This window comes from Gobio gobio (assembly GCF_949357685.1).
Source record: "Gobio gobio genome assembly, chromosome: 4".
Taxonomy (NCBI): domain Eukaryota; kingdom Metazoa; phylum Chordata; class Actinopteri; order Cypriniformes; family Gobionidae; genus Gobio; species Gobio gobio.
The window spans coordinates 42,978,934-43,039,825 of NC_137100.1; the positions used below are offsets into that span (position 1 = coordinate 42,978,934).

Consider the following 60,892-nt stretch of genomic DNA (forward strand, 5'->3'; position numbering starts at 1 on the left):
TGTACATTATAGCAATATGCACCTTTTTGGTAGCTAAGGTACAGAGGGGTACCTTTGGGGGGGGGGCTGTCCCGATGACATGCTAAAGATACAATTTCTTAATTGTGTCTCTGTCATCTAAAAATTAATCTAAAATGGTAAATTTGATATAGCCTACTTGTTCAGAGGACCCTATTCAGTTATGCACAGGTGTAAGAGCGACATCTTGTGGTGAGACAATATCAGCACACCTTAGTAAATATTAGAAACCTTTAAACTACGACCATTAATTTCTGAATTACCTCTTTCCATTCCATGAAAACATCATTATAGTATCGGAAAATGTTTTGTAACGTAGGATGCCATACGTTAAAATGGTTATATTGGCAGAAAAAAACTCTAGTTTCCAACTTTTATACTGCAAATGATACAATGCTGCCCCTCAGCGGTGTTTTTGAAATCAACTTGACATCAGCCACTGTTGGCTGAGCTACGCGCATGAAGAGCTCACTGAAAAACTCTCACTGAGTGGATTGTGAATAATCTAATATATGTCCCTTTGTTATTTTATGTTTCTGTTGTGTCCTTTAGAGGTTTCATGAGATTAAAGTGTGCAGGATTTAACCAAATCAATGCCACAGATTGAGAGAGAGAGAAACTCAGGGGTTTGCGTCAAAATAGGCTACACTGCAAAACTAATAGGCCTATGCACTACAAAACGTTTGGAAATTTGGGAACAAAAACATTAATTTTGATTTATTCATTTTGGTTCACCTTGCCAGGATATTCAGATGTCACCTTGCTCGTGGGTACACCGCGTTTTTTCCAAGATTTTAACTGGTTTAACACGCTCTCTAGCATCTACATGGTTGACACTCAACACATACTTTGAGTGTCCTACAGCATTCCAGCCGGCTGTTATAATAATAGCTGAAAGTAAGACCCGCAGTAGTGAAAAGGGGGCGTGCCGGTAGCCCCATTGGATCAAACTGGGTTTTTTTTTTTTTTTTTTTGCTTTGGCGCACGAGGGGGAGGAGAAAGAATGAATATCAAAAATAAACCGCGTACGCTGAAGAAGCCCAAGACAGTATAAATACCAGCAACGCGAACATTCTTCGCTTATACAGTTAGCCGGATGAGTATTTCCAAGACTGTTTTTATGAACTTACGAGACTTAATTTGAATTCTTATTAAGTCAATGTTAATATTTTTTTCTTTTAATTTTCATAGGATTTTCATTATCTTCAGCTGCGTCTTTGTTTTAAAATATAACTATTTAAAATAGAAAATTTGAACTATCTGCGTCCAGTGCCGTTTCCTATTTTACAATATACAGTTTTGAATATTTCCGAATTCACCATTAAAATGGCATCCACAAAACTTTGTTATATTTTTTTGTTAGTAAATCTAATGTCTCAGTTTGCTCTGGGTGAGCTAAACGAGGAAGAGGATACTGTGCCAATAAACCTTGCATTCAGAAAAGGTGTTTTTTTGAGGAATGAAGAGAGACAGCGTTTTAAGATCAATGCCTTTGGCCACGTTTTTGTGCTTGACCTGACGCCGGACAGCAAGTTCGTGTCTCCAGCATTAAGCGTCCAGCGCATTACTGCAAAGAATCTCGCCGCGGTTCGGGACGCATCCAGGAGCGGAGGTGCTCTCAGGGGTGCCACCCAGTATGAAGACCGCGGTGCGGACCTCAGAGACTGTTTCTACACAGGAACGATCAATTCTGAAAAGGAATCTGTAGTTGCTGTCAGTTTATGTCACGGCATCCAGGGGACTTTCATAACGCAAGGGGACGAGTACTTTATTCAGCCTAAAGCAAGTGTCAAGACCACCGGGAAATCTTTTACGCAGGTGCACGTAGTTAAAAGGCGAGTCTTTTACAACAACCGGAGAGCGTCAAGTATGGTCTTTGATCAGATAAAAACGGACCGTTTTGTGAAAGAGAGCAAGCTGAACTTAAGTCAAGACGAAGACGGCACAATGAGACGCGCAAAAAGATTTGTGTCAGCGGCGAGATACATCGAGACACTGGTAGTGGCCGACGCTTCCATGACACGTTTCTATGGGGATGAGATAAAGGTTAGTCAACTGTGTCTTGAAGTCGCAAATTGCTCATTTCAAATGTTTCATTTACAAATTTCGTTTTATTTTGAATGGCATGCGTAGTGGCTGTCTGCCCCTCGGGTGCATAAACAACAGTCATCTAATTCATTCAGTCCAGTTCAGCTACAATGAAGAAAGATAGGCTCTCTCTCTCTCTCTCACCCACACCCACACACACACACACACACTCAATCTTTTAAATTTTTGTTTAGTTTTACAAGCTATCTTTAAATAATACAACATGTATTGTCCCTTGGCAATGCACTGCAGCGCAGACTGCAATATTTAGTATAGGCTACCTATTTATGGGATATTTGCATGTATATATATTTGCACCAGCCTTTAGGTAGCCTACCTAAATAGCTATTCGTTTCACAAACAAAATTAACCATAGTTTTATTAAAGTAAAGGTGTAGTAACCTTTTTTTTGGCGGATTGATAGCCTACCATTTGTATAACCAATTTTTGGTTAAAATATGATTAGTGTAGCAACACCATGGAATTTGTGGTTACCATTGTTTAACTAAAATAGCCATTTAAAATAGTAAAACCATGGTTAATTTTCGTAAGGGTATGACATCCCTGAGCATTAAAGCGTAAAACCAAACGCAATATTTTCGGTCAATGCTGCATTGTATGGAGCAAAGACCCCGGAGCGAAGAACTGGCTTTTTGAAAGTCGAGGCATGGTTTCTGTCGCGAAAGGTAGCGGATTGCATAATTTTGCCTGAAACAAGGGATGTGTTTTGGAAAGTCAAAGCGTCAGTGTTTTTTTCCCCCTCCATGGTAGCTTGCAGCGGGGTGTCTCTCATTTAAATAATAGAAACCTGGAGTGGAGTTGAAATCTGTCATGGTCCGGTTTCAGTCTGTACGTTGCATAGAGGTGACTAGATCAAGCACAACCAATGACGTCCAGAGAGGTGGAGTTGGACGTCATTTGGCTTTGCAGTAAGCACCTCTTGCGTTGATTGGAGGAGAAATGCGAATCCGAGTTGCTCTGGATATTAATTAGACTATAGAACTATATGAAAAACACATTTTGTGGACTCTGATACCCTCAAGGTCTGTACTGAAGTAAACACTGAAAGTATGGGGTTATGTGTTTATCCCTTTAGCTGGCACTAAATATGAGTGCACTCAAAACTGCTGTCATATAGCTGTTTCACATTATTAAGTATTTCAGGGCAAAACTATCTCCCTGGGACACATTTCCATTATAGTCTTTATTCTTATGTAAAATTCACGAAATGTCCAACTTACAAATAATCAGAGTAAAGAGTATGAATTAGTATTTGGCGTGATGTATATATATATATAAATATATAGCCTATATATATATATATATATAAAGTGAAAGAAGCTTGTGAGACGAGCCCGGTGTGGCACAGCTGGCGCTCATTAACATTTGCCACCGCCAAAATCGCCTCGCCTCGCTGCTTGCCACAGTAGCTTTGTGACGTCACAAATTCTTAGGTCCCGCCCAAAACTGCTGCCGGACTCTGCCCTATTAGCATAACCCCGCCGTGAGTACAGTCTGCCATGTTTCTCTCCTCGCCAGAGCATTTAACAGCATTCAAGAAAGAAATGTATTCTTGTTAAATCTAAAGTTATTCAATCAAGACCAGTGAGAGATTTTCCGTTTTTATTTTGTTGTTTGATTCATATTAACAGTATATATACTGTATATTACGCTGCTTTCACTTTAATACACAGATTTATTATACGCATGTGATTTTTTAACTTGCTGTTTACATTTACAGACATAACCGACTGTGTTTATGTGAACTTGAACTTGTTAAACTTGTGTATTTTTGACATAACCATGAGTGTATTTGACGTTTTAAGCACAATAACACGTGAAAGAGAACTTACTCACGTGACTCGCCATCTGACATCCAGCATTCTGTGTGCGTGCTTCCAATGTGTGTGCTTAGAAAACCATATATCAGACGTTTACACTCCTATGGCTTTAGAATGCATGCAGATAATAAACTTTCATGATGATGAAGAAATGCAAACTGCAATGTCACGTGACCGCGACCGCAATAGAGATGGTAATCAAAGCCAAACAGATGTTTTGTTAGTTTTCTGTAAAGTGGGGTGGGGAGCAGCACCTCATTTGCATTTAAAGATACCTGCACGAAAATAGCATGTTTTCCTTCCATTCAAAAATGGGCATTTACAAGATGGTATAGTAAATGATCTGTGGGGTATTTTGAGCTGAAACTTCACAGACACATTCTGGGGACACCTAATACTTGTATAACATCTTGTAAAAAAGGGGCATAATAGCTACATTCACAAGTCGATTGAAGTATCATCGCTAAAACTAAGTAGATCTTTATGTTTGGTCTATGGTTTACATATGAAAAGTAACATAAATCAGGCAAACCACTAAAACTTGTGGCTTGAGGGTGACTGTGGGGTTGGTTATACAGAGTGTAACAAAATATGAAAGTTGTCTCTGAATCAGTGTGGGAGAAAAAAAATAGAGAGGAGCATCTGGAAAAGAAGGACAGCCAGGAGTTGTTTTTGACCCATTTTATTGACAGAAAGGAGAACAAATGTTTAAATATTTTGGTCCCACCACGTGCCTTCAGATTTGTGATTCGTGCTACTCCTTTATTTTCTCCCCTAAAATGTAGTGTCAAGTTTAATGAAGAAAATACTTAATAACATCTGGCTTTATTAAGTCTACGATGGTGTTTGTGGCATCTGCATTAATTCAGATGATTGAGTTAAAGCATATGAATATGACTGTTTTTAGTTTTATACTTTTGGAGACTATAAATTCACAAAAGTTTTAAAAACAGGCATAAGTTTCCATGTTAGTCAATCTGACAATCATCTAGTTGTAATGATGTTTTTGGTACGATAAATCCAGGGCTGTATTTTAGTATCTTCGAGATTTGTTTACGCAGTGTATCCACAGACCCTTTTTGTTTCTTTACTAAATTTATATTCTCTCTTTTTATTTCTACAGCATTACCTCCTGGCTGTGATGTCCATGGCAGCACAGATCTATGCACATCCCAGTCTGAAAAATGCTGTTAGTCTGGTGGTAGTTAAGATGGTGGTTGTTGAGGATGAGGAGGTGGGACCTGAGCTTTCAAGAAATGGCGGTGTTGCCCTGCGCAACTTCTGCATGTGGCAACAACTTTTCAGCCCAGGCAGCCAGAGGCATCCTGAACACTATGACACTGCCATCTTGTTCACTAGAGAGGTGAGAACACAAAATAATCTAAAACTTGAGTGAAACACCAACATTAATTGATATCCCATCATCTCATGCACCATGTAAGTAACCTACAATGGTTGCAATCAAAAAGTGATGACACAACTGGACTTTTAATAGCAGATTTACTTTTAATTATAATTAGAAATATGTAGGTTAATTAATTTTTCCATTAGGAAAGTTGGCAACTGTTTCTCCCCAACATTTCCAGTCCACACACATTTTACAGCTTTTGATTAACTCATCTGGCTACCAGTTTTCCAAAACAAGACATAATTTCATTGAGGCAATGACAGGGTCATGATCACAATGCTCAGCAGGGAACCCCTTGTCTAATCTTGAAGACAGCACACATGAGTTTGTAGCATTGCCAAAACCAGAGTGTTAGCACCGCATAAAGTACGAGAAACGAATTTGGCTGGACATTCAGCTGTGAGCAACACAACAGAACTCATGGAGGTCTCGGTCCTACTGTTGCTAGATAGGAGAAACAGGTGGTTTTTATTTAGTGGAGGAGATCTGTGTGTCTCTGGTCGTCTCACATGGCTTCACTGAGACATCTTCCACAGTCAAGGTTAATCCCTGTCTGGACTTGGAATTGCTGGGCAGACCTATTGGTCTGTCTGTGCTGTGTGGTCCAGCTATCTCACAGTTAATTTCCCCCCACTTGTTTTTTTCTAGTATGCAGTCTGCCATGTATTTGCTTCATTTTACGATGGAAACACTGACAAATATGTTTTGCTGGCAAGAGCCTGCTTGGGGAAAAAAGGGCTGTCTGGAACTAATGGAGCGATGGCTGGATATCAGTGTCTCAGATGTGTCCCCCTCTCCTCTCCTCTCCTCTCCTCTCCTCTCCTCTCCTCTCCTCTCCTCTCCTCTCCTCTCCTCTCCTCTCCTCTCCTCTCCTATTCTATCTTATTTTGTCTCACATCTCTCTTTCTCATTTGCCCAATTGTCTCTCTCTCTTTTTGACCTCAGGATATTTGTGGATATAAGGATTGTGACACTCTGGGTGTAGCTGATGTTGGCACTATGTGTGACCCCAAAAGAAGCTGCTCAGTTATAGAGGACAATGGCCTTCAGGCAGCATTTACTGTGTCACATGAACTCGGTATGTTCACACACATGACCATAGTTGGACATCTCACCTTAACTGACTGTCTGGACAAGAGCATGTGTTCCAGACTTAGTCATTAATTAATGTAAACCAGCTGTTTTCAGCAGCTAAAGTACACTGAGAGCTTTGTGTGATTATTAGGGCCGTTCAATGATTTCAAAGTCAGTATTTGGTTATAAAATGCTAAATCACATGTCAATATTTTTGGAGACAAAATTAAGATAATTCAAAGACATGACATTATTGTAGTAGACCAGTAAATTATGGAATGTACTACTTACATATTGTAGTGACTTTAGAAGTCACTGTATTTCTATATCGAGTTGTCAGTCTGTTCATGGACAAGTTCTTGTATTCCATCTGTGCTATTTTCTTTAATCATATTCTCAGGAGTGAGCTTAAACAACCCTTACAGAATATGCACACACAAATATGTGTTCAAAATACAGGTACATTTATGGACTGAATAAGTACCACGTTCGAGTATTGTTGTCTGTTTGAATGTTTGGTTGTAAGTGACACCTTCTGGAAAGTCAAAAACTACATAGTGAGCACCAGTGAAAATATATAGAGAGCACAGTCATATGGAGGAGCACAGCAATGTGGAAAAGTTATTACAATGTACAGGTACATCTTTCTGTTTTCCTCTCCTTTTTTCAGGCCATGTACTCAGCATGCCACATGATGATTCAAAAAATTGTGAGAAATGGTTTGGGCATCTCAATGCACATCATTTGATGGCTCCTTTCTTCATTCACCTCAACAAAACTCTTCCCTGGTCTCCATGTAGTGCACTATACATCACAGAGTTCTTCGACAATGGCCACGGTATGATCCTTCTATGTTTGTCAGGATACAGTTTTAATCATTTTCCTTCTTTAAAAGTTTTATGTCAGTGAAAAAATACTCACAGAAAAGCAGTGTCATTTGTGTTTCTCTTGTCTTTCTGAGTGTATCTTTTATCAACAGCTGGTTTTCTCTCCGTTAACATTAGTTTTTCAGTTTTTGTTTGGTTTTGGCCCTAGAACATAATGGTGCATATTTCCCAGGGACCCAGAGAAAAAAAAGATAATAACATTCAGTTAAGTTTTTGAGACATTTGGCTTGAATTGTAAATCTGCCATTCTAAAGTTAATGGAAACATGTCACAGAGAATCTACTGTATAATTTTGATCTTAATGTGCGGTGAAAAATCTCTATAATGTAGATGCCTGTGTTTTATGAATTTACTTTCTTTCAGTGTTTTGCACGTTTCTTGTTTAAATGCCTCTTCTGTCTGAACTTACACCCTAACCACTAATAATGGGCTGGTGGGACCACACTGTGTAATTTTGCTGAGAGTGTCAAAACTAACAGTCTTAGCAGAGTGAGCTCACTCTCACTCACTTCATCTTCTCATGTATTGAATGAATATATACACTACTGTTCAAAAGTTTTAATGTTTATTATGCTCACCAAGGCTGTATTTATTTGATCAAAAATACAGTAAAACAGTTATATAATGAAATATCATTACAATTTTAAATAACTGTTTTCTATTTTAATATATTTATATATGTATTTTATTTTTATGATAGTAAAGCTGAATTGTCAACATTCATTATTCCATATTTTTCACTTGATCCAAGTTCCATTCTTCTAATATGCTGATCTAAAGGTATGGTAGGCATTTAAAATTAAAATAAAATGTTATACTGGTTTAAACTGTCTTTACATCCTAATAGCAATCAATAATAGAAGTGGTCTAAATATTAAAATATGTACGGATCTTCTGTGGAAGTCTCAGGACCAAAAACATTTGTCAACACTGTCTGTCAACATATGTATTTCCATTCCTCCGCACACATCACACATAATCAGCACATTCCATAAATCTATGCAGAGTTGTAGACAGACAAGCAACCAAACAGCAGCCGCCTTTTACAGATCCTCCTGAACAAAAATAATGAACGTGTGCTACGTTCACGCCATGTCCTAACCGGAAAACAAGATGGCAACCCATTATGTTCTACTCTGAGCTGTTAACGTCCTCAGACTCGGATTTATGTGTGTCAATACTATCAAGACCGAAATGAATCTGCAGCAGTCAGGTGGTACAAGAGCTCTGTAAATTGTTTGCATTCATTATTAATGTAATGTTATGTGCTTTGAGGCATGAGGTAATTTAATGCCGTCTGTCGTCTCTTGACACTTTGCAGACTCCGCTTTGTGCGTCCGTGTGTTAATAACATTGGAGACGCTCTGAAGGTAGGGTGGGGTCTTGTGCTTTGAAAGCTAGCTTGCTATTGCTAGCCTCTCCGAAAATGCCTAGCTTACCTTTAATACTCAAGAAACATTCCTTATTATCAATGTTGAAAGCAGTTGTGCTGTGTTGTGTTTGGTGGAAACAATTTTTTTTTCAGGATTCTTTGATGAATAGAAAGTTCAAAAGAACAGCATTTATTTGAAGTAAAAGTATCACTTAAAAAAAAACTATCTGACCCCAAACTTTTGAATGTTAGTTTGCATTTATATTTTTCCAATCAATGAAGCTGTGAAATTGTGATATAACTTAATTGAAAAGATATTTCAAAAGGGACCTTAGATGTCTGAAAGGAAAACGCCGAGGGGGATCTGTCGAGACTGCCCATTAGGGATACCTAGTGTTAACTGTGGTTCAAATAAAATAGAACAATTCACAATAAAGATGAGCTCAGATAAGAAAAAGTGACAGGTCAGGAAATACGGTAGACAGATACGGTAGACAGTTTTCTCCAGTTGTTGATTTATCTCCGCCGATATCTCAGTCTACACTCTCTCGTTCCCGCTCTTCCATTGACTCATCTTCAGTGACTCACACATTCCAGGTTTAACAACTGTTTTCCCTCACAGGAACAGTATGCGTAGCCAAGCACATGCCGTCTTTACCGGTCGTATTGTTGCCACAGGTAGACTATGAACTGATACGACTTCAAGGCTGTTATTTTCCATTGTTTTTATGCCTGTATCCGTTCCAACAAAAACCTTTCATTACTAAGCATTCATAACATTCATTTAGGTGAGCAAAGCTGTATTGAAACTTAAGAAATTAAGGTGCCCTCAATACTTTAAACCTAATTAGATTTCACAGTATCAATCTTGAAAAAATAGAAGCATAATTGTTTCAAGGTGTTATATGGCCTCCATATCTTTATCCATATGAATAAAACTATGTTTAGGAAAGACTCACTCAAGGTAGACATTCCTTACAGTAAAATTATACTTTCTTTTGTTACTGATTCGATTTTTTGTTCTAGAGTGAGCTAACTCCATAATAATTGGTTACATAATGGAAATCTCCAGATGGGATGCTATTATGTCTTACGCACATTGGGATTAGAGGAGGTACAGTGAGATCTCTCTGCTATGAAAATAGTCCCCTCAAGCTAGCGTGCACACCTGTTTTAGACTCGCTGAATGTAAGAGATTGTTTTATTTGAAGTAAACACTCTGTCAATGGCAACAGGCTTAAAGAAAACAGCCCAAACCACCTCATAAGCACAGGAGCTTGCAGTTGAAGATCTCTACAAACACACAGCTGAATAAGACCCTGCATATGTATTCCTCAGGTGACTGTTTGCTGGATCCACCTGAGAAGACCATCCCTTTACCCGCTGAGCTCCCCGGCCATACATTTGGTCTACAACGTCAGTGCCAGCAGGCGTTTGGGGACAAATACACCCAGTGTCCCAATGCTCCTGAAGAGCAGGCATGTGCACAGCTGTGGTGTCAAGAGGAAGGAAAGATACAGTGCACCACCCGGAATGGAAGCCTCCCCTGGGCTGACGGTAGTCCCTGCGGGGAGGACAGGCGATGTCGTGAGGGTTTGTGTATGTCAAGTGCACTGGAGGAGGCGGGAGAGGAGAAGGTATGCATGGCCAGGATGTGTATGTGCGTCATCCAGTTTTATCACACCTGTCAACATGTATGCATCTAAAGTGAGGGGGAAAAATCCACTGGAAACACCCCTATAAAAAGATTTACGGCAATTTAGGTGACACCTTGCTTATGGGTCCTTGTGCATCACCCTACTCTCCCTTTAAAAAATGTAAACATTTGCACATACTGTCCCAGTTTTCTCTTCTGTCTCTCTCAGATTATTCAAAACTTTTACGTATTTCCCTTCATTTGATATTGAAGATGACACATTCTTTTCACCATACTGTTTACATGTTTGAAAAAGTCAGACTGCTCTTTTTTCCACCTTCAGAAATAAAACGTATTACTCCTCTTGGATCCCAACCAGGCCCCGTCTCTGAGCAGCTTAAAATAATCAATCTACTTTAAATCCAGCTTTTAAATGCCAGAAAGAGAGTTTAAATAGAGGGAGCCTTTAAAAAGCTCAATTATTTTTGAGCCTTCCATTTAAGATGCAGTTGCAATGTATTCAGCAAAGCCTCTTAAAAAGTGTGATTATATTTGGTGTAGTGTGTAAAAAACGTGATCCCAGACGGCCTGGCTGTGAGAAGGCATCCCTCAGCCAACTCATAAAAAGACCCTGACAGAAATGCAGTGTGGTATGCTCACATTCCGTCAGCACTACCCTTACTGGAAGTGATGTTAAGGAGCACTTTGCAAGGCTACATCAGGGGTCAAGATATATAAATACAGTGTATTTTCATACCGTGTATAAAATAAAATCAAAAACTAATATAAATATAATACTAATAGTTTTCTACTCTATATATGTATATGTATTATTATTATTTTTTAAAGAAACTAATACTTTTATTCAGCAAGGATACATTAAATTGATCAAAAGTGACAGTAAAGGCATTTATAATGTTACAAAAGATTTCTGTTTGAACATTCTATTCATCAAATAATCATGGAAAAAAATGCATCATGATTTCCACAAAAATATTAAGCAGCACAGCTGTTGTCAACATTGATAATAATAAGGAATGTTTCTTGAGCATCAAATCAGCATATTAATATAATATGCATATAATGGTTTCTGAAGGGTCATGTGACACTGAAATTGGAGTAAAGGCTGCTGACAATTGAGCTTTGCCATCATAGGAATTAAAATTTAAAATGTATTAAAAAAGAAAACAGTTCGTTATAATATTTCACAAAGTTACTGTTTTTACTGTATTTTTAACTAAGCTCTTTTGGATGATGTTCTACTAGGTGCTACATATTACAGTGAAATGTATATTATCTAATAGCCTCTATTTGTATTCCAGGTGCCAGTCAATGGTGGTTGGGGTGAGTGGGGCCCTTGGGGGCTGTGCTCACGGACATGTGGTGGGGGTGTGGAGTTTTCTCACCGTGAGTGCACTGCTCCAGTGCCACAGAATGGGGGATCATACTGTGTGGGACAGAGGGTCAAATACCAGTCCTGCAATACTCAGACCTGCCCAGAGGACCATGGTAACATTTTATAAATAAACCTCCATACACATTTTGGGTACCGTATGTTACATGAATGAAATCAAGAGGTCATAAAACCATGCATTTGTTATGATTACATTATTCTTAGTGGTGCACCAGTGACATTTATTTTTTTAATCACAGGAAAAAGCTTCAGAGAGGAGCAGTGTGAGAAGCATAACAGTGACCGTTACTTGGACAGTCAAGGGAACATAAAGCAGTGGATCCCCAAATATTCTGGTGTCTCTCTACGAGACCGCTGCAAACTCGTCTGCCGAGCCAAAGGGAGCAATGAATTCAAAGTTTTTGAAGCCAAGGTGCACATCCATTGAAAACGTTTTCTTTTTAATCTAATCTGATCAGCAATAATGATAATATGTGAAAGAAATTTTAGTCTCTTCTGTGTATCTGCCTGCTCTAAAGCTTTACTAAGATGTCAGATGATCTCTTTCTTAGACTTCCCTCTTTCCACAGGCCCATTGATATCTTTACACTCCCACTAAACTCTCATGCATGAAATATTTTCCCTGTTGTAAAATGTGAAACCTGAGCACCCGAGTCCTACAGTCCAGCTACATGCTTAAGCTTTTGAGTGCACCTCTGTAACTGATATTTCAGATACAGCTGAAATGTAGTTGGTTTTGCGTCATCAGCACAGAGTTTTGGCCATTCCGCTTTATGTGGAATAGCCATTATGTGAGAACAGAAATACACTGGAGCACATAAGCTGCCACTGCAGTATAAATGCACATTATTTCTTTCAAATGCATTTGTTTAGTGTTTCTGTCTATTCTAATGCTCATCTTTCCTATGTTCTGGGCAGGTTGTGGATGGCACCACCTGCGGGCCAGACACCACATCTATCTGTGTTCAGGGCCAGTGCATCAAAGCCGGTTGTGACCAGGTGATAGGCTCAAATGAAAAGCTGGATAAGTGTGGTATCTGCGGAGGCGATGGTACGACCTGTAGGAAAATAAGTGGCTCACTAAACAAAGCTACGTAAGTAAAAAAGTATATTCAAGCATTATTATGTTAGATAAATGTTAGAAAGCTGTAAAATAAACTCTGGGAAAGGAGCTAGTGAGCTGCTAATATAATTGAGCATATTTAGTTTAGATAAGGATGCTCTGATATTAATATTCCATCTAAACATAATTTCATGTTATACTGTATGAGCAATATTAAAATTCTACACTATTTTATCCAAACAAATGCAAAATAAAACACTAAAATCAGTGTTACAAGGGAATTTGGGTATCACAACATTATAATGTACAGTAGGAGAAATGTACATTTATTTTGAGATTTGCACAGTGTTCAATTATTAGTTTAAGGAGATAGAAGAAATTATTAGTCTAAGGTAGGGGAGAGTGGGGCACAACCTAATGCTTTTTGACTTTCTCAGTTTGTGTAAATCCACTTGGGGTTCAGAGTATTTATTTTTTCCCACATTAATTGCACACATGTCTAGTACAATTATGTGGTTGGTAGGTGTAGGCCTATACTTTTTTCTTGATTTGCCCCGAAAGATTGGACGTGAAATGTGACAACATGCCCCATGTGGGGTACATTGTAACATGTGAGGGGCACATTGTAACATGACCAAATGACAGCTTAAAATGTTACCTGATATTATCAAAAAATATACAAGACAAACTAAAATATTTTGTCAATAAAATACAATTAACTTTTTAAAATAAAATAATGGCATTTTTTAATCATTAAAAATATAAAAAAATTTAGTTTGACAACAAACACATCGCTAAATACAGCTCTACAGCATAGTTCAAAACATAATAATAATGAATCATTTCTGAACATTGACTCTCAGTCTTTATTCACCTCTTTCTCATGGTTTCTCAAAATAATTCATAAAAGTATAGAATAGAATAGCACAGTCCTAATAGGGGCACATTGTAACGCAGTGTTACAACATGCCCCACCTGCACAACTGGGATTTAACACCGGCTTGTGTCTTCTGCTGATTAGATCAGTATTAAAGATCTATCTCATCTGTCAAATAACAGATATAAGATTTAAAAAATAATATCAGATTTGTCTTATTTTAAATAAACTCAAGAAACAGAGATGAAAAATAAACTTAAGAAATTTACTTTGGCTATGGTTAAATAAATGTTCAGTGATATCTTCTAAAGATTTTTTTTTATTTTGGCGCAATTTTTTCCCTAAATAATGTTGATATGGCCACTAGTAAATACACTAAGTTTCGTCATCCTGGCATGTGTGGAAAGTTTTAAACCATGTGTGTTACAACTAACCCCGTGTTAAGTTGTGCCCCGCTCTCCCCTATGTAAAAGTAGGAAAACTGAGCATGTACAATTAAGTATCTAATATGAATGAATATATACTGATAAATTCAAAAGTCTAAGCCCCAAATGGGGGTTTTCATAGCGATACAATAGAAGAACCATTTTGTGTTCCCCAAAGAGCCTTTAAGTGAACAGTTCTTAAAATAACAATTTTTCTCTTAAGTGTAATGTTGTGTAGTACTCCAAAACGTGGGACGCAGAGATGATAAACAAAGTATTTAATGAATATGGAGAATAACACAGGAGAACACTTGGGAAAATGTTGCTAATTAGGCTACGTGTAAATTAAGCACGAGAACCGATAAGTGAACTGAACATAGCATAAATACCAGTATAAATACCAGGTGATCATAATGACAGACAGGTGAAAATCATATGTAATCATAGGAACAAGTTAAGATATATTAAGTAACCAAGGAAACCAAAACTAAACAGAGCGGGGAAACAAGAACTAAAGCAAACAAAACAGAATATCAAAATGATAGTCCATAACCGTGACACTTAGAGTGAAGAACATCTTTAGAATCTAAAGAACATTTAGTTTTTTATAGTGGAAGGTTCCATGGATGTTAAAAGTTTCCAATAGATGCCAATAAAGAACCTTTCTTTTTAAGAGTAATGTCAGCCAATAACCAATATGGTACTGGCATATCATATCATGCATATCACCAGTTTATGACATGCTGTTTGCTTATAATATCTTCACAGTATTGGCTACATTGATATTGTGACCATCCCGGCTGGGGCTACTAATATTGACATAAAACAACGCAGCCATCGAGGCATCACACATGATGGTAACTACTTGGCGGTAAAGGCGAATGGCGGAACCTACATCCTGAATGGAAATTTCTCAGTGTCTATGGCAGAGCAGGATATCCCAGTTCCTGGTGCCATGCTTCGCTACAGTGGCTCTTCCACCACCTTGGAGCGACTCCTCAGCTTTCAAACACTTCAGGAGCCCATCACTGTCCAGCTGCTGTCTACTGCTGGGGACATCTCACCGCCTAGGATCAAGTATACTTTCTTTTTGCCGAGAGATGTGCCTTTTAGCAAACCTAGCACAGAGACCAGGATTTCAGCACATGTTATCTTGCCTTTTGGGGGAGCTGACTGGGTCTTAGGTGAGTGGTCTGAGTGCTCCAAGAGCTGTGGTGCTGGATGGTCCAGGAGAAGCGTGGAGTGTAGAGATGGCCAGGGATCCCTGTCTTACCTCTGTGATGCAGACCTGCGACCTGCAGACATCCGGCCCTGTGGGGATCTTCCCTGTCCCATATGGCAAATGGGGCCGTGGTCAGCATGCTCACGGACTTGCGGACCCGGAGAGCGCCACCGTACCGTAGTCTGCATGGACTACATGGGCAAGGTTCTAGGGCATGAGAAGTGCAACCCGGATAAGAGGCCAGAGGTAGTTTTAGGGGAATGTTTTTACCAGGACTGCTAAAGCTGACATTGTGTACAGTGTTAGACAATGAGGAGGTGGTGGGATCCGTTGAGTCTGTAGTGACTGAGAAAGCCCTACCAAGCTTCAGAAGCAATCAAAGGAGCTCTTAGGCATAACAAGGGCATTTGTTATGAATTATTACCTATATCATGGTTTAATCTAATTCTCTGTCTTATTTTTTAAATTTTAACCACAAAGGTAACCTCCCACGGAGATCTACCTCAGTCAATACAAGCTTCCTAATGTTCACAGTTGTTTATTGAGGAGTCCTTTGGAAAACAGCAAAACCTTTGAACAAACCTGCTGAAATACCTCTATAATGCAGTACAGTTCCCTCCACATATGAAATGAGTCCAAATTTAATGATATACCTGAAGGTGGTCACATACATTTTTCAAGTCAGAGCTAGCAGAGTCCACCTTCCTAAAAAAAACATCCAGAACGGACTGCATTTTATTCACAATTGATTCACACATTTATTTTAATTGCCAGAGTCTGTTTTGTATTAATATCTACTACTTTTAATACTGGTATTACCCTTGAAAGCTTTCAGATTTTTCATATTACAACACTGGAAGAAACAGTATTTGGAAGTACAGTCCTTTACTGGCCACATTATAGCTGTATTTGAACAACATACACAGAGATAAGAGCTGTTGTAATAGATACAAATATGCTAATTTTACCTTTTAAAATGGTAACTGGTTACGACTGTTAATTTGGATGAATGATTTCAGTTTGTAATGAAGAATCAAAGTGGAATTGCCATCTCTCACTCACTGTTGTTATACACACCCATTAGGCAACAAGCTACCCCGGTCTGACAACAACAGTGTAGAGACTGCAAAGTGTGCCTTAAATTAATAACTTTTTCTCTTAGCATCCACTGGTGCACATTACTTAAAAGGGATCATATAATATAACCGATGCTGGCATATGCGAGTTTACAGGAGAAAATAATTTATTGCTAAATGCTCATTTAGTGCATTTATTAAAGTGGATAATTACTGTATATTATTGGACACACATGCCCTCGAGATAATTGCAATGATTACTAAAACACCAAAAAAAGAAAATACATCTCCTGTGAAAGACACATTGAGATTCGTGCATCTTTGCAATCTATATTATGTTTATTTGTCTTTACTCTTCCAAGCTTTAGTTGACACTGTATACATACATTAAACATACATCACCCTCACACCCATCATAAGAATGAAGAGGAAAATAATATGAATGTTGAATATATATTAATGTAATGACACATAATGGAACAACATGTAATGACCCAATGATCAAGAGTTTATTTAAACGCAGTAGTACTGAGCAGACAGGCCTAATATTTCGGAAATTTTCCCTTTAGCCAGAATAACACTGATATTTTTAGTAGGTGAGAGCTGTTTCACATGTGGTGAAATGAGATTAAATTTGATATGTAGTTGCAAAATTACCTAGCCTATTATCTAACTGAATAGGGCCTGTAAAGAAAAAATGAGAGAAAAGATTTGCATTCCATTTGAGTCAACGTATGCAAGTTTTTGAATGGTGCATATTTGAAACTAAAGCATTCTATCCCTTCAATGAAGGTCTGCACAATGCTATTGTTATAGCTTCCTTTTACAAGCTATTTATTTTTTCTACCTTTAACACCTAATGTTTTTTTTCCTTGATGCTGCTGTCTGTCTTATACATGATTGATGTATGAATTTAAATCAATTAAATATGTGTCTACAATAAAATTGTTGTTGATCCATTTGTAAGGCTTCCATGTCAACACATCGAAGAGTCAATTATCTCATAAAGACAATGTTACCTTAATTATACAAATCATTCATGAAACATTTCAGCAATGAACAAAAAAGCTGTGCAGAAATGCAAAACAGATTATATGGATAAAAAGATGTATGTCCAGACTAATAAAAGACTGGGAAGAAATATTAAACCTCAGAGCGCCAATGAAAACTCAGAGATGCAAATGTAGTAAAATATAAGGATCTGTGTTAAAGATTTGTGTCCATGACTGGTTATTTCAGTAGGTTTTGTTAAGGAGGAAGGTAAGTTTTCTACTTCAATTAAATCTTATTTTAATAAGAACAGATTAGTATCTTGACACAAGTAACAGACTCTTAAGTTATTTGGTTATCTCAAAAAAAGGACAACACTTGACAGAAGAGCTTTGACCAGTAACACATAGGCTAATGCTGTAGTCTGAAGCAAAAACTCTTAAACACTCTACAAAAATGAAAACCATGCTTTTATTTTGTGTTATTGCGTCATCACAGCGCCTTTGAGGTCACCACTAAAAAAAATGAAAGGTCAGTCGCACAAGCCCCGTGAAAAGCATTCTGGGATACAGTATGTAAACATCAGCCTCAAACCTGTCAGAGGAGATACCAATGCATTTTATACATAATGCTATTTTGAACAGGCTTCTTTTTTATGATTTTGCCTTTTAATACAAACGGGGGGCACTCGACTTCGTGATTTATCGGGATGTGACTCTGCTTTCAACAAGCTACAGTACTTCTGTGCAAGTGTCAGAATGCTAGCAGCTAGTTAGCTCGCTGCTGGACCACATTCATGCGCTCATAGTTGTATAACATTTCAACGGATTCGTCCATTCTTCTTTTTTACCGGTGAGCTGCAAAGACATTCATCCAACTCGAGTAATGTTTTGTACACTGTGTTGACACTGACGACACTGTTTTAGTCATCGTCAGAGATTAGCGAGCTAGCCAATGAATGCTGCAGGTTAGCTGGAGGTTGTTTTTGGACTCAGTAAACGACAAAGCACGTACTAATCTTCTTGAGTGTATTTTGTGCACAAGTTTCTGGTAGTCACATTGTTAACTCTTGGGTTTTTTCATATATACATTGTATCCTTACTCTCTAATTTACTTTGCACACCGCGCAATAGAAGGCCACATCCAACCTGTCAAAACACGCAGCTTTAGGGGATCAGGAATTCGGTGTGCATCAAATGCATGAATCTAAACCGGCTTTGATATGGGGCTTGAGAATAATGATTGTCACGGCTGATATAGAATGAATGCTTGCTATAATACACAAACAAAAGCAACTCGTGTGTGAAGCCACGCCCCTTTAACGTTCTCCGAGGATGAGTTTAACAGTCATAAACAATGATGCAATGTCCTCTCCATTCATTACTTATGGGAGAATTATGCATGTATTTTGCATTTTTGATAATGACTTTGATTTCAGTGCATCTACTTTTGCTACATTTTCTCTGAACTAAAAAAGTTTACATGGACAATCCACGAATAATTTAACTTTTAATCGTTATAAATTTCGAAACTGACATGTTTATATTTGTTTTGGGAAGCCTTAACACAAAATGAAAATTGGCTCATATTCACCATCGTGTTTTCCCATTTTCTTCTGGGAAACAGAGATATTAACTGAAGAAAGAATATGTGCAAAGGATCCCTTCTTAACGGTAGCTATGTTTTTCATATATACAAGTTTATACTGTGTGACTTATTTATAATTATTTAAATATTTTGTGAATACTCATGAATAAAAAATAAATGCATATTAGACACTAAGTCATAATTCAGTGTTCAGTCCAGTGGACTCTGGTGGCCTGCCAATAAACCGGAAATACATGTAAACGTCTTGTAATAGCTTACAAGCTCTTTAATGTTGTGTTTTGTGCCTTTTGTTTTAACAAAGAAAGGGACTTCCATAACTTTCTTTTTACTTTTTGTATAGAACAATGTTATATGTAGCAGTCTATAAACCTTTTAAAATAAACTGATGTTTACTGTTAATTTATAAGTTACCACATTAACTTGAACCTTGTTAAAATTATCTTTGTTGTTCTTTTCAAATTTTTCATGACCCACCAATAACTCTTGGGGGTTCCTAGACCAGTTAAAAAACCTGGCGTAGAGCATTGACACCTTAAAATGTGGTGGTAGGGTTTTTATCAGTATTTCAACCGTGTCGTCCAGTTGCTGCTGAAGCAATAAATTAGAAACGTGCAGAGGCAAAGGGGTTTTATGGCTATTTTATAGCTCTACGCTTTAATTTGTCCCAAAAAATCTTGTAAAGTCTGTCACTGTGGAATGCAGCTTACCGTTCTAAGAACTGAAAGTATTATCTTTCTAAGAATTAAGTGAATTTCTTTGATGTTTCTCAGCTTACTTCATCTCCTTGTTTGATTAGACGCTGCTGTTGTAAATGTTTAACAATTTGAGTCAAGGACCAAAGATGATCTCTTTCTTTCTAAACCGAGACAGACTCATTTGGACATCTGTATAGTTTAGACATATCTCAGGGTTTTTCCTACATTGAAAATTTTTTGGCGGCCGCCAAAACAAATTGTTGTCCCGCCAAAGCCTTATTTGATGAGTTATTGTGATTTAGGAGTGATGTAGAATAGATGACCGCTGCCCTTGCGTTAACTGAGTGTCAGAGAGAACGACCAGAGAGCTCCTCCCCCGCTCGCACGCTCTCTGTCTTCAAAATAGGCATTCTTAGCTTTCTAATATTTCACATATTACGTTAATCAAAATCAAAAGGTCGGAAGACCGAATCCATGTTGCACGTGGCGCTATCAGACGATGTTTTCCTTTAATTACCGCTGGGTGTGAAATGCGCTCAAAAAACATTGACTGATTCTCTGACCAGCTGACATAAAGCATACTTTCAATAAACTTGAAACAAATCCTATCCGGTTATGAAGTGTTTTCTGTGTGTTGACAAATCTTTCGCGATGTTCTAACAGAAGGGATTCACACACAGCGCGTCAGCCAATGTCCGATTCGCCACATTATGACTCCTTTGAACCGAATCATTTTAACGACTGGTTAGAACGGATCAGTCCAACACTGAACTCATGAATCAGTTGAATCATTTACTCAGAACACTTGAAATGAGAACACAAGTGTGCTTACCCACTTTAGCAAGAGTGGATAGTAAGAATTAGCTTTAATCATCCACAGTCTTTCAGCTTATTTATTTGGACAATGTGTAGTAAAATAAATAGCCTAAAATCATTTAGTTTAGACTGGAGTGAACCCAGAACAAAGTTGTGGTTAGCTAGCTGATAATTTTATGAAATTGTATATAGCAGAAAATTAGGCTATTTGTTCATTTTTTAATACTACTTTTTAATATTGATATGATTATATACCAAAACAACTATCAGTAAATAGTGTAAAAATGAGGAACAAAAACAAACATCAAGGTATCAAAATAAGATAAGCAAAAATTACAAATTTTCTTTGAATTTATTTAAAATGTTTTGTCAGTATTGCACTTGCAGATCACGTGGGTAGGGAACTTTTTTACTGTGCGTGCGTGCGTGCGTGCGTGTGCGTGTGTGTGTGTGTGTGTGTGTGTATGGATGACCATGTCTGTCAGCCACCACCGAAGACCAGTTTTGACCCAGGAAAAACCCTGCATATCTGCCATCACTCTGTTAACTGTCAGCTGGATCCAAGCAATTCTAAACCATTTTTCGGCAGATGTTATTTGAGGGAGTTTATTTGGGCTTGGAAAAGTTACAAAATCAGGATTCTTCAGCTCTGAATCATTCTAAGTATGTGCTTGTGCTTTGTGTCATAAGGATCGCTGGAATTGAAAAAGTGCTTAAGGTGTAAAGCCATGTGTCTTCTGTCTGTATATCTAGCTCTGCTAGATCAGCAGTGAGGAAGAATATTCCTTGCCAGTGACAGTGAAATTGATGAACTAACTTTATAAAAAATTTTACTTGCCCGACCGGACAAGCTGATTAAAACGTCAATAACAAAAATAACTAGGGAATCACCAAAATGCAAGAATTATTCTGCATCCATTTAGTGTAAGTGGCGATCGATAGTGGATAATAATATATAATGTAGCTAATGAACTGACGGGAACAAGGTTGTTGTTGACGCTCGCCTCGCGCAGCCTCTCGAGGAGAAATACAAACAAATGAGCGCCTCTCACACAAAGAAACTCAGTTAACATACACGGTTAAAATTAGAAAATTGTGGAGTTTTTATATTTATAACAGATGATACAGTTAAACAACATCACACGAGCAAGAGTGCCGTTTTCCTGAATACCACCACGATTGAAAATGTTTTACTGATTTCATTTGACAGTTCCGTAAACAATTAATTAACTCACTTACAAGTCACTTACATTTTAGATTCAATATTGACCGTCTTTGTTCTATTTCAGCAATGAAAATAGTTCCAAACAAAAATCACAGCAGAACCATAACGTACCTCACTGCAACAGCGTGTTACTGAATAATTCAGCGTTTTGAATGAATCGGTTGAATCAAAGATTCAATGACGCATTCATAAACGACCAAGGGGGTAATCCAGCACCCGGAAAGCGTACCTTCCATAGGGGCAGCCATTGCTAACCAAGCCATCACCTGCTGTTAGCATTCCATTGACTCCCATACATTATGGCGTCACTTTGACAGCGAATAACTTTACATCTGAGGCGTTTAAAGACTCCATTTGTCCATTGTTTATTTCTAAAGAAACAATGTATAAAAGGCTCCATTACCTTGTATCTAACACTATCGCCCTGTAGAAGCCATTTTGGTAAAAATAGGCTAACGATTGCATCATAACCACGCAACTCTCTGTCGCGCAGTAGAGAAATTACCGTATATACCCGTATAGACAGGATGCATTAACTTAAAATGACGTACTGGCGTAAAATTTTAAAATAAATAAATACTATGCAAAATGACAAAATAATTAATCAGAATACTTACCAAAAGTTGCCCCTGGTTATGCTCTCCGTCTCTGCAAGATTCGGTGATTCATATTTCACTTAGCACAACTACTAGAAGACTTACAACTGCCAGACAGGTTGCTCACGTCACATCTACGTCATCAAGCTCAGTCTGAGGCTGTGCAGTACGCTCAGCCATCAGGAAGTGAGTGTTTCTAATTGATTTCACTTTTCTGCGTTGAAGTCTATGGGGTCGCTGTGTCCATTTATTTTACTGTCTATGTAAACGACTGCATCATTCTTGAATGAATCAGCCGTTTGAATGAATCGTTTCAATGACTCACTCATTAAGACCATCACCTGCTGCCACCTACTGGTGGTTTAGTTTCATGTTTAAACATTGTTTCCAACATTTCTTATTTGTATATTGAAAAATATTTAAAACAATCTCATAATTTTTTTCAGTGTAAATGATTTAATTTGATTGGTACAGCCCTATAGTGTCTTATTCTAAATTAATGTATGATCAAATTTAAGGATATAAAATGAAAGCTGAAGCATAACCTATATTAATAAGATTATGGAAATAAATGGTAAAAATATCACAAATATGCAGATTTAAATATGTCAAAGCTGATTGAACACTGGTGAGAATATTGCTTCAGAATAAATTATATTTACCAAAAAAAATCCGGACAAGCAATTTTTTTGCTCGGACAAGTGAATGAGAGATTTACTTGTCCCCGCTGTACTGCAGTATGTATTTAACATATTTATTTAAATTATATAAAATATAATATTATTACAATTATATTAAATATTACATGAAATCATCATTTTAAAGTAGTCTTTGCATGGTATTTTGAGTTCTGGTTAACAATTAATCTATTCATTGATTGTTATATTAGGGATAGTTCACCTAAACATGAAACATCTGTCATCATTTAGTCACACATGTTGTTCCAAACCTGTATGACATTCTTACTTCTCTGAAACATAAAAGAATATATTTTTGATATATACCCCCCCATGCAATGGAAGTCAATGGTCACCAAAATGGTTTGGTTGCCAACATTCTTCAAAATAAACTTTTTTTGTTGTTGGATGGAGTATTCCTTTAACTTTAATGACAGTCAATTATGTATATTCCTGCAAACTTGCATCCATACTTCAAATATTTGACTACGCTTTACTTTAAAAACCTCTTGTCGCTTGCATATAAATGTACTTGATTTTGTTAGCCATTTTGTGGGACTAATGTATCTTATTCTGTCCAGGCAGCCCAGACTCCTCGTCCCACTGTGAAGGATGGGTGTGAAAACCTTCACTCACAACTCCCCCAGCCACAGCCAGGAGCTTTTGGATAAGCTTAACACCCTGCGCAGTGAGGGCCACTTCTGTGACGTTACCATTCGTGTACAGGGCCAGCTGTTCTCGGCCCACAAGGTAGTACTAGCCTGCTGTAGTGACTTCCTTCGAGCGAAGTTGTCTGGGAAGCCGGCTGAAGAAGACACCGTAATTGTAGGTGAAGATAACAAACATGTGCTGGATCTTCAACATGTGACAGTCGCTGGTTTTGCTCCTCTTCTGGAATACGCCTACACATCCACCCTGTCCATTAGTACGGAGAACATCATTGACGTACTGGCGGCGGCTAGCTACATGCAGATGTTTGCGGTAGCCAACACTTGCTCTGAGTTCATGAAGTCTAGTATTCTGTGGAACTCTGCATCCTCAGGAGCAGGAGGTCCTGGTAGCACCCAGCCCCCAGGTTTACACAGGCCCCAAGAGCCCCCTGAAGGCCATGCGAGCTGCACTCTCGCCCCTGTAGATGCCCTCTCACCGTCTCCAGTCTCATCCGAGTGCAGCGTACCAGAGCGGCCCATCCCTGTGTGCCGTGAATCTAGGCGTAAGCGCAAAGGCTTTGCGAGCCCGCAACCAGCATCTTCTACCTCTCCACAAGTCCCCAACCCCTCTCCCTCCTCTTCCTCCTTCCCAGAGAGTTCAGCACAGGCTCTGGAACCATCTCTGGCCTTCTCCTGGACATACCCCTTTGGTGTGGACCGGCGGTTTACGCCAGAGAAGTCAAAACTACCTGAAGGTCTCCTGGAACCATCCGGAGCGTCGGGGCAGGACTCTAGTGGGCGGGCACTGGTAGAGTATCTCGCCTGCGAGGGCCCACGCAGCCTGGGTGTAGGGGGTGCGGCAGGGGTAGAGGAGGAGGAAGAAGACGATGTGCAGGTGAAGGTGGAGAGGCTGAGTGATGAAGAAGTGCATGAAGAGGCTTCTCAGCCGGTCAGTGCTCCACACAGTTCTCTGAGTGACCAGCAGACGGTTCCTGGCAATGAACACGCCCAAGAAGATCTACTCATCAGCCCACAGTCCTCATCCATTGGTAAGACTCCTTACATTCATACCATTTCTTGAATACACTTATTCTGTGATGAGCATGTATTTAATGCCTGTATTATTTTTTTATTATAATATTAATAATTAATGGTATTTGTAAAAAAATTGCTTTACTGTTCAAAAGGGTCAGCTAAGTATTTTTTTTAAAGGGTACATAACACACAGTTTCGGCCTATCTCATGTTAATCTTGAGTACCTATAGGATAGAGTAGTATTGCATGCTTCATATCTCCGAAGAGTCTTTAGTTTTATCATATTTATAAAAGACAGATACGCTGTACCGATGCTTTCAGAAAACAGCCAAGCTCATGCAGGCATGCAGTGGGCAGAGCTAAAGAGTCACGAACACACACACACACACACACACACACATCAGGGTTTTTCCTGGGTCAAAAATGGTCTTCGGTGGTGGTTGACACACACACACACACACACACACACCCTACCCACGTGATCTGCGAGCGCAATACTGACAATACATTTAAAAAAAGCTAGTAATTTTGATCATCTTATTTTGATATCTCATATTATGTATGATCTCTTACATCGATGTTTGTTTCTTTTGTTCCTCATTTTTTACACTATATACAGATAATTGTTTTGGTATATAATCATATCAATATTAAAAAGTAGCATTAAAAATGAACAAATAGCCTAATTTTCTGCCATATGCAATCCCGTCTGTCAGAACATCGCGAAAGATGTCAACACACAGAAAACACTTTATAACTGAATATAATTTGTTTCCCGTTTATTGAATGTATGCTTTATGTCAGCTGGTCAGAGAACAGTCAACATTTTTTGAGCGCAATTCACACCCAGTGGTAATTATAGGAAAAAAATTGTCCGAATGTGCCACGTGCAACATCGTTTCGGTCTTCCGACCTTTTGATTTGGATTAATATGTGAAATATGAGAAAGAGCTAACAGCTAACATAGTGATTATTTTGAAGACCCATGAGTGTGCGCGGGGGAGGAGCTCTCTGTCATTCTCTCTGTCACTCAGTCACAAGCGCAGCATCTATTCTACATCACTCATAAATCACAATAACTCATCAAATTAGGCTTTGGCTGGACAAAGATTTGTTTTGGCGGCCGCCAAAAAAATTTCGATGCAGGAAAAACCCTGTCATCATGGCATTATCCCTGGTAGGGCTGAAATGATTCATCGAGTTACTCGATTAACTCGATTACAAAAATTCCTCGAGTTCTGCCTCAAAGCCTCGTTAAATTCCTATGACGCGAACTATACGTGCAGGGATCTGATTCACACCGACTGTTGTTCAATGTTCAGGAAGCACACCATAGCTCGTGGGATACATTTTGAATGTAGTTGGCGCAATGGCCAGTAAAGATGTCCATAAACGGCAGAGAATGTCTAAAGTTTGGGATCATTACATTCTTAAAAAAGAAGAGAACAAGGTGCAATGTGTCTACTGCAAAGTAGACCTGGCATTCCACAGCAGTACGACTTCAATGGTAATGTAGCCTAAGCCTATACATTGATGTTCACTGATTTGAATCCCATACTGTATTTGTAGCGATGTCGTGATGTGGTTTGACTAGATATGATGTTTAGCTTTGATGTTTTTAAGTAGTAAACATATTCACGTTCAATTGCAAGAGAGTATGTAGTCTAAAAAAAAGAACCGCTTCACGCACACACACACACACACACACACGCATGCACTCTCATCTCTCTCACGCGCCAGTCAGACCAATCGCGGCAATGCATCACATATGTTTAAACTTTTATGTAGCCACGCAACAATAATTTCAGCATGCATTCACTGTATACACCGGGACGTGATGTTGTGACGCGATTTTCGAACGGTTGCTTCACCTAAAATGCACCGCAATGCAAGTGATGCAAGCCAAATGCAGCGTTCGACTGAAAAGGAATGTATGTATTTCTGCCGTACCAAAATGCAATGAAGCAACTGGTCTGATTGGGGCGTCACTCTTCCTCACGCACAGCACGATTGCACACACACACACACACACACACACACAGAGGTTTTTAGGTTACCATAGCAAATAGGTTCGCCCCAGAAATTATATATTATTTGTTAGTAGCCTAATGGTAAATGCTGCAGGTGTAGAAATCTACATAAAACAGATATTTACTTTGATGTCAGGGCTAGATTAAAGCATGAAACCTGTTGTGCATATTAATAAATTAAATAGCTTTTCCTCTTCATTTTCGTTATGCATTATTTGTTTTGGTTGTTTAAAAACACACAATATTTTTGTTATCCGATTAATCGATCGATTAAGTGCTAGATTAATCGATTACAAAAAGAATGGATAGCTGCAGCCCTAATCCCTGGATAACTTTCGATTCACTGTATGTTCGTGTTGTAATGTTACAAACTCAGTTAACATACATTAGATGCATTATATGCATTCATTATATGCACTTATGCGCCGATTGCCAACAAAACACAGACATTTGAATCAGTTTCACTCACCGCCTGCGGTTTCGACTCGTAACCGGGAACAAACAAACACAATTGCAGAACCCCGTTGCTGCTCCGGAAAAAACAAACTGCATCCACTGTTTCCTTAAAGCTGGGTTATTTGGGAAGCTGAACAAGGTTATCTTTCCCTCACAACCAAAAACACACTTCTTTAGTGACACACATTGATTTTGTGGTCTAAAAACAAATGACAGCGCTGCCGACGGCTTCCGTAACCTGTAGAAAGCTTTGTTAATGGGTGCACTCTTGCTCTCGCTCTGGTTGATGTGCGCACACTCATCTGGGAGAAGTGGCCATACAAGCAATTCTGACCTTTTATGAAGTCATACAGCGCCATACTTGAAAAAAACTTTCCAAAACTTATTTGAATCCTAAAGGAGTGTATTTGTCAAACGTCCAACTCGTTTTTTTTTTTTTTGGCCGCATGAGAATCCAACTCTTTAACCGTGTAAATAAGTCAAAATGCATGAAATAGCATTAGACCTCCCCTTTAAAGAAATAATAATTTTATTGAGCAAGAACACTGTCTTACATATGAAAATTTGTATTATTATTTTTTTTCTTTATGATTACATTGATTATTTTGTGCACTTTTGAGAACTACCGAGGTAGTATCTGTTTAAAATAAACAACAAAATATTAAGACTATTAAAACTATAGTTTTATCGGAGAAGAGGTTCAAAAACAACATTCTGCTCTCTCTTCAGGCTCCATGGATGAGGGGGTGACGGAAGGTCTCCAGTCCATGCAAGGCACTCCAAACACTACTGGTCACATGGAGGAGGATGAGCGGTAAGACCCCTTTGGGTGTCTGTGTTGTTTTAACAGAGTATACTTTTACGGCGTCTCACTTTTATTATTGAACTAAAGGGCCCCTCTGAGGAGGGACGTTATTTTTTTGACTTCTCATCATCGTCTTTCCTCATGTATATTTATTTATAAGCAGTAGAGGCTTTTGTGATATTGTAGTGGCTATTAGGATAAAGATTTCTTGCCAAGAGGCCAGAGAAGCTAGTTGGCAGGCTTTCTGGAAACTTCTTGGACATGAATTTGCCTTTTGGAATACTGGAAGAGTAGGGAAATGGTATGATGCAAAACAAATGGGATAGGGAAAAAAAGCCACTGCTGTCCATCTCAAGAGAAGGGGTCTGTTTTTATATGACACCTTGATATGCCTGACTAAATGTGTTATATGTTAGCCTTAAACCTTTTGTGGGGTGATCTCTGTGAATATGTAGACAGAGGAAATTGTGTAGCAGTATCGTGAATACAAATAGAAAATACTGAAATCACAGTGTGACACTTTCTTTATATTCCCACACAAATGTACATGTTTTCCTTTCAAGGGGTCATGGAATGGAAAACCAAAATGTTCTTGATATTTACACATATAAGAAGCTACTCTACAATATAAGCATATTACAGACTGTTGCAATCGTTTTAGTTGCCCCGGTTGATTTTCTTCTGACTCAGCTCAAATATATTCAGCTCTATTACGGCACTGGCTATCTTCAGCTTAAAAAAGTGGGTAGTGGGCATATACTTGGGCATATACTTGCATCCCTGAAAGAGGTTAACCATCCCTTGTAACAGAATGTGAAGAGTGAGAAAGTGAATATAACAATGAATTAATTAATTTTACAAATAATTTAATGTTTTGTATGTATAATAAATCATACTTTTTTTGAATATAATATAAAGATTTGAAAAGCACCCCTTTAACAGATTTTAAAATGTAGGTATTGTGAAGACAAACAGGACACCTGTGATATATCAAATTTGAACAAATTTTAAATGTTTTTAAAAGAAGTTTCTTATGTTCACCAACAAAGCTGTAATTTATTTAATAATAAATACAGAAGAAATTTGTTACATTATAAAATAGTATCCCAATTTAAAATACATGTTTTCCGTTTTAATATATTTTCAAATGTAATTTATTCCTGTAATGCAAAGCTGAATTTTCACTAGCATTACTGCAGTCTTCAGTGTCACATGACAGGCCTCCAGACTAACTTTTTTTCACTAGGAGCACAGTGGCCCCCAACTGAAAATTTTAGGGGCACAACCAGAAAATGTAGGGGCGCACACCATAAATCAACATGCTAACCAAATCTACTAATTTCCACTGTATTACTAATAAATACTTTGATAATAGATGCAGAAATTACAATGTGCTGTTTCAAATTCAGTCACATTTTATTTTAGTGTCACATCGATTATTATTCGGAAATTGCAACTCCTCCCCCCCACATGCATAGGCTACATGCATATAAACAGAGAGGGAGAGAGACCTTTCACGCTCTCAATCTGTATGATAGCAAACTTTTTAATTAATTAGGGAATAGGCTATATTAACTCAAGCCATATAATTATTGTAACATGCTGAAACATATGACTGTTATTTGACATCACTCCAAAGTTACCGTAACCGTTATATGCCACGCAAGAACAGTGTGTGTGTGAGACGATCTGCTCATCTTCTGTTGTCTCAGGGCGTTTTTACACTGGCAGTTTAGTTCGAAATGGGGCACGATTTGCATGAAAAATTGCTTGTGTGTAAGTTTTCGAACAGAGCTTATAGTGCGCACTGAGGTACAGAGGTCCGTGTCTGACAGCTTATCAAAATTCTCGGCTCGAGTCCGACTGGAGCCCGTGTTTTTCTATCCTCCCGATTACACGCTACTGTTGCAGCCATTAAAATTGTTCAGTTTTGTTTTTAATGTCAAAGTAGTTAAATTTCGTTTCTTTATTAAATTAATTTAGAAAAATGTTTGGAGCATTCTTTGTTTGTTAAATTAACGTTTTCGTTTTTTAAAGGGCCAGCGGCCGAGTTAACCACATGTTGGATCAATTTAGCCTCTCAAATCAACAGTTGACTTGTCTTGCCTATAATAAAGTCCATAGATATAAAACACTTCAAGCTTATTACAATGTTAGTTTAAACGATTACTATCACCACCACAGTAAAAACGCATTTTTGAAAAGCTGAGGCAGGCTGATGCTGCTCGCAACGGCTCTCTCTTAACGAAACAGGCTATACAATTACTAATAAACAAAATTAAAATAAAAAAACATGCAGTTTGTCTTACCTTACACATCTCCGCAAAATGAATATAAATCCGATCTTCAATTCCCACGCTATGCACATTTAACAGAGTTCACGTCAACAAAAGCAATTATGAGCTGCATTTATTTATCATCAGCTCAAGATCAAATGCCACATTAGGAGAAAGAGCGACCTAATCACTGGTAAGAGCATTTAGTTTCGTTAGTTTTAATGAAGATGATTGTGTTTTTGAGCATATGAGACTTGGGCTACTTTCCGTTTCATTTGCGCGATGCGTGTTGCAGTATGACTAGCCTACACCATATCATATATAGCCCTATAACACCATCTCAAGGAGTAAAATGGAAGGAGTAAAATGTACATGTATGGTTTAAACAACCATATGCATTTACACTTGTGCAGTTTTGTCTGAAATGCGTAACCAGACCACCTTCTGAATTGGTTTGTTTGAGTGATCGGATATTAATCCATCTCGAAAGAATTTTGAAAGGCATAGTAAATTCTTTTTACAATCGGATAGATATCTGATCAGAGAAAACGAATGAGGTGAAAACGCCATAACCATTGCAGATGTGCTGAAGGAACGCTCGCTGCTGCTGCTGGCGCGGACTCTGAACACCGTGCGAGCCAGTCTTGACAGTCGCGTGTTCTTGTGTTGTTTCCACCAGTGCAGCACATTTCATCGTTTCTTTTAATTAATTAATTAAAAGAAGATATAAAAAGGAGACGCCTAAAATTAACGCGTCACCACCACATCAGCACCGAATTTACTGGTCGCACATGTGTGACTGGATGTGAAATTCAGCACACTCTCAAATTTTGGTAGCAAAATGCGACCATTTGGTCGCAGTCTGGAGCAGGGCTTAAAAACGGAAAAAAATATCAATCGGTTCACTCCGAGCAGAATCGATATTATAGCGTTTCCGTTTTTGCGTTCCTCAATAAACACTACAGTTCCGAAAATGGTTTGATATAAAAAAATACCGGTTAATAACGTTATTTTAATTTAGCCTATACTTTAAACAAATACGTATAAATAGGCTTATTTTCACTCAATAATAATATAACGCATGGTAATTAAACTTGAATATTTATTTCATAACATTTTTAAAACCAGAAATACATGCATTAATTACAAAGCATAAACATCGGACCTGTTTTAATGGAGCGTTAGACAATCGAAAGTGGCCCTCTATATGCCTAATTCTTTTCAGAAGAGTGATAACATTCTTTTTACATAACTTTTTTTCAACACGACTTGTTTTAAAAATTGCATGAATAAAGAATAAATAAACTGGATAACCATTGCTCTTTTAATGCACTGTCAACTGCTAATTTCAAAGCAAACACTGCGCAACACGTCCTTGCTTCACATAATAAAATTCAGTCAGCTAATAAAGCTTGATCATTTAATACAATATAACATACCATTTAATACGAAGCATCAACCGTCTATATAGAAAACATTGACCTGTCCTGTATTGGCAATCTGAAAGACTATAGGAAAAATGTTTGATAGATGCTATAGCCTACTTGGATAGGCTTAAACTGAATCCATAAACTAACCTAAATCAGTCTATTTGAGCTTAAAGTCCGTACTGCTTATTTAAACGTACGAAAAGAATGTCCTCCAATACCTGCGCTTTCATTGTAGACCTCAGCAGGGAAAGAAATGAGGCATGAAAATTTGCGCTCTACACTGACTTGCGTTACCGATAGATTCATTGATGACTGGTGCGCGGGCATTTCACTCACGCTTGATCCGTCAGCGTCACACGCTGTACTACTCAATTCATTATTGGTCACTGCCAAATAAAAATATTAAAGAGAACGATAAAATAACGTTATTAACCGGTTAATGATCATTTCAAATTAACGTTTCTGTTCAGAACGATTCAAATTGATTTTGATTTCGTTTTTGTTCCTCTTAAAATTACGTTCGTTTTCGGTTTTCGTTTTCGTTCCTTGAACCGGTTCAGAGCCCTGGTCTGGAGCCCTGCATGATCCTTCGGAAATCATTCTAACGTACTGATTTGGTGCTCAAGAAACAATTCTTATGATCACAGTTGAAAATTGTTGTGTTTTTGTAGAAAAAAAGTGCAAAGTTCAAAAGAACATTTATTTGAAGTAGAAATTATTTTGCAATGCCCTTACTAAATCAAATAAACAAAAAAATGTAATTAAAAATGTAAATAAAAAAAAGACACGTTACCTTGTTTTGCCATTTTCATTCAGTGTAGGAATGATTATATAATGCAGACATTTAGAACTTAAAATTATTATTTGAGACAAGTCAGATTTTTATAGAAAAATGCTATATGTCTCTTCTTTAGTGCAATTGGCTCGTCTAATTAGTCTCTTTTCTTTTTTTCTTGTTGCTCTTTCTCCAGGCTGGAGAATGTCCAGTACCCATACCACCTGTACATCAGCCCCTCCACCCGCCCAGGACTCAATGGTCCTGAACGGCCCTTTCAGTGCCCTACATGTGGCGTCCGCTTCACTCGAATACAGAATCTCAAGCAGCACATGCTCATCCACTCTGGTGAGAGAGCCTCTGCTATTACAGGACGGTGCATGTGAATGCAGAGATTTTTTTTCCTGTCAAACACTACATTATATTCACTCTATATTCCTGATGCTTAATCGAGTGCTTAATTTGAGCCATGTCCTGCCCGATCTTGTTCCAGAAATTTTTATTGTTTTTGAACGATCCAACATTAACAAGTGCATTGCATGGTGACATTGTGTGTGTGAGACAGAGCGTGCGCCAGCGGAAAGTTTGGTATATACCTGACAAATTATTCTGTTAAAAATAAGTTAAAGGTCCCCTTCTTCGCGATTCCATTGTTCAAACTTTAGTTAGTGTGTAATGTTGCTGTTAGAGCATAAATAATACCTGTAAAATTATAAAGCTCAAAGTTCAATGCCAAGCGAGATATTTTATTTAACAGAAGTTCCCTTTCAAAGCCTACAGCGAACGGCTGGCTTTGACTACATCCTGGTACTTCCTTCTTTAATTACGCCAGTAGAGCAGTAGAACAGACTAACCTCCGCCCACAAAGAAACGCGAAAAAAGGGGGCGCGGTCTTGTTGCTGTCCCACGTGGAGAAGCGGACGGTCGCGTGGAGAAAAGGAACTGTTGCGTTGAGTGTGTTTATCGCCATGTCATCGAGACGCTGTTATTTTCATCCAGGAGTCAAATCACCTTTGTTTGGCTTTCCCAGGGACGCTGTAGAGATTATTGAACGCATACATCTCTCCGTTAAGAGGCGTGACCTTTCCAACGTGCGCTAAGCTGCTGTCAAATTACAACACAGGAACCGCTTTCACGTGCGCTAAGCTGTGGTCGAATCACAGCACAGGAACCGCTTGCACAATCAGAACTCGTTACGTGTTTCTGAAGGAGGGACTTTATAGAACAAGGAAATCACCAGCCGTTTTTAGGACAGTGGAAACAGCGGTACACAGATAAGTAAATAGTGTGAAAAATACTGTGTTTTTTTACACGCGAAACATGAACACATGTTATATTGCACACTGTAAACACAATCAAAGCTTCAAAAAAACACGAAGAACGGGACCTTTAATATTGCCAAAAGGTCAAAAAGACAGTCAAGCATATTTTCATTGTTCATATCCGCGAGCTGATAGTGTTGCGGATAAAAAAAAATCCAGAGAAAATGGAACTGCACCCCTGGACAATTCTGCAAATACTAATCAGCATAGAGAGACACAAGCAACAGGAGTTAGATCAGTCACAGAAATCAAAAAATCGACGTCGTTGTTAAGAGAGAATATCACTGATCAACTGAATGATCTCAACGTAGCTATGTTCTGGGAAAACTGAAGTTTTATGGGCAGCGTTAATCACAGCACCTTTTAATTGTTGTTTTTGATCCGGCAATTATTCATTTACAAATTGGCCTCATCCAATTTTTCGAATGATTAATGTACTTAAAGGGTAACTTCAGTGATTTAGCATTAAGCTATGTATTTAAACTGGGTCATTTATGTAGTAGAAATGTGAAATTATTTTTGAATTTGATGCCTTCTAGACTGAAAAAAAAGACAGAAAATGTATTTTTGTCTCATGTGGATGAAAGACAACAACTCCCAGAATGCACTTGCTTTGCTGCCCTACGAGGCCACTCCGTACACCATCGTTTTGATCTTCATAGTAATACAATCATTTCGTTCTGTTAGAGAATAAACACTACAATTAAAAACTGAACGTGTCTTTTCAATAGTGTGAGTGAGCCGTCGCAGACGCAGCAGTGTCAGATTTCCTCAGCAGTGTCAGATTTCCTTCATCACGAAGAGCTGAGGTAACGTTAAGCGCCAGTCTGGCACGTTTTCAGATCGCATATGGAAGCTAAACTATCACAGGAATTCATTGAAAAGTTGAAACACTCACTTTACTCTGCACCGCGCTCCGTTATTATGATTGTCCGTGCGGCCGTCTGTGTCTTCCATTCTGTGAGTGAGATCTCTCCCCTATGGGCGGGTTGATAACATGCGGAACAGCTCCATCTAGTGGCTGTAGTTTTAGCCTCTGGCCAAAAAATCCTCAATGACGCAAAATGACGATATTTGTGTCATCGGAGGAATTTTTCCAGAAATAAAATGCATAATTCTCTCGTCTCAGGGGGATTTGAGGGGGGAAAGTACCATAATTTGAATATACTACCGGGTTTCTACTGATACAAAGCCTAATGCTAAATCACTGAAGTTACCCTTTAAGCTTTATTGTTAAAATGTTTTAGGGCAGCTGAGTTAAGCTTTCAGACAAGATCCTGGAAAGACTTAATGTCGGGCTCTGTACTACATAAATGTCTTGTTTGCAGAAGAGTACAACATGATTCACCCTAATCGACTTGTTAGTTTATACAGAGGTGGCGTTTTGTTTGCTGTTGATTGTCTCAGCAGAACTCCTCATCACAGCGATTAGTTATGGACTGGTGAAAGTGATTGTATGCAATTGCTTTAAGTTGTGGGTTATGTGACCAACATGCCTAATGTGACACATTTCTGGAGTGAATCTTCACAATAAACATCCTGACTTATTTGTATGAGTAGAATGATGTGTTTGGTTATTTTGTCTTATTATTTTTTTTTAGCAGTTTGCGCACAACAAACATTCAAGACGGGCAGGTTCCTTTCAGTCTCTACGAACTTCATTATCATCTTTATTTGCTAATTATCTCCTGTTTTCTGGTGTGAATATGATAGACAGTAATCTTTCATGGCTTCCCTCTACAGGTATTAAGCCATTCCAGTGTGACCGCTGCGGGAAAAAGTTTACGCGGGCTTACTCCCTGAAGATGCACCGGCTGAAGCACGAAGGTAAACGCTGTTTCCGGTGCCAGATCTGTAGCGCCACTTTCACTTCCTTCGGTGAATATAAGCACCACATGAGGGTGTCTCGCCACATCATCCGCAAGCCTCGGATTTACGAGTGCAAAACGTGCGGCGCCATGTTTACCAACTCCGGCAATTTAATCGTACACCTGAGGAGTCTCAACCATGAGGCGTCAGAACTAGCAAACTACTTCCAGACCAGGTGAGGAGGAGCTGAACACTCTAAGAAAATATGTAGAAGTACAAATTTAGTTTTGTACGGTCGGCCGCTCATCTCATGTTGAGGTAGCAGATGCGTTTTTGAATTGGGGGGGAGAAATTATTTAACTGTATTGAACAATGTGTATTAGGTGAAACACTTTACAATAAGGTTCAGTTTGTTGACATTAGTTAATGCATTAGGTGTCATGAATGAACAAAGATCATTACTTTTATAGCTTTTATTAAATTGAAAGAAGCCTCTTATGCTCAACAAGGCTGCATTTATTTGATTAAATATGGTAGAAACAGTAATATTGTGAAGAATCAAACAAATTTAACATAACCGTTTTCTATTTAAAAATATTTGAAAATATGACTTTTTCTTGTCTTGAGTGTCACATGATCCTTCAGAAATTCTAATATGCTGATTTGGTGCTCTAGAATAATTATTTTCTTATTATTATCAATGTTGAAAACAGTTATGCTGCTTAATATTTTTTTGTGGATTCTGTAATAAATCGGTCATAAATCATAATACAATTTTTTTTTTTTTTAAGTTTTTTCTGTAACTTTTCAGGTTAGTGCAGCTGTGCTGCAAATGATTAATTTGCTGAGGAAGAAAAAACATCTTAATATCCCCAACATTTTGAACAGTATTAATGTATGTTCATAATACATGAGCTAATGTTAAATTATATAACTTGAATTGTACACTTCAAGTTATATAAATGAACATTAGTTTATGTATTATGAATACATAATTAATACATACATACATACATTAATTAATTAACACAATAACATATTTATAAATGAACAATAACCTAGATTAATAAACTCTGTAATAATTGTTGCTTATTGTTAGTTATTTAATTTACATTGATGCATTTGGCAGATGCTTTCATCCAAAGCGACTTACATTGCATTCAAGGTACACATTTTTTACATTTTGTCAGTTCTTGCTTTCCCTGGGAATCGAATCCATGACCTGGCTCTACTGTTAGAGCTACAGGAAAGCCTTATTTCATGACACTCAATGTCTCAACTAATGTGAACTAATTGAACCTTATTATAAAGTATTACAGATGAAACCCTGTGCATTTTTAAAGATGGCTGAAGATGACAGGTTTTTCCCGTTGAGGTGTGACTGACAAAATGCTTCTATCAGATGAAATGTCTTTTCTGCTGAGTTTTAACAGGTTTACCTCAGTCCAGGCTAACGCCCAGTTCCATTGTGTTTTATTTGGAAGAACGTTAATTGCTGAATAGAGCTTTCAGGAAATCACTGAAATCTCCTCTATTGACTGTCCTGATCAGTATTATGCCGAGTAAAATGTTTATTTGTTTCTGAGTAGCTTTAACACATGGGCACACCCTTCAGTTTTTCTTGCATTCTATTCTTAAGATTGCACGTGTATTTCTCTTAGATGTGTTCCCCAGAGAAAAGCATCTAAGTGACTTTCCTGTTTGAAAACATGTATTTTCTAAATGAAATAATCATTGCTTTGATTCCATTTTGGAAGTAGGGAGAGTTGGAATGTGATTTAGGAAAAGAAGCACTGAGATGTAAACATTTATAGCGGGCAGGGAAATCAATCCTACGTCAGCTGAATAGATTTTTTAAGCGAAGTTCTCAAAAAAAAAAAAGCTTACTGGAATCACTGTCTATATTTTTGAGGAAACTTTAAGAGACGTTCTTCTGAGGTAATCTTCATGACGGTAGCCCTTTATTAAAGCAGAGGGAAGGGAGTCAGGTGCCTTTATGCATTGAGCTCCTGCTACACATAGACTCCCTTATTTCATCCAACTGTTTATTTGATTTAAGCCCTCTCGCTCTTAGGATCTCTGTGGTCTATTCATCTTTGTCAGGCACAAATAAACAGTGTCTATGAAAGCTACAGTGCTGAGGCAATAGTTTGGCTCTGCCGTGTGCTTATTAAGAGAGGGAGCGGTCGTGAAGTGTATTCCGATTAAGTTTTATTTATTGCGATTGCAAGAAACAGTTGGAGATCTTTGATGGATATCTCATTTTAAGATGAACAAACAAGTACAAATTGGAAAGTGCTAACTGGCTTAATTAGATATCGCGCATGACATTTAAAAAAAATAATAATTTTGAATACATTTTGTTTTATTAATACGTGTATTACAATATTTTGCTTTAAAGTTTGTGTTAAGGACTTTAAATACGGAAATCAATGTCGAGACTGCAACGACTTGCTATGAAGAAATAGGAAATTATGTCATTAGTATCTAAATCCTATTCATGGATTAAGCTATCAGTGTTTGAATTGTGATTACTTGCTATATCACTTTTTCTGCCAAGCCACAATCCACAATCTTTGTTTTGAAGCTTCAATTTTGACTTTTCGTTTAGATAGCTGAAGTGTTTTGCCAGAGGACATTTTGCCAAATTTTACTGCTAGGCTTGAACATGCTAGGACTGTTCATGAAAAAAAAAAAAGATCCTAGAAAAAAAATATTCGACTCGTACACCAAACTTGGAACACAATCTTGGGTTAATCATAACCTTTTTTTCTTTTTGACAAATAACTTTTTGAACTTGCGCCTGAGTGGTTTGACATCCTCTGATTGTGGCTTCACAGAGGAAATTGAAAGCAACTAGTTTTTGTGTTTTAGCCCAATTTTTCTAAAAAGCCAATTGTGAAAGATGATTATAAAGATCATTAAACTTGTCAGTTTTATCTTGTGCTGAGTTGGTATTGATTGCAGTGATGATTTTCTGAACATTGGCGCTTCTCTCCCTTTGTTGCCCTAGTGAGTTCCTCCTCCCAGACTACCTGAGTCACATGCAAGAGGAAGAGGGGCTGGGACACTTTGAGATGAGTGAGCAGACCTTTGAAGCTTCTTCCTCCTCTTCCTCAGTCCAAACACCAGTTATCTCTCAAGTTTCCTCTACCATGAACTATGACAACCACACTTCTGCACCTCCTTCCCAAACCCCGAACCCCAGATCAGGGCACGGAGGGGAGGGCATACCAGGGGACCATCCGAAGTCCACCCCTGCTGTTACCTCTCTACAAGACCCGGAGGAAGATGAGGAAGAGAAGGAGAGAGGGGGGAGAAAAAAGAAAAGACTTGTATCAATTACAATTGAGTGAAAAAGTTGCATACATGTAAACATGTATAATAACAGTCCCGTTGCACACTCAATACTTCTGTTGTCGATGTCTTGGTATGTTTTAAAGCTTACAAATCTGATGTGTTCCATTATCAAAAAGTATAATGCCTTTTGATATTTGTTCATTCTGATTTGTTGAGGTTACAAGTCAAGTCACCTTTATTTATATAGCGCTTCATACAATACAGATTGTTTTAAAGCAGCTTTACAGTGATAAACGTGAAAATAATGATTCAATGATGCAAACAGAATTCAATTCTCCTGTAAAGCAGCTCTGAAAAGACAATAGTAAACAGTCATTTGTTGTTTTGTTTGATCCAATTGTTGTAATATTACATTTGAAATCTTTCTGAAAGAACATCACAGTTCTAAATGAAAAAAAACAAACAACAGTTTACTTTTTTTTTTGTATTAGTAACCCGTTAATATCTGTGACTAGAATGAATTTGTTCCATGGAACATTTTCTTAATTTAGATATTTTTTTATTGTAGAATTTTTTTAACAACTTTGTTGCAGTCTGTCGAAAAGAATATTAATTATATAAATGTGATGTTTTTTTCCATTACGTTCAACTATGACTGATCTCTTTTTATTGTTTGACTTTCTTTTCTCTTATTACATCTCTACGCCTTAACTTTAGCAAACTGCCCCTTCTGACTGTAAACAAACCTGGGAAGCTTCGACCCTCTGAGGACCGTTCCTAAAAATGTGAAAGACTGTTACTACTTCCATGTGTGTTCAGAGCGGAAACGAAACACTGAACCTGACTGGCACGAAACAATAGGTTGTTGTGCGTGGATGGTGACTAATCTAATGAGTGTATATGTGAAGAGTAGCCCTGTTTTCCTAGCCCTCTTTTCTGCTGTATGTCTAATGCTGCTAAATTTTGTAAACTGTGCCTCTTGCCCAGCTCTCCGAACCACTCGTCAATTCGATCTAAAGAGCTGTACGTGAATTCTTCTGGTTTAACATTTTTCTTTTGATTGTGACATATGGAAGAAAGTGGAAGGTGATATTTCCATAGCCTTTTCCATTTTATTGCTGTTGGAATTATACTATGGAATTTTTCTCCATAGCTTGATGCCATAGTTGTATGTGCCTAACAGTCTCCCAAACAAAGTTTATGAACATCTTGTGACTATGGCATGAGCCTTGATTGAAGATGTAACTTGATTGCAACTTTGGAATATGTAGCATTTGTTTTGTTTGGTGATTGTAACGATCGTGTATCTTGCGTACAAATCCGCTTCCTCCATGTGATATTGCACCTGGCAATCAGTCTCGAAGCTGCTCCATTCCAACATGAATTTGTAGGGAACAAACATTTTAATAGGCTTTGTGCAATATTGTTTTGAATGATTCACATGTTCCAAAATGAAATCATGTGAATTACAACATTTTATACTGCAGTGGACAATGAGCTGAATGACTGAAGATAATGAACTACAGGAAGGGGGTTAGTCGAGGGAATAAGCTAAAGCTTCGATAAACAGTTCATATGAATTGTTAGTGTACAAACAGCGGGGAAAAAAACCTAGGTTGCAATATCATTCTCTGATGTCATTTCCCTCGAGACGGTCCCCCGCTTATCTCACTCTCTCCATTTTTGCAACCGCAGGCTGTTGCTCGAACTCAATTACTTCATAGTCTGAGAGTTTGTAGTGACGCATTTATCCATAAGACAATATTGGCTGTCTGTCCCAGATTGCTCTTTGTGCTACTTGCATGTTTTCCGTGCAAAAAAGAAATATGGGGGGGAAAAAATCAGTATAGCATGGGTTGATTCGTTTGTTGGATGTTGTTTCAGATATGTGCAACTACCATTTTGTATACAATATTCAATCTTTGGTGTTCAATTGTTTGAGCAGAAAGAAAACGTGATATTTCAGTAGTCATAATGCTTTTTTCCAGATTCTGTATCGATGACGGTTACCTTATAAAGTGTCAATTTGTACATTTGTAATATCAATGTGAGTGTAAGTAGTTATTTGACTTGAGCCTTGTAGTGTTCGCTTTTGTGACCATGTCTTATTGGTATATTCTATATTCTTTTTTTAAAGCCTATAGTTTTAGTCGTATCTTGTGCCTTTGGATATTGGATCTGTATTGTATTTTAATTGGCATAAACATGCATTGATATGAATTCATAATGTTTTGTAGACAGAATGCTGGTAGACTTCAAATGTAGCTTGAAACTAAAAATATTTTTGAAGTGCTATTCGACACGGTTTAAACTGTATGTTTTGTGTTTATTTTCATAAAGACAAATGTATTAGTCATTTTGTATCCTTTCAGTGGTTCTTATCATCTGTTTCTGTGCCAATTCAGATTTATTGAATGATGTTTTGTAAAAACATTATGTACATTAAGATTTACAGTAAATGGTAACAGCCTGACACTCCACGTTTGCCTAAATTCATTGCTTCCATTGTTATTGCTAATAGTCATTCGGGTATATGTTCTTAAAATAATTCTACACACATGTACACTATTCATTCAAAGAGGGGTTTTTTTTATATATATTTTTTGGGAAACAATTTTCTTATTCAGGTATCGGATATATTATATTGATCAAAAGTGAGGGGGAAAAAAACTTATATTCGTCAAAGAAAACTGAAAATGGTTCCCAAAATATTAACAGCAGAACTGTTTTCAATATTAATAATAATAATCAAAAAAATTAAGCACCAAATCATCATATTAGAATGATTTCTGAAGGATCATGTGACACTGAAGACTCGAGTAATGGTTGTTGAAAATTCAGCTTTGCCATCACAGGAATAAATTACATTTGCAAATATATTTTCAACTGTAGTGTAGAGTTTGTGCATATACTACCATTCTGATTCAACTAGGGAAATAAAGTACAGATTAAATCAGGTTATTACTGTATATGACACCATGTTCATAAACTGCTGAGGAAGTTATGAGCTATTAATTAATAATTATAGCTATTGAACTTTAGTTAACATCTCACTTGACATTTTATGCGAATACATGATGGTTTTCTAGCTCAGAGCAAGCTCTGGTGTGTGAAGGGATGGTAATAAGGAAATTCTTGGCAACCAGGTGCATAAACACATGCTAAAGGAAACAATAAGAGGCTTTTAATTTTGCTTTGGCCTCCTAGATTAAGTTTTTGTGACTGCACAATATTTGCAGACTCCAAGCACCTGCTTGTGATTTGGTGTCCTCCGGGCTGTCTGACCCACATCAACTCTTGAGGGGTGGTTAAAGAAAGCCCTCAAAATGGGTCAAGTCAGATAGTGTTCTTTAATGTAAAATTAATGGTTTTGATTCAGTGTAACTGAACTACTATTTTAAAATGTCAAAAATGGATCCATGTCCGTGACATTGACCACTTTTAGTTTTCAACTGTTGTTGGCCACATTGGTACTTCAGACAACACGCCTAGCATAATGACCTAGCATCTCAATAATTTACTGTGTGAGAAACATCAATGGGCATAAATCTAAGGGCACATCTTGTGCCAAACCTTTTGACTCCTACACCTGCAAACATTAGTCAAATAGAGTTATATAACAACCACCTTTTGTCTGCCTTTTATCTGAAAAGCTTAGATGCTATTTTGTGGTGATGGATTGGAGTTCTTCAGTATGGCCTCACAATCCTTTTTTATTCTATACCAAAACACATCAAATATAGACTACTACATTTCTGTGTAAACTTTGTTCAAGTTGTGAACACGAACATATAATGTATCATATCGCTCACTACAATTCGATATTTCACTGTAGATACCCATATTTTTTAGTTTTACATGGCATTTATTTATAAACGTATTCTTTAGTTACACATGGGAGCTACTCTCCAAACCGTTTTCCCTAATGTACCTGAGCACTGTTGAGGAGAAAAAACATAACATCAGACATGTAATAAGACATGTATAAAGTCTATTATGAGTAGATTTATTAAGTGAAGTTCCTAAACGTAATTTAGGGAGGAGCGAGCCTATCTAATCTTCCAATCAACAGCCAGAGTATATAAACAACTGCTTACCTCTCCTCAGTCTCAGCTGTTCCAGCATCCCACCACCTCCCCAAACTCCACCTTTATCTTAGGTACCTTGCCCTACGTAATAATCATATCCTATATTTAGTCATGGGGGGGGGGGGGGTATATCAGAGCTTGAGTTGAAGCTGCTTCGTCGAGCCCCTCATCAGTGGACAGCAAGCTTGGTAAATATGCTATTTACCAAGTGTAAATAGCATATTTTCTTAGCGATAATTGCTATTTACACTGAGTGCAAATAGTGATAGATGCTAAATATTATTATTAAACATTTCGTTAGGTACTTTATTTTTACTTTTAGAACATTTTCTTAATTTTTATTGAAAGTAAATAAGCGTCAAAAACAAGCTCCTTAAGCCTTACGCTTTACTGATTGCACCACGAAGACATTGAAGTATGCGTTTTTTTTGTTTTTTATCTTGTTTGGCCCAACCAGGCATTGTTAGGTGGAGCAAGTGAGAATAGCACTTGCCAACAAGGCACGTTATTTGCACTTGGTGTGAATAGACTCTCCGAATAATTTTAACCTAATATTTTAAGATTATATGGGCAAACAAACCCGTTAAAGTAGAACTAGGTGAGTCTTACAATTATTTCAGACATTACTTCAACAACATTTCTTTCCAAATTCCTGCAATTTCAAAGACACATCAAATGCATATGCACACAATTATTCACATGCAAGAGACTTTCTGGTTTCTGACCGTCTGAAAAAGCACAGGCTACTCCAAGGAATCTTTTGTTGTTGTTGTTGTTGTTGTTGTTGTTGTTGTTGTTGTTGTTGTTGTTGTTGTTGTTGTTGTTGCTGAGCCCTGGATTTGCCTGTAATTTCTCAGGATGATAATCTGTCAGGTAGGGACATTTTATGTGTTGTATTCCAAAAAATAGTTTACAGCACCTTTATGTTTTCATTGCTAATGGAATTTCAAATTATTTTTGGGTAGAGATTTGAAAAGAAAGAATTGTTCCACGCTGGTCAGTGATGGCATGGAGAGCTCCACCGTCACCAGTATTATGTAATGGCCAATCCTAAGAGAATAACAGGAAAGTGCTTCAACATGATTCTTGTTCCAGTGACTGCTATTTCAAATAATGCCTCCTTTTTTTATAAACACCTTAATCAATTTTCTTCTCTTGTTTGCCAAAGCCTCTTAGTCAAGTAGAAACATTTAAGAATAGTTCCAGCACCAGTAAAATCATATTTATCAAACAGGATCCCCCAAAAAACATAGTAGATATATGCTAAATGTTCTCCAGATGCAGCTGAGGTTGTCTAAATATGATATAAATGCATCTGAGATGCAGAGTGATCGCATAATGTATAAACACAAGTCGGTTTTAACATCTGGCGCAGATGTGATTTACACAGCAGATTTGTCAAAAGACCACTGACCAAGACCATTAGCAAGTGTACCATTAGTCTTTCAGATGTGGACAACACTTCATAATCAGAACTGTGATGCCTCGGCGAGCTTGATTTACCACCAGACAGACTTATTTCTTTTAAAAAGTTTGGAGGTTGTATTCATTTACTGCAGACCTATGTCTCACACGGGACAAAGAGGATTAAGTAAGTATTCATTTACTACAAACATAATGTGTCTAATGGGAATACACAGCCTGGTATTGGAAAAGTATACTGACTGAGCTTGGCCCAAATGAAGATTGTAACACTGGACGCTTCCATTTTTCTCTCTAATGTCTGCCACAGTCTAGTCTATGATCGTACCTCTATCTGGAGGTGATTTTGTCAGTGTCCCCTGGGTGAAATGATGTACTATTAGATGTATTAAAAATGCATTATATATATTTGCATTGTACTAAAAACATACTCAAGTACATTTTTAATGCATTTAATAGTATGTATTTTTCACTCTGTGCTGGATTAGGCCGTGCTGTATAGTTACTGTTCTTGTAATGTCAAACAACAAGGAAGCCTCACATCGTGCAGTAAATTTGAAGGAAACCGATTCCAAAACAGATGTGTTTTGCCCCTGAAACTCTCCCTTCAAGTTAATTTTATTCATGTTCATTTTTTTATTTAATGTAAAGTTAAAGTATATTTCATGTATACTAATTTCAATGTATTAGTAGTATACTTGTTAGTTTACTAGGGACTAAATTAGCCCACTTTTTTGTATACTTTAAGTGTAACAATAGTAAACCGAGTAAACAAATATAGTTAACAAAAAAAAAAAATTTTTGTACTATATTTCAAGTGAACATATGTACACTCACCTAAAGGATTATTAGGAACACCTGTTCAATTTCTCATTAATGCAATTATCTAATCAACCAATCACATGGCAGTTGCTTCAATGCATTTAGGTGTGTGGTCCTGGTCAAGACAATCTCCTGAACTCCACACTGAATGTCAGAATGGGAAAGAAAGGTGATTTAAGCAATTTTGAGCATGGCATGGTTGTTAGTGCCAGACGGGCCGGTCTGAGTATTTCACAATCTGCTCAGTTACTGGGATTTTCACGCACAACCATTTCTAGGGTTTACAAAGAATGCTAGAGGTCAGAGGAGAATGGGCCGACTGATTCAAGCTGATAGAAGAGCAACTTTGACTGAAATAACCACTCGTTACAACCGATGTATGCAGCAAAGCATTTGTGAAGCCACAACACGCACAACCTTGAGGCGGATGGGCTGCAACAGCAGAAGACCCCACCGGGTACCACTCATCTCCACTACAAATAGGAAAAAGAGGCTACAATTTGCACAAGCTCACCAAAATTGGACAGTTGAAGACTGGAAAAATATTGCCTGGTCTGATGAGTCTCGATTTCTGTTGAGACATTCAGATGGTAGAGTCAGAATTTGGCGTAAACAGAATGAGAACATGGATCCATCATGCCTTGTTACCACTGTGCAGGCTGGTGGTGGTGGTGTAATGGTGTGGGGGATGTTTTCTTGGCACACTTTAGGCCCCTTAGTGCCAATTGGGCATCGTTTAAATGCCCAATTGGAGCATTGTTTCTGACCATGTCCATCCCTTTATGACCACCATGTACCCATCCGCTGATGGCTACTTCCAGCAGGATAATGCACCATGTCACAAAGCTCGAATCATTTCAAATTGGTTTCTTGAACATGACAATGAGTTCACTGTACTAAAATGGCCCCCACAGTCACCAGATCTCAACCTAATAGAGCATCTTTGGGATGTGGTGGAACGGGAGCTTCGTGCCCTGGATGTGCATCCCACAAATCTCCATCAACTGCAAGATGCTATCCTATCAATATGGGCCAACATTTCTAAAGAATGCTTTCAGCACCTTGTTGAATCAATGCCACGTAGAATTAAGGCAGTTCTGAAGGCGAAAGGGGGTCAAACACAGTATTAGTATGGTGTTCCTAATAATCCTTAAGGTGAGTGTATACTGATAGTTTACTATTACAAACTTGTAGCACATTTTTTAGTTTATGTAAAAATACACATTCATATAATCTCAGAAAAAGTTGTTTTACATTTACATTTACATTTACGCATTTGGCAGACGCTTTTATCCAAAGCGACTTACATTGCATTCAAGGTACACATTTTACATTTTTGTCAATTCTTGCTTTCCCTGGGAATCGAACCCATGACCTTGGCGTTGCTAGCGCCATGCTCTACTGTTTGAGCTATAGGAAAGCTTAAAGTATACTTTAGGAAGTATACTTGTACGTTTTCTTTAAAGGGGTACTTCAGCGCTGGGAAGATTAATTTGTATTTAAACTGGATCATTTATGTAGTAGAAATGTGAAATTATTTTTTAATTTGGTGCCTTCTAGACTGAGAAAAGACTGTAAATGTATTTTTGTCTCATGTGGATGAAAGACAACAACTCCCAGAATGCACTTGCTTCGCTGCCCAACGAGGCCACTCCCAAAGCCACGGCCACTGGTTATCACTTGCCCACCATGACACCACCCCCACCGTCGTTTTGATTTTCATAGTAATAAAATCATTTTGTTCAGTTAGAGAATAGACACTACAATTAAAAACTGAATGTGTCTTTTCAATAAAGTGTGAGTGAGAAGAGAATGAAATGAAAGTCACGTCACAGACGCAGCAGGAGTCAGATTTCATTCATCATGAGAAGAGCTGAGGTAAGTGCGGCAGTCATTCACGACACGTGTCCAGTCTGGCGCGTTTTCAGATCATGCCTATGGAAGCTTAACTTTCATAAAAATTCATTGAAAAGTTGAAACACTCACTTTGCTCCGCACCGCTCCGTTATTAATGCCCGAGCCGCGCAGCCGTGCGCATTTACATTCTGTGAGTGAGATCCCACCCCTGTGGCCGGGTTGAAAACATGCGTAACTAGCTCCTTCTACTGGCTGTAGTCTCTAGCCTCTGGCCAAAAAAAATCCTCTGATGACGCGAAATGAAGATATTTGTGTCATCTGAAGATTTTTTCCAGAAATAAAATGCATAATTCTCGTCTCAGAGGGAACTTAACATCATACCTATAGTTTACTATTTATATAGCCTATTATTTTTGCACTTTAAGTATACTACTATGTTCCTATTTAGGAATACATATTTATACTTGAAATGCCTTTAATTGTACCTTTTCACATACTCAGAATTAGGATCATATCTGTTTTCTTTATAAATCAATATATTCAAACAATATTTAGAAGACAGTGTGTAAAACTATGTGAAAAAAAATATTTAATAGGTATTTAATAATAAGTATTAATAATAAGTATCAATCAAATGAGTAAAAACAACTACAAGCCAATTATACTTAGAATACTTAATTATACTAGTATAGGAGGCTATATCTTGATCAAAAGATTAGGTGCAAGTATAGGCAAAGTATACTTAGACTTTTCTGTCAGGATAAGTGCAATTTTAAATGCAATTTTAAGTATATTTCTGAGAAGTACATAAAAAGTAGACAATTTAAAATATATATATATTTATTTAAAAGTATAATAATAGGACTTGAATAAACTTGTTTTTGTTGTAAGTTTTTGAGTTATCAAATATAATTTTGAAAATATCAAATATAATTTTGTGTGTAACACTTCAATTTACCAGTAATTACTTGCATAACTGTAATGGGAAAGAAACTGAGGTCAAATTATGTTTATCCAACTTTTTAGCACACACCTTACAGGTGTAACCTAAACACATCATCAGTGATGTAACCAGGGGTCATCAGGTGTTTCGGGTCTTTCAGCATCATACACCCTCACCCAGGTTACCCAGCCAGGGATGATCAGTCCCTGACTTGTGTCTAGGTAGCTTGTGTGATCCTCGGATCACCCCTTTTGATCCACAGCCATCTAGATGCCTTCTCAGCGGCATCCGTGATGTTCCTGATGGCTTTTTTCTTGCGCAGTCCTCTGATTCCCAGGAGCTTGAGGGGCCCTGCAAAGCGACTGGCCAGTAAACCCTCTGCAACCAACCTCGATGGGGAGGCAGCAGATCTTCCATCCCCTGCTACGGCATTCTATTACCACCTCCTCGTACTTGGCCCTCTTCCGTTCAAACGCCTTTTCCATTCGGCCTTCCCAGGGCACAGTCAATTCCAGTAGGACCACCTGCCTTGATGATTCTGAAAGGAGGACCATATCAGGCCTAAGCGTTGTCGTGACGATGGTTTCTGGGAATTTGAGCTGCCTTCCCAGGTCAACCTTTAGCTGCCAGTCCCGTGCTGTTGCCAGAAGTCCCTCTGCTGGGTTTCTACTTCGTAGTGGTTTCTCTCCAGCCTTAACAAATGTAATTGAGCGCTATGCTGGCTGCTGGTGCCTGCTAAGAGAGATCCCTGTGCTGATGGCTTCTGCGATGACCCTTAGCACCTGGTCGTGGCGCCACCGGTAGCGTCCCTCTCCCAGGGCTTTACGGCAGCAGCTTAATACATGCTCCAGGGATCCTCTTTTTTGGCATAGAGGGCATGCAGGGGTGTCTATCAGGCCCCAGGAGAAGAGGTTGGTTGGACTGGGGAGGACATCATAGCCTGAACGGATATGGAACTGGATCCGGTGTGGCTCTGATCTCCACAATTCAGACAACGAGATCTTTCAGTCAATCACCTGTTTCCATCGCGTCCATGCCCCTTGTTGTCGCATCCCCACCATCCAGCAGGTGCGTCTTTCCTCCACTCCTGGTCGGATTTCTTCTTGGACCAGTTGATGCCCTTATTTTCCCCAGGCCTTATCATATCGAGGTCTCTGGATACAGCCAAGCCCTGCATGTCCTGACTCCATTGTCCCCACCACCAAAAGGTTTGACAAATGTTCTGTCACTCTTTTGTTACTCATCAAATACAGTACACTGGAAACCTTTATGTTTGTTCAACAACTCCTAGTGGTAGAGAGAGAGGAAAAGTAAAAAAAGTACCTTGCAATTGAAAAATCATGCTCAAAAAGCTAAATGCAACTCAAACAACATATATAATAACAACTGATGTGGATTAAGACATTTGTAGCTGACTACTTTTACTTATGGAAGGTAGATTTGATCAAATTAAAATGCAGTTTAGTTTCATTTTATTTTTATTCCTTTTAGTTAATTCAGTTAATCAGTAGGTGTTTGAATGTTTATGGTGGCAGTTGCTCTTGACATCTGCACAATGTTGTTCACTCGTTGAACAAAGTAAGCGTACAAGTTCAAGCATGTTTTATTAGTTTTACGCTTTGAGTCAAATACAATACTTACCACTGAAATGTAGCGGAAGTAAAACATAAACATTCAAGTAAAGTACGGTACTTTACTATGTAATGTTTGAGTACACTTTATACACTTATAGGTTAAAACCAAACTGTCAGGGATTATAATGCTATGCTATTGAGATCACTGCCATGTACAACAAATCAAACGTCAAGACCAGGCAGGCTGCAGCATTTTATGAAGCCAAGACATTGATATAACTCCTCAGGTGCAATTAGGGATGACCTGAAAATGAATGGGGTGTTATACCAACAGATTGTGTAATGAAAGGTACGTCATGATCACACAGAGCCCTGTTAAGCTATTTCTCCACACTTTGCATGGATTTCTAAGAAAAAACCCTGATGACCTATAATAACAAAGGCAGCTATTAAACACATTAAGTGACAGAGAAATGTTAGATTTTCTGTTCTCCTCTGTATGATATGATGAAATTAACATTCCAAGGAACTGGCGTACAGAGATAACGTTTTCCCCTGACTCATTTTTCATTTTGAGCCCAAGAATGTTTTTGCCTCAACAGAGCAGTTTCTTGGCACGTCACTAAACTGTAATATACACTCAGACACACTGTCATCTGATGTTTGGTACTGTTGCCTGGGAAACGGTCCACGTAGCTCTGCTTTGGAGTGAGTGGAAAGAGTCTGGAAGCAGGAGTTCATCTCCTTCATGTCACTGAAATAGCTGCCCACAGATGAAATGATGAAGAGCGCTACCTGTCACAAATGATGAGTTCATTCTGTCGTCATTTAGATATACTGAGCTAATCCAATAGATGTGCCAAACTCAAACCGACAAACAAGTTCAAAACTGCTATACTGTAGCTCAGGTTTTGAAAGATGTCATTCAGGAAAACAAGCCTAAAGGTAAGTTGAAACACAACATTTGGCTTCTGTAATTGATACTTATTTATTTTATCCTTTTTACTTTGTACCAATACACAGCAGTAGTGCACATTTCCTCACTTGGGGAACTTAGTATTGGTTCAATTAAGTTAAGCAAGTGTTATAAAAATGAATGGTCAAGCGTTTCGTTTCTTTCCACATTGGCCACCGAAAAAAACTCCCTCAGTCTGCCACTGCTTGGATAAACAAGTAACCCCGACCCAAATCATAACATTGGTGGATTATATTATGTTGCTCAGATTGCCATTCCATGGTGCCACAAATGGCACAGAAATTATACACGTCACCTTCAAGTGATAGTTCATCTTTTTTCTTTTCATTTCTTTGCATTCCATTATTTCATGAGAATAAGTCCAGCTTTTTATTGCAGTTTTCCATTGCATGTTGGAAAGCAGATGGAAAACTCAATCTAATGCAAATTACATAAAATTTCAAACATAACACGATAAGAGTGATATTTTCCAGAAGGGTATGTCAGTAGATTGGGAGGAGAAAAGACAACGTCAGTGTCCATGTGACAGTAGCACAGATACAGAGTGACTAAAGAATGACATTTTAAACTTGAAGTTACCATACAGAAATATTTTAAAAGTCAAAAGCACACTTCTGGCACACTAAACTGATCTTTTCCTATTAGGTCACATTTTTACAAGAAGAGCTTCATAAAACAATGCTCTCAAACCCCAATTTTCCAAAGAAATTCAAAAACCAATGTCTCTACACAATGTCCAGAATGAGTTTTAAAGCTCCCTTAGTTGTAATAAAGTAAATTTGCAGAATAGGCTACGCATTAACAATTCCAGCACGTATGCTGAGTCACTTTAATAAGAGCAGATATTTTTCTATTCAATGTGATCCAGCAGGTTTGACGCAAACTGGGAATCTCTCCTCCCTTTCAAAGATATGTTTGTTATCACGGCAGCCAAATGCTGCTCTGAGACTGTTGGAGGAGCATCCTTCATTCCACAACGACGAGGAGACAACAAGAACTCTTTGACATTTCTCATCAATCTGAAATGGGTCCCAACAGATATAATTATGTCATTCAGTAAACTAAGTCATATGGTTGATATTTTGAAGATGTGGTGTCATAATTCTGATTGTTTTGTGGTAGAACCTGGAGTTCCTTGGAAAAAAGCTCTGACTTTTATTGCTAACAAATGATCCTCTCATTAACAAAATCCATCAGACCTCTTCTGTCTTTGCAAACTCTTCTGTCTCAGTCCTGCTTTCCACTATTGCACTGTGATAACCATCACTAGTCCATGTGTCTGGAGCAAAACCCAATGACGTCACACAAGAAAGTGAATCAGCCTGCCCCTCAAAAAAAAAAAAACCAAGACAGAAACAGTGTCCAGCCAAGTGTGGTCCTTCCCATCATAAATTAGAAAAACATTTAAGGAGAAAGAAAGGCCTCACTAAAGCCATCAGGAGGGGCGACTGATGACACTAGCATGTGTTCACTTCCTCCCCAGTTGCCTAAAGCCATTGTGATTGCTTTCACAGACAGCAAAACCCAGGCATAGTCCACCCACCGACTGTCTGACCTTTATATAAGCTCAGCTGTGGGAGGAAACCTCACTTTTACACTCATAAACACAAGGGGAAACGTGTCAGGAAACAGAACAATGGCGTAGAAGTTAAATACAAATATATGTACAAGATGAAAGAAAAGGAGTCAATTACCAGGAGTTACAAACTGCAGCATCCCCCATTTTATCTTCAAATGTTTTCCTTAAACACACATCTTGCTTATTATGTGACTATGTGATGAAGGAAAACTCCACAGAGTCCCTCTATCTAAAGGTCTTTATGACAAAAAGTGTTTTAACCTTCTAAGACACACTGTGGCAAAACACGTTTATATTGTATTTAGTCATAGAACACCTGTTCTTCACATTTAAGAGTTGAAACTATATAACAGCAGCTCACACAAAAGTTTCATAGAAACCAGTTTGGCGAGGAAATATTTATCCTGTGCCACATGCTGTCAAATTTACCAATCCTTTGAGTATTTGACCTGATATTTTTTTACCCATAATTCTCATCTAAAATATTTTTACCCACAAATAAACATCTAAACTTCCAAATAGAAAAATTTATTAAATTAAAAATAATTAATTCAAATTATACATATATAATCATGCAAAAAATGGTACTTTTCTAACCACCGGTTTTAATGCTATTCACACAACTAAGCCCATTTAGTAAATTGTAGCTACTGTAAATATTCCAAATGATTTTCAATGTAGTCTAATAAAACTCTGACTTGAGAATATACTGACATTTCAGCTTTTCTAGCATACGGGAAATTATGTCCATCAGCTCTACATCAGACCTCTAAATATGCATTTCCAGGTGTTTAAGAGGCAGGTCATTGAGGTCTAGGAATATTCCAGGGGGGAAATTTTGTTTCCTTGCTGGAAAAGCTTCTAAAAAATGTCAAAGCATATGCATTTGTATTAATTATAACAGTGGTACACTTTTGCAACACTTTTCTAAACTTTACCCCAAAACTGCATAAAAATCATGATTTTCATAAACATAAAAAAGAAAAAGGATTAAGGGGAGAAAATTAATACTACATCAATATGCTCTTTAAGGATTAAACAGGAGGGAAAGATAAGCTGTTCTTTCACAATGCCTGAACACAGACACATAAACATACACATAAACAGATGAAAAGAGATTCTTATGGGTAAGATTTTTTTGAGGTTGCATAAAAATTGAAGAGATGAGGAATGTGCTACTGGATCTAACACACACAGACACGTGTATGCATGCTGGACAATGTTCTACTTAAATAGTTCACATCTGGACACCAATCCTCAATCACCCACACGGCCAGGCTCAAAACACAGTGGAGTGGAGTGAACTGTGTCAAGAGAACAGTGAGTTCAGACGGCCTCATTCAGCCAAAATATCATCCCTCTCTCTTGCACACACATGCACGTAAACTGCCATGGATCTTTGTTTCCCATCACAGTACCATGTGTGGCTCTTATGACAATAAAATAGATAAAAGGAATAAAACCGAGTCACAGAGAGGGGAAAAAAACAGTGTGAGAGGAAGAACAAGAGTAGAGCGATGAAAGAGAAGAGGATAGTTGTTTACGACTTGCAAAACATAAATCCTCTTCGAGAGAGAGATGACATGATGATGGTTAAAAGAAACAGTGTGGATTTAAACAAAGGCTTAAGGCAAGACACGGCAGCAAGTTCTAATTCCTCCATGTCTTCTGAACACTGGCGTGTGTCCCTGTGCAAAGCACTTCACTCTGTTTTGCTATATACTGCAGTATGGTACACCTCTTTGCCCACACTTCCTTTTTTCCCCAGGGTGTGCCGACGTTCTTTCATATTATGGTAAATAAAGACTTGAAATAACCATAGACATCTGTTTTTAGGCATCCTCTCTTCTCGGATTGACCATTTAGAGGTTGCAACATGTTTGCAAGTAAAGATGGTAAAACCATCAAGTGTTCTACGCATGTCATACAAGTTTATATCTGCTCTGAGGAATGAAAGGAATGTTGTTAAACTCTAAACTGTAAGTACTTGGTTGACCATGATAACTGCATCATAAAGCACCATGTCATTAATTTTTAATGCTTGTTTTTAACGAGAAAAACACATTATATTAGCCACCAGGGCCGAGCGATCAATCCTTTCCATACTGTTATGCTAAACTATTTGAATGAAAATAAACGAATGAAATAAAACAGAGCCATATGCAGAGAATAGAAGTGAGAGAGAGGGAAAAAAACACTTTTTGGACTGTTGGGATTAATGATGAAGTTATTCATGCTGCTCCTTATATAGTCCACATGGCTGTCCCATCTGAACAGTGTCTGTAGTCTAAATATCCATAACTTAAGTGGATTATATTGTCAACACAACTGTCAGAGTAGGGTTTTTACAACCTAGCAGGACACAGATGGTTGCAGGAACAGTGACTCCTAGTGGTCAAATATTCGGAGGTATTACAATAAATACAATTCCCTGGACTGGAGAACAGAAGTCCTGAGTCAGTACCTTCAAGACATTCATTCTGAGAGGCATTACAACACATAGAAACACATAACAAAGTCAAACAAAACCTGCTCACCTGCTGGGTGGAGAGGCCCTGCAGCAACTAATAGCATTAATAATGACTTCATCCCCTTCATGTACTCAGGTGAGGTCATCCACAACAAAGACACCTGCAGCAAAAACAGATCAATGAAAGGAGTCATGAGCATCTGCCCTCAATAAACACAAGCCCTAGTCTGACCTCTAGACTAGTACAACATTACCGCCATTGCTTGGGTTTGTATGAAGCATGCACGCCCTCAGGGTACACGCCGCCTTTTTCACTAAGGGAAATCTTGCCATATATCATGGGAATCCGTCTGTCATCTGATGTCAGAAAGAAGGCCTACATGAGGTGATGAATGTTGCAATGACGGCAGTGTAAATCATGCATCATGTCATCATCTTTAGAAGAATGACTGTGTAGAAAGGAAACCGCTGAAGTGAGTTTAAATTATTTTATTTTATTTATTTTTTTTGTCACTATACAGGGCTCCAAAATGAGACTAAAACAGACGTAGACGTAAATCCAACAATAACTTGAAATTTAGTCAGGAAAGTTTTGTTTACATCCGTAAGTGGTTCTTCATCATGTCATCTATTCAGAGTGTTTGGTATTGTTTCCTGCACGGGCTGCAATGTCCAATTTGAGCACAAACGGATCTTATGAACCAGTTAAGTCAACAAAAAAAAAAATTATGAAATGGCCCCAAGTATAGGTCTCTGCAGGTTAGTAATAGGAGTTACCAGATCAGTGAGTGAGGCCATAAACAGAGGGGCGTTTTCCACTGCGTTACCTGATTTGCAGACGTCACAGAGAGGGTAGGGTTTAGGGGTCGGGTCGGGTCGGGTAAAAAGGGATGATTTTCATTGCATGATTTATAAAAACCCATCAGTTTGAAAATTTCCCTCACATTTAGAAACGCCCACTTTTGTTCCGCAGAGACCCCATACTCAAATGGCCTGCTGGTGAGTTAGCGGTTTGAATCATAAAACCCACTCAATCTGAGTTCACAGTTGGCTCCTTCACTGAAATGCTAGTCATCATCAGGCTCTTTAGAGATTGTGAATCATCCTCATGTGCATTGTTGATAATAAAATGGATGTAAAATAATTATTTTGCTTTAATATGAAATAATTCTGTGCCAAGTAAAGAAAATAATATTTTTACTACAAAATAAAAAGTGTAACGTTTACTCCACAAATCCAAAAAGTCACAGTGTACACAGTGTACAGAGTACAGTGGTTCTACACTAATTTTATGAAGCGACGAGAATAGTTTTTGTGTGAAAAAAATAAAATCGAAATAACGACTTTCTGTTTTCTGCCTGGGCCTTTGACATGAACTCACAAAGCACCACGACGCATGCGTGGGAATATGACATAGAGCCGCCGTTCTGACACATGACCCGGAAGCAAGGAGCTTTGTTTACAAGCAGAGGAAGACGCGCTGTATCTAAGCTGTTGAATTCTACATTGATCATGCTTCAGGTCTTGGCGTAGTGCTCAAAATGGGGATAAAGTGTGCATTTCCTGGATGCCCGAACCGCGAGAAACAAACAAGTGCACGTAAAAGTGCCTTATCAAAGCGAAAAAAAAAAAACTATTCTCGTCGCGACGTCGCTTCATAAAATTATTGTAGAACCACTGTGGTGAGATGGACTTTGTAATGACGTCTTTAGTACCTTTTATGGGTTTTGTGAGTGCAAGTTACATTGCTGCCAATAGAGGCCTTTCTGAGCCATCGGATTTCAACAAAAATATCTTAATTTGTGTTCCGAAGATGAACAAAGGTCTTACGGGTGTCAAACGATATGAGGGTGAGTAATTAATGACAGAATTTTCATTTTTGACAAACAGTCACAAAAAAACTTCACCTGGGAAACTTTGTGTGACATGTTGAAACCATAATCACAACATTTATTTGATATTTTTACAGTTATTTTGTTAGCTGTGTGAAGCACTCATGACTATGTTACGTGGCCTCATTGACACAGGGTTCCTAATGTCTTTAAGTATCACAGATTTCAGAGGAAATAATGAACGTATCACTGACCGCAGGACTCTGACAGAGAATGGAGCGCGGCCAAACCAGGATGGATTTCCCAGACGGCCCCTTTGCTGTCCAAAGCAAACACAGGTCCCACTGTCCCGAGGTGTCAGGCTCAACGTGTACAGTGAAGCTTCAGACACTAGGGCTCTTTCAGACTCTGTCAGACTGACACAGGAAGAGAGATGGCAGATCATGGCAGATTTAGATCCTATTATACACAAGTTTTAATTAAGAAGTTGTTGATCTTGAAGCTTCAGCCTGGCATAATTTTACAGTGGGTCTTTGTCAGGGTTAGGGTCAGGGATTTATTTTCTCAATATAATTAAAAAAGGAGGATTGTTGCAGTATGAGATAATGTTTCCTACATTAACCTATTATATCCGGATTTTTTTTATTAGTATTAATCCAGTGGATCTCAAAATGACACTATATGAAAGTGGCCATACAGTCAGGAAAATAAGTATTTGAACACCCTGCTATTTTGCAAGTTCTCCCACTTAGAAATCATGGAGGGGTCTGAAATTGTCATCGTAGGTGCATGTCCACTGTGAGAGACATAATCTAAAAAAAAAAATCCAGAAATCACAATGTATGCTTTTTTAACTATTTATTTGTATGATACAGCTGCAAATAAGTATTTGAACACCTGTCTATCAGCTAGAATTCTGACCCTCAAAGACCTGTTAGTCTGCCTTTAAAATGTCCACCTCCACTCCATGTATTATCCTAAATTAGATGCACCTGTTTGAGGTTGTTAGCTGCATAAAGACACCTGTCCACCCCATAAAATCAGTAAGAATCAAACTACTAACATGGCCAAGACCAAAGAGCTGTCCAAAGACACTAGAGACAAAATTGTACACCTCCACAAGGCTGGAAAGGGCTACGGGGAAATTGCCAAGCAGCTTGATGAAAAAAGGTCCACTGTTGGAGCAATCATTAGAAAATGGAAGAAGCTAAACTTGACTGTCAATATCCCTCGGACTGGGGCTCCATGCAAGATCTCACCTCGTGGGGTCTCAATGATCCTAAGAAAGGTGAGAAATCAGCCCAGAACTACACGGTAGGAGCTGGTCAATGACCTGAAAAGAGCTAGGACCACCGTTTCCAAGGTTACTGTTGGTAATACACTAAGACGTCATGGTTTGAAATCATGCATGGCACGGAAGGTTCCCTTCTTAAGTTTGGGGCCCGTCTTAAGTTTGCCAATGACCATTTGGAGTCAGATGGTCAGATGAGACCAAAACAGAACTTTTTGGTCATAATTCCACTAAACGTGTTTGGAGGAAGAAGAATGATGAGTACCATCCCAAGAACACCATCCCTACTGTGAAGCATGGGGGTGGTAGCATCATGCTTTGGGGGTGTTTTTCTGCACATGGGACAGGGCGACTGCACTGTATTAAGGAGAGGATGACCGGGGCCATGTCTTGTGAGATTTTGGGGAACAACCTCCTTCCCTCAGTTAGAACATTGAAGATGGGTCGAGGCTGGGTCTTCCAACATGACAATGACCCGAAGCACACAGCCAGGATAACCAAGGAGTGGCTCTGTAAGAAGCATATCAAGGTTCTGGCGTGGCCTAGCCAGTCTCCAGACCTAAACCCAATAGAGAATCTTTGGAGGGAGCTCAAACTCCGTGTTTCTCAGCGACAGGCCAGAAACCTGACTGATCTAGAGAAGATCTGTGTGGAGGAGTGGGCCAAAATCCCTCCTGCAGTGTGTGCAAACCTGGTGAAAAACTACAGGAAATGTTTGACCTCTATAATTGCAAACAAAGGCTAGTGTACCAAATATTAACATTGATTTTCTCAGGTGTTCAAATACTTATTTGCAGCTGTATCATACAAATAAATGGTTAAAAAAATCATACATTGTGATTTCTGGATTTTTGTTTTTTAGATTATGTCTCTCACAGTGGACATGCACCTATGATGACAATTTCAGACCCCTCCATGATTTCTAAGTGGGAGAACTTGCAAAATAGCAGGGTGTTCAAATACTTATTTTCCTCACTGTATATGCAGAAGCAGAAAAAGGAGGAAAGGATTTTTTTTCATACGAGTCAACCATTCTGAAAATACTCTTTGATCACTCTTCTGCGTATCTTGCCACAATGTCTCTGGTATTTTTCTTTCAAAGGGTTCTCTTTTGAAGAAAGCGTTTGAAGAGAGAACTGAGGCATAGTGGGCATCCTTGATAAGACTGAGACTGAATCCTACATCACAAGACTGTGTTCTTTCATCAGAACATAACTTGAGCATCTGAAGATTGAGCCATCAAAGCTAACAAACTCATCTTGTTTCTGTCTCTCACACAGGCCTTTATTTGTGTTCAAATGAATGATTAAACATGAATATTGATCTTTTGCATGGTTAATATTTGATTGCATATGCTTTAAATGATAAAAGACACCTTTAATTAAAAAAAAACTACTACTACCTAAAATGATATAATAACATCAGAAACACAAGTTTGAATCCTGCTGATGACATTTTCTGATCCAATTATTTTTCCACTCATCTCAACAACAACAAAATCATAATGATCAGGACATTAAAAACATAACTGCAAATACAGTGTTTTTGTATTTGACATTTCTGTTCTTTTCCGATTTGCATGATTAGCATTATGTTTGAATGCTAATAACAACAACAATAATAATAAAATACACACAATGAAGTAATTTAATAAATAATAAAGTAAATAATACAAAAATGCCTATGAATTAAGCCTAAATGATCTTTTCTGTTGTCCTACATATTTTTCCTGGTTGAGTAAAGATTATTTAATCACAATGGTGTCCAAATTATAAATCTGATCCCATAATGCAGGGATGGATGGATTTAGAATGCATTTTTGCTATTATATAATATTAAGATTTTTTGTTCCAAGAGTGTGGGGTAAAGTGTCCAGTCCGTTTACTTCAAAGCATCAAAGGCTCTGTTTGAGGACCCTGAAGGCTTCCTGTATGCTCTGATAATCAAGTTAGAGCGCTAAGCTAACCTATCTGCTTCCTGACTTTAATTAGAACGGCTGAAAGCAGCCCTGCCTTCAAGATTTACACACACAGCTCTATCAAAGGACACTTTGTACTCAGCACACTAAACAACAAAGAAGGGCATCGCCTCAAAGCCAAGAAGCAGAGCTCTGCTGCCCTAAAACTAATCCTGCCGTATGGAGTCTTCTTACAATATGGTATTGTTTTGGATTAGAAGGCAAAACCAGATTTGGGGTTTAAGAGTAGACCAGAGTCTGATTAAACTGATTTTAGCTTTGGAAGAGTTAGTGTAATTATGAGCTTTTTTTATTATCTCGTGCCATTGTCTGTCAAATAGACTGTTGGTGTTGCTCAGCAAAATACTTTCCTACACAAATTATCTCTTTGATTTTCATCCGCAAAGACTTGCTGCAATGAGGATCTTGAACTTTTCTATCACACTTTAGTATTATGAAATTATGACATTACGACATATTCCCTGGAAGTCAACCTTGTGCCAGGTGAACACAAAACAGGTTGCCGTCACCGTTTTGTTTCTTCTTGATGTTTACTATTGCTTAATATCAAAAATGTATACAAATAGCTGTTTAATAAATAAAAAAAATCATTCAACATACACTAACTTTAAAATTCTGTCCAATACCAATAAGCCGATAAGTATGCTTCATGCTATGGTTGAGAACTAATAAATGGATTATTAATCTGTACTGCTTTGATTCAAAAAAGAAAGAAACCAACCACTACAACTCCATAACGTTCATGCTACAAGTAAGTATTATTTGCTATCAGATGCACACAGACACTCAGGGTTCTGGGTGTCACTGTGAAACAGAAGTTACAAGTCTTTTCTATGCTATTGTCACGTATACCCGAGAGAAACAGCTTCTTAAACAGGAAAAGATGTAGGGAAGAACTTGATTTTGCCCATGGGGAATAGATTGGATGATTGTGATTTGTTATTGCGGTGATCTCAGTGACAGCTTGTCCCGCCCTCACATCAGTAAACACATCAGAGATGAGACATCCCTGCAAGTAGTAGGGGATGTTGTTATTACAAGTGCAAATGACATTCATGGTTAAATCATTCATAAATACTGCAATATTCTATTTAAAAAAAAGTTTGGATTTCATGGTGACTTTAAAAGGGGAAAAAAATACTAAAGTGAAAGGGATTGATTTCT

The 60,892-nt window shown here is 38.1% G+C and overlaps 2 protein-coding genes across 4 annotated transcripts; both read left to right on the forward strand.

The window, feature by feature from the left end:
* The first annotated feature begins 1,100 nt into the window (after positions 1-1,100).
* On the forward strand, positions 1,101-17,339 carry adamts8a (ADAM metallopeptidase with thrombospondin type 1 motif, 8a). Its single transcript, XM_079816156.1, has 9 exons — positions 1,101-2,064; positions 5,071-5,310; positions 6,301-6,433; positions 7,100-7,267; positions 10,027-10,325; positions 11,647-11,833; positions 11,978-12,150; positions 12,657-12,832; positions 14,872-17,339. The coding sequence occupies exons 1-9, from the start codon at positions 1,345-1,347 to the stop codon at positions 15,605-15,607; spliced, it is 2,832 nt and encodes a 943-aa protein (XP_079672282.1). The 5' UTR covers positions 1,101-1,344; the 3' UTR covers positions 15,608-17,339.
* A 563-nt stretch (positions 17,340-17,902) lies between these two features.
* Positions 17,903-41,375, forward strand: zbtb44 (zinc finger and BTB domain containing 44). Of its 3 annotated transcripts, none has more exons than XM_079816157.1 (6): positions 17,903-18,243; positions 23,590-24,707; positions 27,909-27,993; positions 32,662-32,813; positions 35,531-35,831; positions 38,610-41,375. In XM_079816157.1, exons 2-6 carry the CDS (start codon positions 23,621-23,623, stop codon positions 38,950-38,952), a joined length of 1,968 nt encoding a protein of 655 aa, XP_079672283.1. In that variant the 5' UTR covers positions 17,903-18,243; positions 23,590-23,620; the 3' UTR covers positions 38,953-41,375. The 3 variants fall into 3 exon arrangements, with proteins under 3 accessions (XP_079672283.1, XP_079672285.1, XP_079672284.1); XM_079816159.1 differs by having other exon boundaries at positions 17,941-18,243; positions 35,531-35,614; XM_079816158.1 differs by having other exon boundaries at positions 17,960-18,243; positions 23,594-24,707.
* The last annotated feature ends 19,517 nt before the right edge of the window (positions 41,376-60,892 follow it).

Coding starts and splice junctions, on each gene's coding strand:
- adamts8a (XM_079816156.1), top strand. CDS start 1,345: ATGGCATCCACAAAACTTTGTTATATTTTTTTGTTAGTAAATCTAATG. Junction 2,065..5,070: donor TCTATGGGGATGAGATAAAG/GTTAGTCAACTG, acceptor TTATTTCTACAG/CATTACCTCCTGGCTGTGAT. Junction 10,326..11,646: donor AGGAGGCGGGAGAGGAGAAG/GTATGCATGGCC, acceptor TTTGTATTCCAG/GTGCCAGTCAATGGTGGTTG.
- zbtb44 (XM_079816157.1), top strand. CDS start 23,621: ATGGGTGTGAAAACCTTCACTCACAACTCCCCCAGCCACAGCCAGGAG. Junction 27,994..32,661: donor CACATGGAGGAGGATGAGCG/GTAAGACCCCTT, acceptor CTCTTTCTCCAG/GCTGGAGAATGTCCAGTACC. Junction 35,832..38,609: donor GCAAACTACTTCCAGACCAG/GTGAGGAGGAGC, acceptor TTGTTGCCCTAG/TGAGTTCCTCCTCCCAGACT.